The 71932-nt window shown below is 40.4% G+C and overlaps 3 protein-coding genes and 1 pseudogene across 4 annotated transcripts in view; 1 reads left to right on the forward strand and 3 right to left on the reverse strand.

Annotated features, from left to right (window-relative positions):
* Positions 1-15882: 15882 nt before the first annotated feature.
* Positions 15883-33857, reverse strand: lmcd1 (LIM and cysteine-rich domains 1). Its single transcript, XM_083938952.1, has 7 exons — positions 33683-33857; positions 24918-25003; positions 23447-23702; positions 19800-19949; positions 19147-19389; positions 18702-18920; positions 15883-18613 (listed from the first exon to the last, which is right to left on the reverse strand). Exons 1-7 carry the CDS (start codon positions 33707-33709, stop codon positions 18503-18505), a joined length of 1092 nt encoding a protein of 363 aa, XP_083795078.1. The 5' UTR covers positions 33710-33857; the 3' UTR covers positions 15883-18502.
* A 3099-nt stretch (positions 33858-36956) lies between these two features.
* On the forward strand, positions 36957-42947 carry LOC310965887 (nuclear factor 7, brain-like; annotated as a pseudogene). Its single transcript has 2 exons — positions 36957-38350; positions 42768-42947. The product of its transcript is annotated as a nuclear factor 7, brain-like (transcript).
* Positions 42919-59681, reverse strand: gmppb (GDP-mannose pyrophosphorylase B). The gene is made up of 10 exons (XM_083938959.1): positions 59577-59681; positions 50532-50710; positions 50338-50418; positions 49224-49272; positions 48457-48599; positions 47758-47916; positions 47456-47534; positions 46069-46196; positions 45798-45980; positions 42919-45661 (listed from the first exon to the last, which is right to left on the reverse strand). Exons 2-10 carry the CDS (start codon positions 50658-50660, stop codon positions 45530-45532), a joined length of 1083 nt encoding a protein of 360 aa, XP_083795085.1. The 5' UTR covers positions 50661-50710; positions 59577-59681; the 3' UTR covers positions 42919-45529.
* A 4444-nt stretch (positions 59682-64125) lies between these two features.
* pde12 (phosphodiesterase 12) overlaps positions 64126-71932 on the reverse strand; it is an 8684-nt gene continuing 877 nt past the window's right edge. Inside the window, exons 2-8 of the mRNA XM_083939284.1 lie at positions 67789-68216; positions 67572-67677; positions 66692-66836; positions 66486-66564; positions 66247-66369; positions 65888-66093; positions 64126-64530 (exon numbers count right to left, since the gene is read on the reverse strand). Coding sequence (XP_083795410.1) covers positions 64411-64530; positions 65888-66093; positions 66247-66369; positions 66486-66564; positions 66692-66836; positions 67572-67677; positions 67789-68216 — 1207 coding nt within the window. The 3' untranslated portion in view covers positions 64126-64410. The remainder of the gene's footprint in view (positions 64531-65887; positions 66094-66246; positions 66370-66485; positions 66565-66691; positions 66837-67571; positions 67678-67788; positions 68217-71932) is intronic.

Here is a 71932-nt window from a genome sequence, read left to right on the forward strand (position 1 = left end):
CAAAGTTCTAGAATGTTAGGTAACAATTCTAGAATGTTAAGTCAAGGTTCTAGAATGTTAAATAACAATTCTAGAATGTCAAGTTAAAGTTCTAGAATGTTAAGTAACAATTCTAGCATAAGTCACGGTTCTAGAATGTAAAGTCAAAGTTCTAGAATGTTAGGTAACAATTCTAGAATGTTAATTCACAGTTCTAGAATGTAAAGTCAAAGTTCTAGAATGTTAAGTCAAAGTTCTAGAATGTTAAGTAACAATTCTAGAATGTTAAGTCACATACCTGCTATTATATGTGCACACGAACATATCATTGCTTTGATCCTGCATTAGGTTATTCACTAGAGTTCATATTAATCTGATCTTGGAAGGTCATCATGGGACATTGCTTTCCAGAGAAGGTCAGTTCAAGAATGTAAAATCACAATTCTAGAATGTTAAGTCAAAGTTCTAGAATGTTGACTTACAGTTCTATATTGTTATGGTTAAGTCCTAGAATATGATGTCACTGTATTAAAATGTAAGGTAACAGTTCCAGGATCTTAAGTTACAATTCTAGAATGTTAAATCACAGTTCTAGAATGTCAAGTCAAAGTTCTAAAATATTAAGTTACAATTCTCAAATGTTAAGTAATATACCTAGTATGTTATGTGCACTTTAACATATTCTTTTGATCCTTCACTATGCTATTCACTAGAGTTCATATTAATCTGACCTCGGTAAAAGACATCATGGGACATTGGTTTCCCAGAGAAGTCGAGTTCAAAATGTTTTAAATCACAATTCTAGAATGTTAAATCACAGTTCTAGAATGTCAGTCAAAGTTCTAGAATTTTAAGTAACAATTCTAGAATGTCAAGTCAAAGTTCTAGAATGTTAAGTCACTGTTCTAGAATGTTAAGTCAAAGTTCTAGAATGTTAAGTCAAAGTTCTAGAATGTTAAGTCAAAGTTCTAGAATGTTAAGTCAAAGTTCTAGAATGTTAAGTAACAATTCTAGAATGTTAAGTCACATACCTGGTATTAGAAGTGCACACGAACATATCATTGCTTTGATCCTGCATTAGGTTATTCACTAGAGATCACATTAATCTGATCTTGGAAGGTTATCATGGGACATTGGTTTCCCAGAGAAAGTAGTATTAGAATCTTAAATCACAATTCTAGAATGTAAAATCACAGTTCAAGATTGTTGAGTTACAGTTCTATATTGTTATGGTTAAGTCCTAGAATGTGATGTCACTGTTTTACAATGTAAGGTAACAGTTCCAGGATCTTAAGTTACAATTCTAGAATGTTAAATCACAGTTCTAGAATGTTAAATCACAGTTCTAGAATGTTAAGTCAAAGTTCTAGAATGTTAAGTAACAATTCTAGAATGTTAAGTCACAGTTCTAGAATGTTAAGTCAAAGTTCTAGAATGTTAAGTAACAATTGTCACTGTATCACAATGTAAGGGTAACAGTTCCAGGATCTTAAGTTACAATTCTAGAATGTTAAATCACAGTTCTAGAATGTTAAATCACAGTTCTAGAATGTTAAATCCTAGTTCTAGAATGTCAAGTCAAAGTTCTAGAATGTTAAGTAACAATTCTAGAATGTTAAGTCACAGTTCTAGAATGTTAAGTCAAAGTTCTAGAATGTTAAGTAACAATTGTCACTGTATCACAATGTAAGGTAACAGTTCCAGGATCTTAAGTTACAATTCTAGAATGTTAAATCACAGTTCTAGAATGTTAAATCACAGTTCTAGAATGTTGAGTTACAGTTCTATATTGTTATGGTTAAGTCCTAGAATATGATGTCACTGTATTACATTGTAAGGTAACAGTTCCAGGATCTTAAGTTACAATTCTAGAATGTTAAATCACAGTTCTAGAATGTAAAGTCACAGTTCTAGAATGTTAAATCACAGTTCTAGAATGTCAAGTCAAAGTTCTAAAATGTTAAGTAACAATTATAGGAGGTTAGGTCACAGTTCTAGAATGTTATGTCAAAGTTCTAGAATTTTAAGTAACTATTCTAGAATGTCAAGTCAAAGTTCTAGAATGTTAAGTCACTGTTCTAGAATGTTAAGTCAAAGTTCTAGAATGTTAAGTCACTGTTCTAGAATGTTAAGTCAAAGTTCTAGAATGTTAAGTCAAAGTTCTAGAATGTTAAGTAACAATTCTAGAATGTTAAGTCACATACCTGGTATTAGAAGTGCACATGAACATATCGTTGCTTTGATCCTGCATTAGGTTATTCACTAGAGTTCATATTAATCTGATCTTGGAAGGTTATCATGGGACATTGGTTTCTCAGAGAAAGTCAGTTCAAGAATCTTAAATCACAATTCTAGAATGTAAAATCACAATTCTAGAATGTTAAGTCAAAGTTCTAGAATGTTGAGTTACAGTTCTATATTGTTATGGTTCAGTCCTAGAATATGATGTCACTGTATTACAATCTAAGGTAACAGTTCCAAGATTTTAAGTTACAATTCTAGAATGTTTAATCACAGTTCTAGAATGTCAAGTCACAGTTCTAGAATGTTAAGTCACAGTTCTAGAATGTTAAGTCACAGTTCTAGAATGTCAAGTCAAGTTCTAGAATGTTATGTGACAATTCTAGAATTTTAAGTCACAGTTCTAGAATGTTAAGTCAAAGTTCTAGAATGTTAAGTAACATTTCTAGAATGTCAAGTCAAAGTTCTAGAATGTTAAGTAACAATTCTAGAATGTTAAGTCACAGTTCTAGAATGTTAAGTCACAGTTCAAGAGTGTAAAATCACAATTCTAGAATGTTAAGTCAAAGTTCTAGAATTTTAAGTCAAGGTTCTAGAATGTTAAGTAACAATTCTAGAATGTTAAGTCACACACCTGGCATGTTAAGTGCACATGAACATATCATTGCTTAGATTCTGCATTAGGTTATTCACTAGAGTTCATATTAATATGATCTTGGGAGGTCATCATGGGACATTGGTTTCCAGAGAGGGTCAGTTCAAAAATGTAAAATCACAATTCTAGAATGTTAAGTATAAGTTCTAGAATGTTGAGTTACAGTTCTATATTGTTATGGTTAAGTCCTAGAATATAGTGTCACTGTATTACAATGTAAGGTAACAGTTCCAGGATCTTAAGTTACAATTCTAGAATGTTAAATCACAGTTCTAGAATGTTAAGTAACAATTCTAGAATGTTAAGTCACATACCTGGTATTTTAAGTGCACACGAACATATCATTGCTTTGATCCTGCATTATGCTATTCATTAGAGTTCATAATAATCTGATCTTGGGAGGTCATCATGGGACATTGGTTTCCAGAGAAAGTCAGTTCAAGAATCTTAAATCACAATTCTAGAATGTTAAGTCAAAGTTCTAGAATGTTGAGTTACAGTTCTATATTGTTATGGTTAAGTCCTAGAATATGATGTCAATGTTTTAAAATGTAAGGTAACAGTTCCTGGATCTTAAGTTACAATTCTAGAATGTTAAATCACAGTTCTAGAATGTCAAGTCAAAGTTCTAAAATTTTAAGTAACAATTCTAGGAGGTTATGTCATAGAATGCTATGTTAAGTTCTAAAATATTAAGTTACAATTCTCAAATGTTAAGTCACATACCTAGTATGTTAAATGTACATTAACATATTCTTTTGATCCTTCACTATGCTATTCACTAGAGTTCATATTAATCTGAACTCAGTAAAAGACATCATGGGACATGGGTTTCCAGAGAAGTTGAGTTCAAAATTTGTTAAATCACAATTCTAGAATGTTAAATCACAGTTCTAGAATGTCAAGTCAAAGTTCTAAAATATTAAGTAACAATTCTAGAATTTTAGTCACAATTCTAGAATGTCAAGTCAAAGTTCTAGAATATTAAGTAACAATTCTAGAATGTTAAGACCCTTTTCTAGAATGTTAAGTCAAAGTTCGAGAATGTTAAGTCAAAGTTCTAGAATGTTAAGTAACAATTCTAGAATGTTAAGTCACATACCTGGTATTTTAAGTGCACACGAACATATCATTGCTTTGATCCTGCATTAGGTTATTCACTAGAGTTCATATTAATATGATCTTGGGAGGTCATCATGGGACATTGTATTCCAGAGAAGATCAGTTCAAGAATGTAAAATCACAATTCTAGAATGTTGAGTTACAGTACTATATTGTTATGGTTAAGTCCTAGAATAATGTCACTGTTTTACAATGTAAGGTAACAGTTCCAGGATCTTAAGTTACAATTCTAGAATGTTAAATCACAGTTCTAGAATGTTGAGTTACAGTTTTCAAATGTTAAGTAACAATTCTAGGAGGTTATGTCATAGTTCTAGAATGTTATGTCAAAGTTCTAAAATATTAAGTTACAATTCTCAAATGTTAAGTCACATACCTAGTATGTTAAGTGCACATTAACATATTCTTTTGATCCTTCACTATGCTATTCACTAGAGTTCATATTAATCTGACCTCGGTAAACCTAATTTGCCTAATTTCCCCTCGGGGATAAATAAAGTTATCTATCTATCTATCTAAAAGACATCATGGGACATTGTTTTCCAATGAAGTCGAGTTCAAAATTTGTTAAATCACAATTGTAGAATGTTAAATCCCAGTTCTAGAATGTTAAGTAACAATTCTAGCATGTTAAGTCACATACCTGGTATTATAAGTGCACACGAACATATCATTGCTTTGATCCTGCATTATGCTATTCACTAGAGTTCATATTACAATTCTCAAATATTAAGTCACAAACCTAGTATGTTAAGTGCACATTAACATATTCTTTTGATCCTTCACTATGCTATTCACTAGAGTTCATATTAATCTGACCTCGGTAAAAGACATCATGGGACATGGGTTTCCCAGTGAATTTGAGTTCAAAATTGTTAAATCACAGTTCTAGAATGTTAAATCACAGTTCTAGAATGTCAAGTCAAAGTTCTAGAATGTTAAGTAACAATTCTAGAATGTTAAGTCACAGTTCTAGAATGTTAAGTCAAAGTTCTAGAATTTTGAGTCACAGTTCTAGAATGTTAAATCACAGTTCTAGAATGTCAAGTCAAAGTTCTAGAATGTTAAGTAACAATTCTAGAATGTTAAGTCAAAGTTCTAGAATGTCAAGTCAAAGTTCTAGAATGTTAAGTAACAATTCTAGAATGTTAAGTCACATACCTGTTATTATAAGTGCACACGAACATATCATTGCTTTGATCCTGCATTAGGTTATTCACTAGATTTCATATTGATATGATCTTGGAAGGTCATCATGGGACATTGGTTTCCAGAGGTCAGTTCAAGAATGTAAAATCACAATTCTAGAATGTTAAGTCACAGTTCTAGAATGTTAAGTCAAAGTTCTAGAATGTTAAGTAACAATTCTAGAAGTTTAAGTCACATACCTGGTATGTTAAGTACACATGAACATATCATTGCTTAGATTCTGCATTATGCTATTCACTAGAGTTCATATTAATATGATCTTGGGAGGTCATCATGGGACATTGGTTTCCAGAGAAGGTTAGTTCAAGAATGTAAAATCACAATTCTAGAATGTTAAGTCAAAGTTCTAGAATGTTGAGTTACAGTTCTATATTGTTATGGTTAAGTCCTAGAATATGATGTCACTGATTTACAATGTAAGGTAACAGTTCCATGATCTTAAGTTACACCTCTAGAATGTTAAGTAACAGTTCTAGAATTTTGAGTCACAGTTCTAGAATGTAAAGTCAAAGTTCTAGAATGTTAAGTAACAATTCTAGAATGTCAAGTCAAAGTTCTAGAATGTTGAGTAACAATTCTAGAATGTTAAGTCAACGTTCTAGAATGTTAAGTCACAGTTCTAGAATGTTAAGTCAAAGTTCTAAAATGTTAAGTCACAGTTTTAGAATGTTTAGTCAAAGTTCTAGAATGTTAAGTAACAATTCTAGAATGTCAAGTCAAAGTTCCAGAATGTCAAGTCAAAGTTCTAGAATGTTAAGTAACAATTCTAGAATTTTGAGTCACAGTTCTAGAATGTAAAGTCAAAGTTCTAGAATGTTAAGTAACAATTCTAGAATGTCAAGTCAAAGTTCTAGAATGCTGAGTAACAATTCTAGAATGTTAAGTCAAAGTTCTAGAATGTTAAGTCACAGTTCTAGAATGTTAAGTCAAAGTTCTAGAATGTTAAGTCACAGTTTTATATTGTTATGGTTAGGTCCTAGAATATGATGTCACTGTTTTACAATGTAAGGTAACAGTTCAAGGATCTTAAGTTACAATTCTAGAATGTTAAATCACAGTTCTAGAATGTCAAGTCAAAGTTCTAGAATGTTAAGTCACAGTTCTAGAATGTCAGGTCAACGTTCTAGAATGTTAAGTAACAATTCTAGAATGTCAAGTCAAAGTTCTAGAATGTTAAGTAACAATTCTAGAATGTTAAGTTACAGTTATAGAATGTTAAGTTACAGTTATAGAATTTTAAGTAACAATTCTCAAATGTTAAGTCACACACCTGGTATGTTAAGTGCACATGAACATATCATTGCTTAGATTCTGCATTAGGTTATTCACTAGAGTTCATATTAATATGATTTTGGGAGGTCATCGGTTATCATGGGACATTGGTTTCCAGAGAAGGTCAGTTCAAGAATCTTAAATTACAATTCTAGAATGTTAAGTCACAGTTCTAGAATGTTGAGTTACAGTTCTATATTGTTATGGTTAAGTCCTAGAATATGATGTCACTGTTTTACAATGTAAGGTAACAGTTCCAGGATCTTGAGTTACAATTCTAGAATGTTTAATCACAGTTCTAGAATGTCAAGTCAAAGTTCTAGAATGTTAAGTAACAATTCTAGAATTTTAAGTCACAGTTCTAGAATATTAATTCAAAGTTCTAGAATGTTAAGTAACATTTCTAGAATGTCAAGTCAAAGTTCTAGAATGTTAAGAAACAATTCTAGAATGTTAAGTCACAGTTCTAGAATGTTAAGTCACAGTTCTAGAATGTTAAGTCACAGTTCTAGAATGTTAAGTCAAAGTTCTAGAATGTTAAGTCACAGTTTTATATTGTTATGGTTAGGTCCTAGAATATGATGTCACTGTTTTACAATGTAAGGTAACAGTTCCAGGATCTTGAGTTACAATTCTAGAATGTTTAATCACAGTTCTAGAATGTCAAGTCAAAGTTCTAGAATGTTAAGTAACAATTCTAGAATTTTAAGTCACAGTTCTAGAATATGAATTCAAAGTTCTAGAATGTTAAGTAACATTTCTAGAATGTCAAGTCAAAGTTCTAGAATGTTAAGAAACAATTCTAGAATGTTAAGTCACAGTTCTAGAATGTTAAGTCACAGTTCCAGGATCTTAAGTAACAATTCTAGAATGTTAAATCACAGTTCTAGAATGTCAAGTCAAAGTTCTAGAATGTTAAGTCACAGTTCTAGAATGTCAAGTCAACGTTCTAGAATGTTAAGTAACAATTCTAGAATGTCAAGTCAAAGTTCTAGAATGTTAAGTCAAAGTTCTAGAATGTTAAGTAACAATTTTAGAATGTCAAGTCAACGTTCTAGAATGTTAAGTAACAATTCTAGAATGTTAAGTTACAGTTATAGAATGTTAAGTTACAGTTATAGAATTTTAAGTAACAATTCTCAAATGTTAAGTCACACACCTGGTATGTTAAGTGCACATGAACATATCATTGCTTAGATTCTGCATTAGGTTATTCACTAGAGTTCATATTAATATGATCTTGGGAGGTCATCGGTTATCATGGGACATTGGTTTCCAGAGAAGGTCAGTTCAAGAATCTTAAATTACTATTCTAGAATGTTAAGTCAAAGTTCTAGAATGTTGAGTTACAGTTCTATATTGTTATGGTTAAGTCCTAGAATATGATGTCACTGTTTTACAATGTAAGGTAACAGTTCCAGGATCTTGAGTTACAATTCTAGAATGTTTAATCACAGTTCTAGAATGTCAAGTCAAAGTTCTAGAATGTTAAGTAACAATTCTAGAATTTTAAGTCAAAGTTCTAGAATATTAATTCAAAGTTCTAGAATGTTAAGTAACATTTCTAGAATGTCAAGTCAAAGTTCTAGAATGTTAAGAAACAATTCTAGAATGTTAAGTCACAGTTCTAGAATGTTAAGTCACAGTTCTAGAATGTTAAGTCACAGTTCTAGAATGTTAAGTCACAGTTCTAGAATGTTAAGTCAAAGTTCTAGAATGTTAAGTCAAAGTTCTAGAATGTTAAGTCACAATTCTAGAATGTTAAGTCACATACCTGGTATTATAAGTGCACACGAACATATCATTGCTTTGATCCTGCATTAGGTTATTCACTAGAGATCATATTAATATGATCTTGGAAGGTCATCATGGGACATTGGTTTCCCAGAGAAAGTCAGTTCAATAATCTTAAATCACAATTCTAGAATGTAAAGTCACAGTTCTAGAATGTTAAATCACAGTTCTAGAAGTTTTAGAATGTTAAGTTACAGTTATAGACTGTTAATGTACAGTTATAGAATTTTAAGTAACAATTCTCAAATGTTAAGTCACACACCTGGTATGTTAAGTGCACATGAACATATCATTGCTTAGATTCTGCATTATGCTATTCACTAGAGTTCATATTAATATGATCTTGGGAGGTTATCATGGGAAATTGGTTTCCAGAGAAGGTCAGTTCAAGAGTGTAAAATCACAATTCTAGAAGATTGAGTTACAGTACTATATTGTTATGGTTAAGTCCTAGAATATGATGTCACTGTATTACAATGTAAGGTAACAGTTCCAGGATCTTAAGTTACAATTCTAGAATGTTAAATCACAGTTCTAGAATGTCAAGTCAAAGTTCTAAAATTTTAAGTAACAATTCTAGGAGGTTATGTCACAGTTCTAGAATGTTATGTCAAAGTTTTAAAATATTAAGTTACAATTCTCAAATGTTAAGTCACATACCTAGTATGTTAAGTGCACATTAACATATTCTTTTGATCCTTCACTATGCTATTCACTAGAGTTCATATTAATCTGACCTTGGTAAAATACATCATGGGACATTGGTTTCCCAGAGAAGTCAAGTTCAAAATTTGTTAAATCACAATTCTAGAATGTTAAATCACAGTTCTAGAATGTCAAGTCAAAGTTCTAAAATGTTAAGTAACAATTCTAGAATTGTTACTTAACATTTCTAGAACTTAATGTTAAGTCAAAGTTCTTGAATTGTATGTAACAATTCTAGAATGTCAAGTCAAAGTTCTAGAATGTTAAGTAACAATTCTAGAATGTTAAGTCCCTTTTCTAGAATGTTAAGTCAAAGTTCTAGAATGTTAAGTCAAAGTTCTAGAAGTTTAAGTCACACACCTGGTATGTTAAGTACACATGAACATATCATTGCTTAGATTCTGCATTAGGTTATTCACTAGAGTTCATATTAATCTGATCTTGGGAGGTCATCATGGGACATTGGTTTCCAGAGAAGGTCAGTTCAAGAATGTAAAATCACAATTCTAGAATGTTATGTCAAAGTTCTAGAATGTTGAGTTACAGTTCTATATTGTTATGGTTAAGTCCTAGAATATGATGTCACTGATTTACAATGTAAGGTAACAGTTCCAGGATCTTAAGTTACAATTCTAGAATGTTAAATCACAGTTCTAGAATGTCAAGTCAAAGTTCTAGAATGTTAAGTATCAATTCTAGAATGTTAAGTCACAGTTCTAGAATGTTAAGTCAAAGTTCTAGAATGTTAAGTAACAATTCTAGAATTTTAAGTCACAGTACTAGAATGTTAAGTCAAAGTTCTACAATTTAAGTAACAATTCTAGAATTATAAGTCACAGTTCTAGAATGTTGAGTCAAAGTTCTAGAATGTTAAGTAACAATTCTAGAATGTCAAGTCAAAGTTCTAGAATGTTATGTAACAATTCTAGAATGTTAAGTCACAGTTCTAGAATGTTAAGTCACAGTTCTAGAATGTTAAGTCAAAGTTCTAGAATGTTAAGTAACAATTCTAGAATGTTAAGTCACAGTTCTAGAATGTTAAGTCAAAGTTCTAGAATGTTAAGTCAAAGTTCTAGAATGTTAAGTCACAATTCTAGAATGTTAAGTCACATACCTGGTATTATAAGTGCACACGAACATATCATTGCTTTGATCCTGCATTAGGTTATTCACTAGAGATCATATTAATATGATCTTGGAAGGTCATCATGGGACATTGGTTTCCCAGAGAAAGTCAGTTCAATAATCTTAAATCACAATTCTAGAATGTAAAGTCACAGTTCTAGAATGTTAAATCACAGTTCTAGAAGTTTTAGAATGTTAAGTTACAGTTATAGACTGTTAATGTACAGTTATAGAATTTTAAGTAACAATTCTCAAATGTTAAGTCACACACCTGGTATGTTAAGTGCACATGAACATATCATTGCTTAGATTCTGCATTATGCTATTCACTAGAGTTCATATTAATATGATCTTGGGAGGTTATCATGGGAAATTGGTTTCCAGAGAAGGTCAGTTCAAGAGTGTAAAATCACAATTCTAGAATGTTGAGTTACAGTACTATATTGTTATGGTTAAGTCCTAGAATATGATGTCACTGTATTACAATGTAAGGTAACAGTTCCAGGATCTTAAGTTACAATTCTAGAATGTTAAATCACAGTTCTAGAATGTCAAGTCAAAGTTCTAAAATTTTAAGTAACAATTCTAGGAGGTTATGTCACAGTTCTAGAATGTTATGTCAAAGTTTTAAAATATTAAGTTACAATTCTCAAATGTTAAGTCACATACCTAGTATGTTAAGTGCACATTAACATATTCTTTTGATCCTTCACTATGCTATTCACTAGAGTTCATATTAATCTGACCTTGGTAAAATACATCATGGGACATTGGTTTCCCAGAGAAGTCGAGTTCAAAATTTGTTAAATCACAATTCTAGAATGTTAAATCACAGTTCTAGAATGTCAAGTCAAAGTTCTAGATTGTTAAGTAACAATTCTAGAATGTTAAGTCACAGTTCTAGAATGTCAAGTCAAAGTTCTAAAATGTTAAGTAACAATTCTAGAATTGTTACTTAACATTTCTAGAACTTAATGTTAAGTCAAAGTTCTTGAATTGTATGTAACAATTCTAGAATGTCAAGTCAAAGTTCTAGAATGTTAAGTAACAATTCTAGAATGTTAAGTCCCTTTTCTAGAATGTTAAGTCAAAGTTCTAGAATGTTAAGTCAAAGTTCTAGAAGTTTAAGTCACACACCTGGAATGTTAAGTACACATGAACATATCATTGCTTAGATTCTGCATTAGGTTATTCACTAGAGTTCATATTAATCTGATCTTGGGAGGTCATCATGGGACATTGGTTTCCAGAGAAGGTCAGTTCAAGAATGTAAAATCACAATTCTAGAATGTTATGTCAAAGTTCTAGAATGTTGAGTTACAGTTCTATATTGTTATGGTTAAGTCCTAGAATATGATGTCACTGATTTACAATGTAAGGTAACAGTTCCAGGATCTTAAGTTACAATTCTAGAATGTTAAATCACAGTTCTAGAATGTCAAGTCAAAGTTCTAGAATGTTAAGTATCAATTCTAGAATGTTAAGTCACAGTTCTAGAATGTTAAGTCAAAGTTCTAGAATGTTAAGTAACAATTCTAGAATTTTAAGTCACAGTACTAGAATGTTAAGTCAAAGTTCTACAATTTAAGTAACAATTCTAGAATTATAAGTCACAGTTCTAGAATGTTGAGTCAAAGTTCTAGAATGTTAAGTAACAATTCTAGAATGTCAAGTCAAAGTTCTAGAATGTTAAGTAACAATTCTAGAATGTTAAGTCACAGTTCTAGAATGTTAAGTCACAGTTCTAGAATGTTAAGTCAAAGTTCTAGAATGTTAAGTAACAATTCTAGAATGTTAAGTCACAGTTCTAGAATGTTAAGTAACAATTCTAGAATGTTAAGTCACATACCTGGTATGTTAAGTGCACATGAACACATCATTGCTTTGATCCTGCATTAGGTTATTCACTAAAGTTCATATTAATCTGATCTTGGAATGTTATCATGGGACATTGCTTTCCCAGAGAAAGTCAGTTCAAGAATCTTAAATCACAATTCTAGAATGTAAAGTCACAGTTCTAGAATGTTAAATCACAGTTTTAGAATGTTAAGTTACAGTTATAAAATTTTAAGTTACAATTCTCAAATGTTAAGTCACACACCTAGTGTGTTAAGTGCACATTAACATATTCTTTTGATCCTTCACTATGCTATTCACTAGAGTTCATATTAATCTGACCTCGGTAAAATACATCATGGGACATTGGTTTCCCAGAGATGGTCAGTTCAATTATGTAAAATCACAATTCTAGAATGTTAAGTCAAAGTTCTAGAATGTTGAGTTACAGTTCTATATTGTCATGGTTAAGTCCTAGAATATGATGTCACTGTCTTACAATGTAAGGTAACAGTTCCAGGATCTTAAGTTACAATTCTAGAATGTTAAATCGCAGTTCTAGAATTTCAAGTCATAGTTCTAAAATATTAAATTACAATTCTCAAATGTTAAGTCACATACCTAGTGTGTTAAGTGCACATTAACATATTCTTTTGATCCTTCACTATGCTATTCACTAGAGTTCATATTAATCTGACCTCGGTAAAATACATCATGGGACATTGTCTTCCAGAGAAATCGAGTTCAAAATTTGTTAAATCACAATTCTAGAATGTTAAGTCACAGTTCTAGAATGTTAAATCACAGTTCTAGAATGTCAGTTATCAGGGAACACAGCAGAGCGGTGAAACAGGTGGAAGGGCAAGTGACCTGAAACAAGAGGAAGATTACTTTTCAAAATAAAACATGAATCTCACAAGACACAAAACCCAAGACAGGAGACCGCTCGCTGCGGGGTGACAAATGCTAATACTAATATTGTGCCTGACAACATGCAAGGTAGCTCGGTTAAAAGTGGGAATGCAAGAGCAATTGTTAGTGAATACGGTACTTATGGATAAAAAGGAAAGGCTAATTTCCCTTCAAAATAAGTAAACATACTGTGATGTGGCATGTGGATTCATTTCCTTATTTGTTTATGGTATACTGTATATTTGGTCCTCTTGTTAAATGTATTTGATCTGCTCGGTGACAGCAGGCTCGAGTTTCTCCAGTTTGCGTCTGAGGATCAGAGGCCGAATGTTACTGAATGCACTGAAGAAATAAAAAAAAATTAGCCTCACATATGTCATGAACGGTACGGGGAATAACTCAGAGGAGCAGGACCCAAATGTAGACAAGGACACTGAGGAAGGTTTAAACAAATATTTAATGAACAAAATGAGAAACAAACAAAAACCAGGGAACGGGGAAACAAGGTACAGGGTCCGGGTGAAGACGGGGGGGGAAACGAACGCGGGGATCAGGAGACAAAACACGAACAGATTGTGGAAAACAGGAACTTGGGAAACTATAACGAAAGAAACAAAGAAACGATAAATATAGAACAACACAACACGGATAAAGAACACAATCATAAGTAAAGGTAGCCAACCAAGAGAGACACGAACCATGAAATAGTAACAACGGTCTGGCGCCAAATGTGAGCCACATGCAGGAGAAACAGACAGAGGGAGACAAACTCACACAAAAGGAAGAGGGAAGAGCCTGACAGGACAGAATTAATAAAAACTAAAGAAATGCATTCATCATATAGAGCCTCATATTTAACGTTACTATAGCTGCATCTTCCCCAGTTAAAGGACAGTGAACGATGGTATCGCGCTGCAACAGAATCATCACTTAAAATCAACCACCCAGAGGGAAGGTAAAGGTATTATCCCTCGTTGATTAATGTGTAAATTCTCTTCATAGAAACTGTTAATGGTGGAGTCAAGCTACGGTACTGTTTACCAATGAAACCACTGGAGGGTAACAAAGTTCTCAGGCTAGCTAATGTGAATGTGAATGTATGTAAATCATGAATAAGTCATAGAGTGTGGTCTTTACCTACTCTGTAAAGTGTCCTGAGATAACTTTTGTTATGATTTGGCACTGTAAATAAAATTGAATCGAATTGACAGAGATCATGACAGTACCCCCCAGAGCCATCGAGAAAGGAGTGGACCTCGGTCCACGCTCAGTTCATAGGTGACTCGGCTGGGAACCGTGGGGTTGCCGGTTGGAGTCCCTGTGTGGACCATGAATGGAGTGGGTTTATCTCCTGGGCACTGCCGAGGTGCTGTTGAGCAAGGCACCGAACCACCAACTGCTCGGGGGACTGGTCACTGGGAGCCCCCTCGCTCTGACATCTCTCCATTAATTGCATGTATATAGGTCCTGTCTGTGCATGACATCACAACCATACAGGAAGTCCTGACAGCTTGTTTAAAAACACAGTTCCTGAACACAGACTGTGTGTGTCTCTCTGTGGATTGAGCGTTTAGATACTTTCACAGTATTGTTATAGCACCTTCACCTGCTTTATTCTCAAAAAACATAAATGTATCTCTGACTTTTTGCAATATTGGACCTTTAAGATGAACCTTTATTGATGCGTTCGATGTTTGCAGCAGCACAAGGACAGAAATAAGTACAGAAAGTAAAAACAAAAAGATGTGTATGAAACTAAAATAGAAGTAAAGAGTAACTAAAGACAAAGTGTCAAGGCGAAAACACAGGGGATGGGATGAAGAGCCAGCATTATCTGTAAATGGTGTAAACATACTATATAACATGATTAATCATTTATAATTTGATTAAACAGGAATCATTAGTGTTTGTAATCTGAAATAGAATCAGAGGAAGTGCTGACTAAGTCTTACATATGCTCTGGAAACCCGCCCCGATCACGCTGGGTGATATAAAACTCTCATTTTGTCTCGTTTGGGACTAAAAATATCCTTTTCTGGGGTTTTTCACGGTTCAGGAAGCTGCTGTCAGACTGTCAGGAGGGTGACGACACCACACAGGAACGCTGGCACAGAAACCGCAGGAATACTTAACATTCCTGCTGGGAGTACACACACACACACACACACACACACACACACACACACACACACACACACACACACACACACACACACACACACACACACACACACACACACACACACACACACACACACACACACACACACACACACACGCTCACATCAATCCTCGTTATAAAACTTTTAATCAGAGTTCTGCTCCAAACTGGACGGTTTCAGTTGAAACTTTATCTGAATGGTAGTTTTTACAAATCAGGTAATAATTTGGGATCTAAATGTTTGTCCATCATTAATAAACTCCACAATCTTACATTTTTTAAGGAAGTTTCGTTACCTTTAATTGAAACTGTTTAAGTTTTCTGTAAACTAAATGAAAAAGTAAGGATGGGTTAAACTGTGTTCAAAATCCACTAAAAATGTTTTCACAGGATTCATATGAGCTGTAAAGCATTTGTGCTTACGGCTGCATTATAGGTAATTACCTATAGAGTTAATTAATGCTTATTTATCTTCATTCATTCATTCATTCATCTTCAACCGCTTGTCCCTGTCGGGGTCGCGGGCGTGACATCGGGCGTGAGGCGGGGTCCACCCTGGACAGGACGCCAGTCTATCACAGGACACATAGAGACGAACAGAGACAGACAACCATTCACACCTACGGGAAATTTTAGAGTCATCAATGAACCTAACACCTGCACGTCTTTGGACTGTGGGAGGAAACCGGAGAACCCGGAGAAAACCCACGCAGACACGGGGAGAACATGCAAACTCCACACAGAAGGGCCCCAGCCGGGGTGCGAGTGCTATCCACTACACCACCGAGTATTTTAATTTAAAAACATGACAGACGACTGGGAGTTCAATCAGAAGTGACTTTTAATTTCAATCATAAAACACGATCAGCAGAAAAATATCTTTACTTTCTCAGATTTGTGATGATTTTCAACCTGAACAAAGCACTGATGCAAAAAGAAAAATGCCAAAACATGACATGCAAACATAAACTGGTGTGGGATTATCGTCTATCCCTGTAGGTGAAGACATCAACACATTAAAATCTATCATACGTATATTGTTTATACAGCATTACTGATAAAACAGTAAATTCTACGCAGCAAACACGAACGGTCTGTGTCCACAACTGTTTCAACAAGGACTTCCTTAATTTAAATAGTGAATGATGACAGTTTTTAAACACAGTATCAAACTTTTTAAAGTTTTTCACATACTTGCAAACCTTGAGGCCGCTAAAATAGGGAGGATTTTAAAATTAAAGCAGGGGAAATTTGAGTTTCAGAGACTTTGTTTCCTGCAAATCTAGTGACTTTTAAAGAATGAAAACGGCAAAATAACAGTGAACAGTTTCTCTTGACAAAGTTTTTTTGTAAAATACTTTAAATTTTAATTTAAATCTCAGGAAAGTCGTTGTAAACGTTTCCATGTGCGCAGTAATGTGACTGCAGCAATTACTGTGGGACATATAAGCAGCAAAACTAAAAACTGTGGTTATAAACAGAAACAAACTGAAGAAATAGATCTAAACTTTAAGCTTCTGAAATAATCACTGTTGATTACGCTGCTCTGTTCCTCTGCTGTGTTCACTTCACTTCACATTTTTTGCATTAATGATTATTATTTAACCCATCCGCAGCCACAAACCATCTGCGGATGAATAGGCATCACTACTGTGCTACTGTGCAGTGCCAGAAACAGGTTGCGATAAAGAAAAGGGAAAAAAAAGGTAGGAAAATGTTTCATAAATTGAGAGAAATACGGGAGAATCTGGAGGGTTATAAGTTTGCCGGATGCTCAAGTTGGTTCTGAACACGAAAATCTGCCAGTTTTTGGTGTTTTCACAAAAAGTTAGTTTACTTTTTAAATCCTTGTTTATCATTTTACCCAGTTAAAGATGAATATCAAATCTAACTGTCTTCAGAATATCACGTGTGTCTCATAACAGTCTGAGCTAGGCTAGGCTAGGCTAGGCTATTAGTTTGCCCCCGCTTCCAGTTTTTGTGCTAAGCTAGTCATAATGACACACACAAATGAAACTAATATCAATATTAATTTTGATATTGTTACATAATATTTCTAGGCTAACTGTCTATCACAGATGAAATGGTATAGAACAGTTTTCTCGTCTATATGCTACATATTTAGCTAATCACGTCAAGCTAGCTAAAATAATATGTTTCAAAACATTTAATGTTTTACTGACAGCAAACCATTCAAAAAGTAAATGGATAAAAAACTCAAGCAAATATTAGCTTACGTAATGCTGCTTTAGTGCCAAACTGTATTTAATGGAAAAATATAAAGCTAGTAGCTTCTGTTTGACGCACAATTTTATTTCTGGCTATCTTGTTTTTTAGGGATTTTAGCCCATTGCTTACTATTTGCCAAAATAGTAACTTTGCAACCAGAAAACTTGTAATAAACATTTGTTAAGTGCTATAAAATACAACATTTGACACACAATATAGCTTTTAGCAGCAGCGGCGATCCATATTCATGAAAGAGGTTAAATGCAAAATGGATCTGCAGTTTGACTGAAATAACACGTAAAACAGAAAGAGAGGACATTTTTGTATAATCCAAACTTTTCACACACAAACACAACCCAAGTTTACTGATGGGTATTAGAAGGGAGACAGTCTACTCCAGCAGAGTACGATGAATTATTAATAAGTCCAGTTCTCTGAGGTCAAATTCTGCCTAAAAAAATAATAATGAAACACAAATCTGCACAGAATCAAACCCAACATCTTATAGGAATTCATTACAATCTAATTCATATTTAGTTTAGTCTTCTTAGATGATTTCTACTGAAAATGTGTCGAAATATCTCATTATTTCACTTGTTTTAAATAAATATGTCAAGGCCTTTTCTGGTCCTTGAACCTGTTTTCAAACACGGATATTTTCATGGCTCCTGCAATCAAACAACGTCAAGTTAACACCCGTTGCAGAGGCGGTTACAGGCTTACGGTCTCATTTGCTCATTTGTTTCCTAAACTGTCAGGTCTGGGGTTCTGTCATGTACGCGGCTGTTTGTATCTGAAACCAGCACATCTGGCTTCAGTCTCTGTCCGGACTTTAAGTGCTAATAAATCCACCGAATGTTTCTCTAAGTACTTTAAACACTTTTGTGTCAACTAAACATTTCCCTAAGTACTTGAAACACCAGTAGGCTCAACTGAATGAGTACTTTAACGTCAGCTAGAGGTCTTAAGTATTTTAAACACCGATACATCAACTGGACTTTTAGGATACAGTATTTTAAATACTATGCGTCAAATAAAAGTGTAAAGACTTTAAGGCCTACTTAATCAGTATTATTTATCCATTACTTATATCTCTTTTTATATAAAACAAGCTAATAAACCATGGTCGATATTAGATTTCAGAAGTCACGATCATTGTTATGATTTGGCACTATAAATAAAATTGAATTTAGTGTTTTGTTTTGTCTTGTCTAACTTTCTTTGACCTGAGCGCCACATCGTTTTGAACACTTTTGTGTGTCTCAGTGCTGACAGGGTGTATCCAGGTTTTGCCCGCACTTCCAGCAGCAGTAATGATGGTTGTGCCACGTCCGTCCATCTTTTGCCGTGTGATAAGTCTGGCAGAAGATCAACTGAGGAGGGAGAGCAGGGTGGGGGGTGATTAAATTAACAAGGATAATTAAACGTTGTTGTTTAAATGATCATGTAGGACTGTCTCACCTCATCGCAGCCTGAGCACCGCGGCCACACCGTCTGACAGTAGTGTCGTCCGCAGAACAGCTTCTGATTGGACCAGAAGTACACCAGGTCCACCAATCCCTGGCCACACTCTGAACATACGAAGCAGGTGGGATGCCACAGGGCGTTTCGGTAACCTGCACGCTCGGCGTAAACAGCTGGCTTCTCCTTGGCAATGTCACCTTGGCAACCAGTGCACCGCTAGAGGACGGAGAGAGAGAGGACTGAAACAAAACTCCTCAGACAAACTTTGTGTTTAGTCGGAAACGGCACAGTGAGGCATTCTGGGGGATCTTTTGGTGTTACACATCTACCGTAGTGCAACATTTTGTGACTAAACAGTACGAGTCAGCGCCTTTGTTGAGGCTGCAAACCATTATTACCAGGATCTAAAACTCAAAAGATGCCAGCCCCCTTTTTTACTTACATATCCGGTCTTCGTGGCATCATCTGTTCCATTAGTGGAGCCGGTAGCGGAGGCAGCGCTGTTGTTGCTCGAGCGGTGCTCCAAAGCATCCTTCTTGTCACTGTTGCTGCGGTCCTTTGCCTCTTTCGCTGTCCTCTGAGCGGCCACTTCCCCCAGAGCGCCGCCCTCACCGGGTAAGGCCACTTCCCCGACTCCCAGCACCTCCTGCTTGTAGCTCTTCACAAACAGCAGCATGGAGGAAATCTGCAGTAGGTCGTTGGAGAAGGAAAAGATCAGAGTGCAACAAGAAATCATTGTTTCAGACTTTTCCAGTCATGTGCAAGTTTTTCTTGAGAAAGTTTTTCTGTTAGTTTCTCAATTCTACTTTTAATTTACATACATTTAAGCAGAAAAAACTAAAAACTGTAGTTATAAACTTGACAGAAGAAACAGAAATGTAAGCTTCTGAAATAATGAATGAAGTTACGCTGCTATGATCACATTTTAGAGAATGTAATTAATATTTTCCGCATTAATGATGTAGAGAGAGAGTAAAAACATTGTTACATTAGACTTTTCCATCATGTGCAAGTTGTTTTCCAGCCATAAAAACTGATTGAAATGGTTATCAAACATACAGCTTAGATAATAAATAGTGTTTGCTCCTGTTGTACCTCATCCTCAGTGGCCAGGCTCTGACACTTCATGGGGTCCTGATCGTAGGCTGGGAGCTGACTGAAGAGCTGCCTGCGTCGCTCCAACGCTCCGTGTGTCCCAGAGACCGGACGTCCACTCTCAGGGATTAGCCCCATGTACTGCATGGCCTGAGGGGATCAAGGGGCTCTTTACTCCTAGTTACTTTTACAGCAACTTATTATTTTTACAGCATTAGTAATGTTGACATGTGAACCATCTGATTGAACCGACAAAAAGACTAAATATCGTAATGTATCAGGCTACAGATTCCTCACGACAGGAAGCTGTTGGCTCACATAAGGAGGGGAGGAATCTGTCGTCTCTCGTATAAACACCTGCCTCTGTGGTAGTTCCAGGTACAGCTTTACCAGTTTCAAGTCACAAATTCACTGACTTTCGTATCTTGTTGACATTTATACCAAGTGCATTGTAATACTGATGTCTCAGAGTGTTTAATGGTCTAACTGAGAAACACACAGTTAGTCACTGGGATCAAATCAGAAAGATTAAAATCAAGATAAACTGGATAGAAACTGAATTCTGATATCCATGACACAGTGACTCATTCTGGCACTTTGATGGGGTTTCTCATGACACACACAATCTAAAGTAAATAAATCAGAAAAACACTGGAAAACATACATTAACACATGATTGCCTACTTCTCGTTAGCATGTCTTGATGACATATTTCAGCAAAATGTTCAAATGGTATAGTGGTCCTGCATGAAGCCACCTGCTGCTATTATAATCTATCACCTTAGCTGTGCTTGTTTCTACTATTCTGCTGTATTAATAAGTCATATTCACATTACTATAGATGTTATTATAGTTACTGGAAGTGTGTCTGTCTCTGTCTTTGTGTCTGTCTTTGTCTATCTCTGTCCATCTGTCCGTCTTTTCTCTCTCTCTCTCTCTCCTTCTCTTCCTCTCTCCGGTGCAGACAGATGTGCGTCCTCCACAGAGCTGGGTCTGTCTGACGTTCCTGTCTGTTATAGTGAAGGTTTTCAACGCCACCGTACTCTACGGGGGAATTGTTGGGTCTGTGTAAATCATAAATAAGTCATAGAGTGTGTTCTTTACCTACTCTGTAAAGTGTCCTGAGATAACTTTTGCTATGATTTGGCACTGTAAATAAAATTGAATTGAATTGAATTGAATTGAACTATAGTTGTCATCACTGTCCGGGTGTTGTCTGTGACACATGTGACTGCACCAGAGTCACATAAGCCATGTTTCCATCAAACACTAGAACCTTTAGAGCAGTGGTTCCCAACCTTGTTTGGGCTGTGACCCCATTTTGATATCATAAATTTCTAGCGACCCCAGGGACATTTCTTTTTCTAGAATTAGTTTTTGATCATGTTTGTTATACTGTGCTGAAAATACAGAGCAGCCAGGATTAGCACACAAAGTGACAATTGTATTTTCTCTGATCGACAGCCTTTTTGAAGTACACTAGCTGCTTATTCAGCTCGGCAAATTTGTTTTCAAAAAAAGATCTTGGTTTGCCGACGTGCTCCTTGGGTGTTGTCTCAAAGTGTCTTTTGAATTTAGAAGAAGAAGAAGAATTCCTTTTATTCATCCCGCAATGGGATATTAAATTCTTTCACTCTGTTATTATATTATTCACATTAATCACACACAGGCCTGAAATACACACACATGCACAGACAGGACCTATACATGCAACTAATGGAGAGATGTCAGAGCGAGGGAGCTGCCAATGTCATGCCCACGAGATGAACTGGCACCTCTCCAGTCACCAGTCCACACTCCATTCATGGTCCACACAGGGACTCATACCGGCGACCTATGGACTGAGCTACTGCTGCCCCAAGTGTGTTGGGTGTCATACTCTGGGCAGACAGGGCGTAACCACACAGCAGACATTTCGGCTTCTCCTCGTTGCTTTCCATCACACTTGAAAATCCAAACTGAATGAAACTTTGGTGATATTTTCTTAATATCATATATCATATAATATTCTCCTTAACTTTGCAGTGACGTGATCGGTCAAAGCTCAGATATTTGTATATGCTGAGTTTTATTTGAACAAGTTTTTAAGTTAGTGAAAGTATAGAAGACAGTTTAAGATTATTTGTAGTGTTTTAACTAAAAAAAAACTAAAAAAATGTATCGGTAATATTTTATAAATTACTAGACATTTCCAATGAGCCCATTTAAATTTCAGGCGACCCCACATGGGGTCGGGAACCCAAGGTTGCAAAACCCTGCTTCAGCACCATATATTAACCTGTACTGACATGAACTTAAACTGCATCTGTTTCGCGTCTCCACTGCAGAAAGGACTCTTAAATGGTTGTTTCTGGATGGTCAACTACGTAAGTTGCGTGTTGTTTTTAGTTTTTAAATTGCCTCCGGCAATACTTGGACCTGAGGGCTGCACGGTGGTGTGGTGGTTAGCACTGTCACCTCACAGCGGGAGGGTTCCTGGTTTGAATCCCGGCCTGGGCCTTTCTGTGTGGAGTTTGCATGTTCTCCCCTTGTCTGCGTGGGTTTTCTCCGGTTTCCTTCCACAGTCCAAAGACGTGCAGGTGTTCGGTTCATTGATGACTCTAAATCACCCGTAGGTGTGAATGGTTGTCTGTCTCTGTTCGTCTCTATGTGTCCTGCGATAGACTGGCGTCCTGTCCAGGGTGGACCCCGCCTCACGCCCGATGTCAGCTGGGATCGGCTCCAGCCCCCCGCGACCCCGAACCCGTGATAAGCGGTTGAAGATGAATGAATGAATGAATACTTGGACCTGCGATGGAAACCGTGGACAGCCAAATGCTGACAAATGAGCTGAAAATCCTTTTACTGCATCATCCAATTTTCACTATATTTTATTTTCTCTCTACAGACGATGTAGACAAACATCTGCAATCCACGGACTGCAGTCTTTCTAGCTCAACCTTTTAGTATCGGATCAGTGTGCTAGGGGCCTCAACAGAGCGTTAACAAAAAAACAGGACGGATTGGAGTAGTTCTGTTGGTAGCATCCACAACTTTTGACAATGGAAACACAACATTAACCGCCCTAATGTGTAACAAACTAAACCGGACTGAACCAGACTGTCTGTCAACAGTCTTGAGAATCCAAATCGTTGGATGAAACAAACAACATGCTGAAGAGTTTTAGAGGCAGATCTGGAGAGTAGTTACAGTGTTCGTGTGGATCTGTCTCTACAAGTTCAACCACAGTAACGTCCTGCGTGACTCCTCCCCACCGCACCGCAGTGCTCAATGCCCTGTCATCCTCATAATTACAGGCTCTGAAACCTGAAACATACTTGTTTTTAATGGAAACCAGACGAGAACAGACTGTTCCACATGCAGAGAGAGCTGCAGAGACTAAACTAGTAAATAAATGAGTGAATCCCAACGGTACCTTTAGGATGGGAGTAAAATTCAGTTTTTCATCATAACATTATCTACGTCTGCGTTCTTCATATTTTATGCATTCAGAGAAATTTAAATGTATTTGTATTTATTCGTGTTTCTGAAAAACTCTATGTTAAGAGAAATGTTTCAATGAGTTTGTTCATCGTGTCCTAAAATAACTTAACAAACTGCAGCTTCACACGAACAACCAACCTCCTGCACTTCTCGCTGATCCTCACCAGTGTCTGGTTGAGGCCACCCGGCGCCCAATCGTACGTCGTGATGTTGAAGGTCGGATCTTTACGGGACACCACCGGATTGGTCACGATCATGCGGTTCCTCTTGTACATGCGGAGGCCGCCGCCTCCTTTGACCTTCGCTGTCAAATGGGAGCAGGGTGAGTCTGCGAGCAGGCGTCCCATTTGTTGGTCATCATCGGCGTCACTTCCGGGAGCGTGGTCAATCAAGCTGCAGCCACAGGCGATACAGGCTTTCCTGTACAGGTAACAAGAATGTGAGGAGAGAAAATAAATATGTCATATAATAATTATAGCTTTGACGCCATTTGAGGGACATTTGACATATATAGAGACAGGAATAAACATAACTGGTCACGAAACGGTAAAAACGTTGCCTAAACTTAACAGTCATGGTCAAATACCAGTCGTCGTTTCACAGCATTAAATACTTAAACTTTTCTTTATTGATCCCTTTGGGAGGGTTACAAAACACTTGTGTAGAAAATAACTGAATTATACTCTTAGCTTAATAAATATAGAAGGTAAAACAATAAAAAGTTAACAATAAACTCTTAGCTAAATATATATAAAGTAGAGATGAGAATACAAATAGAATAAAATTCACAGAAAATGAAATCAAATAAGTTAAGTGTAGAGAACTATATAGAGCATGGGTGTCAAAGTCAAGGCCCGCGGGCCAGATCCGGCCCGCAATTGAATGATCTTGGCCCCTGGGATGATATTTGATTAGTATTAGAACCGGCCAGCACGCCACAGCCACCTGCTGGTGTTTTTCACGCACCAAAACTACATTACCCACAATGCAACGGTAGCCCTCAAACTCACTGCAGCGCCGCAAGTGGGTTCATTATTCATCAGCATTCAGGACAGATGTCAACTTTCAGCCCAATTACTGACAGAGCCGTACAAAAATATTGGATTATTAATTTAATTATTATATAAAACACGGTACACTGTGTTAGGTCTTGGTTGAACAGGTTATATGCATCATTTTAATATGTTTTAATAAACATTGAACCAGTCCGGCCCTCGGCTTGTAGCAAATCGTTTTTTTGGTCCTCTGATGTATTTGACTTTGACATCCCTGATATAGATAAGTTTAGGCGCCAAAATAACTTGGATAAGATTAGAAAAACAGGGTCGTGGTTTGGCTTAGTACTTCTGAGACACGATTGCCGGTTTGTCGTGTGTTTTGAGACCCATTCACAAGCCGACCCTCCTCCCTATGCAGATTTTAGCGCGTTTATGCTACGTCAGCTCATTTCCTTCTTTGCTCCGGACGTAATTTCTACAATAATAAATACATGGATTATATTCAAATTAGTGCATTGCTTTTCATAGGTACAAACAGTGAATGGGGGCAGCCTGGGAGAGGAGAAAACACTAGGTTTGTCTTTTAGTTTGCAGCAAATAGAAGTAATGATTAAACAAAAAGCAGTGAAAGTTGTACCTCCAAGAATGTGGCTGGTATCCAGAGCAGCTCTCCTCACTTGTGTGACACACCGCTGCACCGCCCGGACTCTGCTTCACAGACATCTGAGAGGAGGCAAAAATACAGCATTAACACAATGATGTTATACGTTCAAATAATTTATATTCAGTGACTCTGATCTGGGGAAGAACAGTCAACAGTGAGAGTGTTAAAGATCAAATGTCGCAACCGTCAGAACTAGAAAACCCTTTCACTGGACCCAGCGTCTTTTTTCACGAAGCACTTCACGTTGTTAGCTTGTTTTACCTTATTCATGCTAATTTGTTTACCTTGTTGTTTTACCTTGTTGTAAGCTTGTTGTTTTTAACCTTATTGTTAGCTTGTTGTTTTTACCTTATTGTTAGCTTGTTATTGTTACCTTGTTGTTAGCTTGTTGTTTTTACGTTGTTGTTGTTAGCTTGTTGTTTTTAACCTAATTGTAAGCTTGTTATTTTTACCTTGTTTTCAGCTTGTTGTTTGTACCTTATTGTAAGCTTGTTGTTTTTACCTTGATGTTAGCTTGTTGTTTTTACCTAATTGTTAGCTCGTTGTTTTTACCTTGGTGTTAGCTTGTTATTTTTTACCTTGTTGTTAGTTTGTTGGTTTTACCTTATTGTTAGCTTGTTGTTTTTACCCTGGTGTTAGCTTGTTATTTTTACCTTGTTGTTAGCTTGTTGTTTTTAACCTTATTGTTAGCTTGTTATTTTTACCTTGTTGTTAGCTTGTTGTTGTTGTTTCCTTGTTGTTAGCATGTTGTTTTACCTGGTTGTTAGCTTGTTGTTGTTGTTTCCTTGTTGTTAGCATGTTGTTTTACCTGGTTGTTATCTTGTTGTTGTTGTTGTTGTTTCCTTGTTGTTAGCATGCTGTTTTACCTGGTTGTTAGCTTGTTGTTTTTACTTTATGTTAGCTTAGTTGTTTTACCTTGCTGGTAGCTTGTTGTTTTTACCTTGTTATTAGCTTGTTGTTTTTACCTTGTTTTTAGCTTGTTGTTTTACCTTATTGTTAACTTGTTTTTCCTACCTTATTTTACATCATTGTTGGCTTGTTTTTTTTTACCTTTTATGTTAGCCTGTTGTTGTTACCTTGTTTGCTTGTTGTTGTTACCTTGTTGTTAGCTTGTTGTTTTTACCTTGTTGTTAGCTAGTTGTTGTTACTTGTTGTTAGTTTGTTGTTGTTGTTGATACCTTGTTAGCTTGTTCTTTTTACCTTGTTGTTTTAACCTTGTTATAAGTGTGTTGTTTTTACCTGGTGGTTAGCTTGTTGTGTACTTGTTATTAGCCGTGCTGTGACCTAGCTAACATTAAAGTTGTTGTCATGAAAAAAAATCTTAGTGGCAGAGCTTTAAGGCACTGGGATGAAGCGCTTCTCAGCACGTTTCTCCGAGGAAAAATGACGGTATGTGGACAAATGCAAAAAAAGTTTTAAAAAAAAATTAAAACGTGACTACGGTGAGTCTGGTTCTAATTTATCGTACTCTGTAGTAAGAGTGTGTAATAAAGCCTGATAGCTCTTCTTTCTCTGTGTCAAAGAGCTTCATCTTAGTCTAAAAAAGATTAAAAACACATAAATGAGCCACATTGTTGCACGGGGTGACATGTTCCTTCATCACCATGATCACTCACACACTGTAATTTAATTTGGGCTCAATCCCACACACACACACACACACACACACACACACACACACACACCGCCCTCCTGCTGACACAAATACACCCTAGAGCACCAAATGAGGATTAATCCGCCGCTGAAAATAACCCTGTGTGAGTGATGTTTGATAAAAAGTGTTGGGTGAGAAATAAGAGTTTTCTCAGTAAATGTGGGAGGAAGAAAAGGGAGTGAACACACACACACACACACACACACACACACACACACACACACACACACACACGCTCATGGTGATGATCTCATTGGTCCACCCAGTGACATCATTGGCTCACCAGTCCATTTTTCACCTCCTTCGCCTCCTCAGTTCTCCTTTTTTGTCTAACTATTTTATATTCACTGCTATACTTTGTTTCCCCTCCTGTCCTCACTGTGCCTCACCTTTCCTTTTCTTTTTTTGCTTTCATATTTAAATTCATAGTTGTCGAACTTTAACCGATGTTATTAAAAACAAATAACCAAACTCAAGGTTCTCTTAATAGCTTTTTTCCTCCTCTTTCAAAAACACGTTTTGGTCTTCATCAGCGAGTGGAGTTTGCTCTGTTGTCACACAACCACCTGTTATCACCTGAGGTCACATGGTGACACCTGAGACAACTGTGTCCACTGATGAAGACCATGAGAAGGGGTTGAAAGCTCCAGTGGGGAAATAAGAGCTGGTTTAGTTTATTGTCGTAGTCTTTAACCACAGCGTATAATTTGGTGATCTATTGGGTATCTGGTCCACCTTTAACCGGGACTGACTGTGTGTGTGTGTGTGTGTGTGTGTGTGTGTTCTCCTGACTCAGACTACCTTAAGGGCTCTCTGATTAAAGACCAGTTAATTTGGGACGGAGAGCCATGTCCCCATTGAGGAAAAGGCGGATTATTGGGTCACGGGTCTTTGTAAATTTACACAAAAGTAACCTTCCTAAATGAAATGTGTGTGTGTGTGTGTGTGTGTATGTTATCCTGACTCAGACTACCTTTTGGGATCTCTGACTAAAGACCAGTTAATTGGGGACGGAGAGCCGAGTCCCCATTTGGTAAAAAGGCGGATTAGCCTCCAGGAAATTCATTTAAGTCTTTGTAATTCACCCAAAAGTGGCCTAACTAAACATATGTGTGTGTGTGTGTGTGTGTGTGTGTGTGTGTGTGTGTGTGTGTGTGTGTGTGTGTGTGTGTGTGTGTGTGTGAGTGTGTGAGTGAGAGAGCTAGGAAACAATACTCAGGCATGATGACTGACTGTTTTTAAAGCCTTTTGGCAGGAAACCTGAGGACTGTTGTTCTAAAACTGTCACCAGGTATTAACGAGCCCGTCTCTCCTCAGTGAGACATTCATACAAACAAACTGTATATTTTTAGTCGTTGGTTTATGTTTCTGGTCATTTATGCACAATAAAACAAATTGACCACACAGTTACGAGGTTGAGTTGTTACACAACTAATTAATTATATGACAAATAAATGAATAAATAAAAAATATAGAGCCCTTTCCCCCCTGTTTCTAGTCTTTGTGATAAGCTAAGCTAGCTTGCTTCTGGCTGCAGTTTAATATGTAGAGAGCAGAATCAATCTTCTCATCTTAAACTCTAAACAAGAAAGGAAACAAGCATGTTTCCCTAAACGTTACACTATTCCTTTGAGATTTTCCCTCATCTTCATCACCCAACTCACAACAGAAGCACTCATTGGGCGTGAGAGGGAAAACAGACGAGTGTGTTTAGAGGTGTGAAGAGTGTGTGTGTGTGTGTGTGTGTGTGTGTGTGTGTGTGTGTGTGTGTGTGTGTGTGTGTGTGTGTGTGTGTGTGTGTGTGTGTGTGTGTGTGTGTGTGTTTGTGTGTGTGAGGGTGAAGAAGCTGTTGATCGGCCTGTGTTGAAAAGGTCACAGCGATGACGGCTGCAACAGAAACAGCTGAAGAAGAACAAGACTTCATTACATCCCTCTGGAATACACTGACCGACAGAGTGTGTTTGTTATTGTGTTACGGAGCCGACACCAGTCAGTTTAAAGGAGCACGCCACCAAAACCTCCGCTGTTGATGATGATGAGCTTTACATGTTCGGCTTATTTAACCATCATTTCCTTCTTCCTGTACGAATGCAGACTGCACACACGCCATGAAATCCATGACGTTGGCAGCAGTTTTGTTTAACGGTGTTCACGTCTGCTCTTCCTGTGACTCTGGTGGGAGTCACAGGAAGAGCAGACGTGACTCAGATGTTCCTCCAAACAAACAAGAAATAAACCCGTTACTCATCCAGCAACATGAACACAGCAGACATGATGCAGGTAATGATGCATTGGCTCGTGGTGCAAGAATTAAAGGTTGAATATGGAGAATGGGCAGAACACAGCCGTCTAGTGTCTCAAGATCGTAGTCGCAACAACAAAAAATAACTCCAGCACTCAGGTTGCCAGGTTGGTCAGACCCGGTCTAGTACCTACAGCTGACCGGAGTCTGTTTGAGTCTGTTTGAACCTGTCCTCTCCAGCAACGTCACGTCTAGTGTGCTCCACAAGTCTCCATGGATACAACTCAGTGTTTACCATCAGCCGGATTAACATCAGAAAAGTTTCACTCTTTCGTGTTTAACAAACAAACAAACACTGAACAGTACAACAGGATTAGCTGCTATGAATTCAATTCAATTCATTCATTCGTTCATCTTTAACCGTTTGTCCCTGTCGGGGTCGCGGGGGGCTGGAGCCAAACCCAGCTGACATCAGGCGTGAGGCGGGGTCCACCCTGGACAAGACGCCAGTCTATCACAGGACACATAGAGACGAACAGAGACAGACAACCATTCACACCTATGGGTGATTTAGAGTCATCAATGAACCGAACACCTGCACGTCTTTGGACTGTGGGAGGAAACCGGAGATCCCGGAGAAAACCCACGCAGACACGGGGAGAACATGCAAACTCCACACAGAAGGGCCCCAGCCGGGATTCAAACCTGGAACCTTCCCACTGTGAGGCGACAGTGCTAACCACTATACCACCGTGTAGCCTCAATTCAATTCAATTCAATTTTATTTACAGTTCCAATTCATAACAAAGGTTATCTCAGGACACTTTACAGAGTAGGTAAAGACCACACTCTATGACTTATTCATGATTTACACAGACCCAACAATTCCCCCGTAGAGTACGGTGGCGTTGAAAACCTTCACTATAACAGACAGGAACGTCAGACAGACCCAGCTCTGTGGAGGACGGACATCTGTCTGCACCGGAGAGAGGAAGAGAAGGAGAGAGAGAGAGAGAAAAGACGGACAGATGGACAGAGAGACAGACACACTTCCAGAGATGCGAGCAGCCAAAGAGTAACAGTAACTATAATAATATCTATAGTAATGTTAATATGAATTATATGTTATGGCAGTTAATACAGCAGAATAGTAGAAACAAGCACAGCTAAGGTGATAGAGTATGAAAATGATCATAATTATGGTGTCAAACATGATCCATGATGACTAACAACGTCTGCAAAATGATGCATATGAACCAAACCAGAAGTGCACTTTTTTTCCAGAAAGAGGAAAACGTGCAGCAGCTCTATTTTTAGGAGTCAGATAAGGCGAGTATGCCGTAGGTGGAACGGACTCGCTGAGTAATTCTAAACACGTCGGCTATGTGACGGTTAAACAGCAGGAAACGCTTCGAGATAAGAAGCTGGAGGTCAAAGAGGCGGCGAGTTGACCCTCTTAAACGTCCTGAGTTTGAGTCCTGAACTTTATCACATGGCATCCTTGATATTTCCTGCTGCTGCTCCATTTACAGAAAACTCAAATGAGACACAAGTGAGTTGGTACTTGCAGTAGAGAGCACATTGTTACTGTCGCTATTCAAACATGGAGACATAGTGATATCAGGGAGAGGAAGACAGTTTGATAGGATGGTGTTTTTTATATTGTTTTGACATATTTAAATAGATTTTTACTCACAAACTGAAACCACACTCAATGTTGTGGCTGAAAAACTATGTTTGCATTTTTGTCCTTGTAACTGGAGTTTTGTAAAATGGCTTAATTAACTTCAGTGTTGCAGCAACTAGCAACTATTTCAATTCAATTCAATTCAAAAAACTTTATTTGTTCCCGGGGGGCAATTCAGGGCACACAGAGCAGCAAATAACGACAAAAACATTTTAACCTAACAACAAGAATAAAGTGTAAAAGAAATGTCAGGATGTGTTAGTACAGGTTAACTATTTTGTTAATTAATTAACATTAATTAATCGTTTAAGGTCAAACATTCCCCAGATGCAGCTTTTCATCTGTGAGGATTTGATTTTCTCAGGCTCATGTGAAAGTAAATTAAATATTTATTTATGTTTTTTGTAGTTTGGACTGTTGGTCGAACAAAACAGGGACATAGACGACGACTTTCAGGCAACTTTTACAGACATTGTGACTGTTTTTGTTTTGTATCTTGGTTACAGAGATTCCTCCCAACAATCAAAGACCTATAACGATCAAGCCCCGACCACAGCGACTTCCTGTTTGATCGAATAAGGAAGTGCCAAAAACTGCAGTTCTCCGAGTGTCCACTAACAGCAGTTTGCACAATAGAGCAGTTTCTCATTGACCCCCATGTTAAACAGGCTGTTTTCACAGCATCATTAAACCTGTTTAACCCCATTCTCGTCTGTCGGTTTAGGTCATATCTCCATGACAACACTGAGGGGGGTGAATATTTTTTGTACCAGGCTAGTTTTTATTTTATTGGAGGTTAAAGTTTATGAATAATTAGGGGCGTGGCCTCTTGAGTGACAGCTAGCCTCTGACCTTCACTTCTCCTCGGAGGTAAACGTCAGCCAGACGGATGTATGCCCCTCCCCCCAACGTCACATACATGCCCCTTTTTGGTAAGAGGAAATGAGGCGGAGTCAAAGTCTGACAAGATGGCGACTCCTGAAGGCGAGGACGATTGGATCGAGTTTAGAGAACAGGTCCCGACGGCTATGCTACGTCCATTTTTTTATACAGTTTATGATAACGACACTTAATTATGTTTGTTTTTAGGCGACAACCTCTACTGGCTGTAGTAATTATCGCAGGAGCAAGCAAGGAAGTGAGGTGACACTGTCCACATAGAGATGAAGCTCGGAGTGGATGGATGGGTGAAACAAACACAGGATCTTCCCCCAGGAGAATCTTGATTGTGTCTTTGGGTCGGATGCAAGTGTGAGACTCATTTTGAGCCAATCCACGATCTTTTTCTGACCCTAACCAAGTAGTTCAGTTTGTCTAAAACCCACTTCACAGCATTAAATAGTAGAGTCATACTAGAGGGTCGTTTAGTTATGAGGACATGCTGCACAATCCCGAAAACTGGTTGTGTGTGTGTGTGTGTGTGTGTGTGTGTGTGTGTGTGTGTGTGTGTGTGTGTGTGTGTGTGTGTGTGTGTGTGTGTGTGTGTGTGTGTGTGTGTGTGTGTCTGTGTGTGTCTGTGTGTGTGTGGTGATCAGTTATTTCAGCCCCTGTATTTAAAGACCAAACCCCCCGACAGGTGACACTGATCCATCAGGTTCTCTGTTTTAGACTGATGTGACCTCTGGACGGGCAACCAGAGGACGTATTACAGGACGGATCTGTGGCAGACAAACGGCCGCCAGGACAGACCCAGCGGGGGGGATCAGGTCCCGGATTACCTTCACTGACTGAATTAGAAATCTCCAGCTGTTTGAAATGGACTGGATGCCCGAGCGATACGACAACACCGACTTTGAGTTTCTCTGAGTGCAGAGCGACTGATGCAGATAAACTCTTCCCTTACATTATCATGTTTCTATTTTTAGATAGAAACAACCAAAATAAAGTTTAATATTGTGAAAACCTTAAAGGAAAACTTCACACTTAAAATGATAATTTGCATGAACATCATGATGAACATAATACCACAATTAACTTTTGAGTTAAATTATGAATGGTCATCATCAGAAGAGGCAACATTTTCGCATCAACAGGTTCGTGTCATTCTTTACGTAACAGTGAACATAAGTGGATCGCCACGGTTGCTTTTGGTGTCAGTTAGGTTAAGGCATCAAAACTACAGTTACCTGACACGTTTAGCCTTCAAACTGTGATGGTTAGGGTTAGAAAAAATATTGTGCTTTGGTTTAGTTCGTCCGACAACGACATGACAACAACGGGAAGCGCACCCCGCTCACCCGGGTGAAATCAGATGTTTCAACCAGCGTCCAACCTGCCTCCCTAAACGGGAGATTTGCCGTCATATACCACTTCCTCTGCCTTTCATACGTGGAATACACACAAAATAAAAATGTGGAAAATGCACAAATTACTGAGCATTACTTTTTGTTGTTTCATGTATAATAAAAATCCATGAGAACAGCCTGGAAGAGGACGAAGGGAAGGAGAGAAGCAGGATACGTCAGGTTAAACCTCTGAGTCAAGCACTCTACGGCTCAAAAGTGAAGCTCGCCGTAACAATATATCATCAGTCAGTGTAGAAGACTGTCTTAATGAGAGCAGGAAACGATGGAGCAACGTAACGATCAAAGGAATAATTCATAATATGTTGACTCTTATTTCTGTTGACTAACAAATAACACTTGTAGTCCCCAGACCCCACTCGAGGTCGTGCTGTTGTACTGAATATCGTCACGACCGTGATTATCCAAAAGGACTGACACTTACTCTTCTTTTACTCTTTATTCTTGTGTTAGGTTAAAATGTTTTTTGTGTAATTGCACTGTCGTGATTTGCTGCTCTGTGTGCCCTGAATTGCCCCCCGGGGACAAATAAAGTTTTTTGAATTGAATTGAATTGAAGGTACGACTTCAGTTCTTCATTGATTGTGGAAGTATGGAAACATGGAGCAGAAGTTTCTGGGTGCTTTAAGGTGAAACCTTCATTTTATGACCCTTTATGTTTGTGCATTTATTATAAAAAAGGCAATAAATTTCATTTGAACTCCATAAAATCTCCAGAGTTCTCCAGACCTCCATCAACAGAAGAGCTACATCAAACTAATTGACCCTCTGACCCTTGACCTCCTCACTACTGTTGGAAACACAGGCTAACAAGGAAATTCAGCTGTACAGATGTAAACGTTTGCATCCTACCTTCTCCAAGGCTGAGCTCACATCCATGTTGTGCAGCGTCCGTCCGACTCCTCTGCCCTTCAGCTCCCTCTGCTTCAGCTCTTCCAGAACAATGGGGCTTAAATTCCTCTCCTGTCGACCGCACTTCCTCTCTTTCCCCGCCCACAGTCGCTCCTGCCGCCGCTCTGCTCCGCCAGCTCTCCACAGCCCACTGCAATTTAACTGTCTAGACTTTCATTCCTGCTGAGAAACATCAGCTCACTTCTTTGCTTTTAACTCACAAAGTCCTTTTCTCTTCACACTTCACCTTCAAACTCTTTCTCTTTTTCTTTATCTGTATGAACTCCCCACAAAACTCACCTTTCTCCTCTTAAGCTGCGGACTCTTTTCCCTCCTCTCTTCCCTCCTGATCCGTCCTGTGGTCGGCTCTCTTTCTCCACCCTCTGCAACATGAACTTCGTCACCTCCTGGAGGGGAACTGGTAAGTTTTCTGCAGGCAGCTACCCTCATTCACCTCTGTTTCCCTTCCTGACTCTGCTGAGCGGTGAAGTCACCCTGCTTTGCTAAATATTACAGGTACCTCATCTGTTACAGCTGCAGACCATGTAGCAGCAGACTGGCAGTAATCAGGGAGATTTATGGGATTTTAAACAACAGCTGCACTGTTGCCTTTCTGCAGCAGGCAGACTGTTGAATCCAGTTCTTGGTCCTCAGCGGACTACCTGGAGCAGCGAGGCCTGACTGAACTGTTTGTGTTTTTAATCTGAGACAAAGACAGAAAGAGCCCTGAGGGATTCCCTGCTCACACTCTGCCAGCCAATCGGAGGGAGCCGGAAAAACTCCTCAGCCTATAGGAGTGTCAGGGATCGTTCCTCCTCCTCTTCTCATTCTGCAGCTTTTTAGTGTGAAGCTCAGAAGAATGTGGACCACAGAGCCGAGCAGGGCCGAACCACCAACAGGGATTTAGAGACAAGGCCGGAGCTAAACGGAGCCAGACAGCACACCACGGTCAATCAAAACCTAATCTGACTTACATTTTCTCATTAATCCGTGTGACATATCGTCTATCGAGCAGGCTCCAGCAGCATTATTTGCCCCCCACCTACATTTTCTATTTTGTGAATGTGTAAGGTGAAAGGTAAAGTAGTGATCCCAAAAGCAAGATCAGTCAAAAGCAACTGGTCTTGGAAGACGTTTCACCTCTCATCCAAGAGGCTTCATCAGTTCATCTACGCATCTGACCAGGCTGGGACTGGACCAGGACCAGGACCAGGACCAGGACCAGGACCAGGAACAGGACCAGGACCAAGACCAGGACCAGGCTGGGACTGGTCCAACTAACTGGTGTGAAGATCCAGGTATTTAACCTCTCGCAAGGCCGATGATGTCACTCGAGCCCTGAACAACTGTTCACAAATGGCCTCCTGTGACTTCAAGGACTGTCGTTCAGACTCAATAGAGCACTAACGAAGTCCAAACCAACTTCCCACCAACAACTGTCACTCTAACGACGGTCGTTGGCACGAAGGGTTTCAGTGACATCATCGACCTTGTGAGAGGTCTCCACACCAGTTAGTTGGACCAGTCCCAGCCTGGTCCTGGTCCTGGTCCTGGTCCTGGAACTGGTCCTGGTCCTGGTCCTGGTCCTGGTCCTGGTCCTGGTCCTGGTCCTGGTCCAGTGTCAGCCTGGTCAGATGCGTACATGAACTGATGAAGCCTCTTGGATGAGAGGTGAAACGTCTTCCTAGACAAACAACCAAGTCCAGTTGCTTTTGACTGAAATTGCTTTGGGGATAACGACGACCTGGACACATGAAAACATTCACAGGATTAAAGTAGTGATGTCCACACAAAGCTTCATGAAGCATTTTCCACTAGATGGCGCTCACTGTTAAGCAAAGGGTTGGAAGCTCACTGAATTACCAGTCCTTCAGCCTTTTTTCTTTAGAGCTCCATGTAATGGCTTCATCAAATAAAGAATTGAGGTGCCCAGTAGCTCACCTGGTAAAGCGGACCACACATACACTAAGGCCTCGCTGCAGCGACCCGGGTTTGACTCGGACCTGCGGCGATTTGATGCATGGGTAACCATCATTTTCCAGCCATTACAACCAAGCCCCCACAACAGCGACTTCCTGGTTGATCCAATCAGAAAGTGCCAAAAACTGCAGTTCTCTGAGTGTCCGCTAGGGGCAGGTTTCATAACAGAGCAGTTTCTCATTGACCCCCATGTTAAACAGGCCGATTTCACAGCATCATTAAACCTGTTTAAGGCCCGGTACAAAAATCATTCTCGTCTGTATGTTTAGCTCATATCTCCATGACAACACTGAGGGAGGTAATTTTTTTGGTACCAGGCTAGTTTTTATTTTATTCGGCTGTTAAGTCGTGACGTAACGCCCTTTCAAAATATGATTTCCGTGTCCAAGCAGGTCGAAGCCCTGTATTTCTTCCACAACGCAGTGCCGTGTTCCCCCTTGTTTGAACAGATCTGAGTTTTTAAAAAAGCAACGTAATTGTCATTTTACCTCTTTCTTATGGATGAAAAAGGTGTTTAACTGTCGGAAGAGGTGATCGTAATTGTTCACGTTAGGCCGTTGTTGTCTGTTTTGTTTCAACGGAGCGTTTGGATCTGGAAGTCTTATTTTGAAAGGGCGTCACGTCAGACTTAACAGTCGGATTGGAGGTTAACGTTTATGAATGATCAAGTTGAGAGAACAGACCTCGACGGAGAGACTACATCCATTTCTGGGAGAAGAGGTGGTGAAAACAAAATAAGAAGAGTTTGTTTTGTGTCACAGAAAGTTATTACACACACACACACACACACACACACACACACACACACACACATACGCGCACCTGACTTGTTGGGTTAGAGAGGGAGGAGTCAGGTGGCAGATTGGCCTCGGCCTCCCATGCAGGTGGTGTAATGACGTTGTCACACTGTGGAAAGTTGAATAGTTCGTTGCTACCACGACTTTGTATAATGTGTTAACTTGAAATGTGGGTGTGTACGGTATGTGTGTTCCTCATTCCAAAGATGCGGAGGTCTTATCACGACGCTGACGTTTGTGCTCAGTGTGTTCAACATTCACCACCAGATCAAAGTGCACAGAGAGAAGCAACAGGAAGGAGGAAACGCTGGGAACACTGGAGTACTGATACTTCAACCTGCTGCTGATTCACATAAACAGGAGATCCAGAGGAGCGACCACTAAAAGTAAAGCTTTCAACTTTCTTGACGGACAGGCGAGTCTGTTTGTGTGCTGTTGCAGCTTCTCTCAGCGAGATAATGGCTTCCCGATCAGAGGAGGATCTCACCTGTCCTGTCTGTCAGGAAGTTTTTAACAATCCTGTTGTCCTGTCCTGTAGCCACAGCTTCTGTAAAGACTGTGTGCAGAAGTGGTGGAGAGAGAAACTGATACACAAGTGTCCAATTTGTCAGGAACAACATTTATTGAGAGAAATACCTTGCAACCTGGCGTTAAAGAACCTGTGTGAGTCTTTTTTACTGGAGAGAGACCAGAGAGGTTCAGAGGCTCTCTGCAGTCTGCACTCTGAGAAGCTCAGACTCTTCTGTCTGGACCATCAGCAGCCAGTGTGTGTCGTCTGCAGAGACTCAAGAAAACACACCGACCACAGATTCAGACCCATCGATGAAGCTGCACAGGATCACAGAGAGGAGCTCCAGAAATCCCTGAAGCCCTTACAGGACAAACTGAAGCTGTTTGAACAAGTTAAAGGCAACTGTGATCAAACAGCAGGACACATTAAGGTCCAGGCCCGACACACAGAGAGGCAGATTAAGGAGCAGTTTAAGAAGCTGCACCAGTTTCTACAAGAGGAAGAGGAGGCCAGGATCTCTGCTCTGAAGGAGGAAGAGGAGCAGAAGAGTCAGGTGATGAAGGAGAAGATTGAGGCTCTGAGCAGAGAGATAGCAGCTCTCTCAGACACAATCAGAGCCACAGAGGAGGAGCTGCGAGCTGAAGACGTCTCATTCCTGCAGAACTACAAGGCTGCAGTGGAAAGAGTCCAGCAGCGCCCCCTGCTGGATGATCCACAGCTGCTCTCAGGAGCTCTGATAGACGAGGCCAAACACCTGGGCAACCTGACCTTCACCATCTGGGACAAGATGAGGCACATGGTCTCCTACACTCCTGTGATTCTGGATCCAAACACCGCTCGTCCAGAATATATCCTGTCTGAAGATCTGACCAGTGCGAGATTTGGAGAGAAAAAGAAGCTTCCTGACAATCCAGAGAGGTTTGATTACGACATTGCTGTCCTGGGATCAGAGGGCTTTAACTCTGGGATTCACAGCTGGGATGTCGAGGTTAGAATTGATGATCCGTACTGGGCTGTAGGTGTAATAAAGGAGTCTGTCAGTAGAAAGGGACGAATACCGACTGGATTCTGGGAAATTTGTTTCCTTGATGGGAAATATGTAGCAGCCTACCAAAACCTACCATTCCCGTATTACGTCCTCTCAGTGAAGAAGAAGCTCCAGAGGATCAGAGTTCATCTGGACTTTGACGGAGGAAAACTGTCATTCTACGATCTTGATACTGACACATACATACACACCTTCACACACACTTTCACTGAGAGGCTGTTTCCGTACATCGCCACCAAGAATAAACGTTGGATGAAGATTTTACCAGTGAAGTCTCTGTGACAGTGGAACAAGTCACTTCATTTACTTGGTCACCGTGGAACCGTAGGGTTGCTGGTTCAAGTCCCTGTGTGGACCATGTATGGAGCGTGGACTGGTGTCTGGCGAGGTGCCAGTTCATCTCCTGGGCACTGCCGAGGTGCTGTTGAGCAAGGCACCGAACCCCCAACTGCTCGGGGCGCTGGTCACTGGCAGCCCCCTCGCTCTGACATCTCTCCTTAATTGCATGTATATAGGTCCTGTTTGTGCGTGTGTGTGTGTGTGTGTGTGTGTGTGTGTGTGTGTGTGTGTGTGTGTGTGTGTGTGTGTGTGTGTGACATAACAACAAGCCTGGTGTTTTGATCTTTAAGCAAAGAAACAAAAAATAAACTGGGGGAAAAAATAATCATGGACACTTCTGGATTTAAAGCTGAGCAAACAAGAACAAAAGTTCACATGGTCTTTGGTATATTAAAAAAGAAAGTAACTGTGTAAAGCAACTGTGTGTGTGTGTGTGTGTGTGTAAAACATATATCATAATAAGAGTGAAAAAATTAAATTTCCCCGTTGCAGGATAAATAAAGTAATTCTTCTTTTTCTTAATTACGGTAAAGATCTGTATTTGGATCATAGTTATCCGAACCAAAAATATAATTGTCATTTATTGCTTCTGTGGGTTTTATTGTCTTATTTTGGGAATATTATTTAAAATAAAGCTATAATATTTAAAGAATTAGTTGTAATGTTTTGAGAAATCACCTGAAAAAGGTCATAATGTTACGAGGAAACAGTCTTAGTGTTTTGAGATAAGTGTTTCATATTTTAGGAATTTAATCTTAATATTTAATGTGGAAAAAAATCAATATTTCTGTTGTGCATGTGCACTTTAATGTCACTAACAGAAATATAATACACCTAAAACTAACTCGGAGTAGAGCCGCTGCTCCTTTGTGTTGAAAGGAGCCAGTTGAGGTGGTTCAGGATCATCTAGTAAGGATGAACCCTGGGCGCCTCCCTAGGGAGGTGTTCCAGGCACGTCCAGCTGGGAGGAGGCCTCGGGGAAGACCCAGGACCAGGTGGAGAGATTATATCTCCACACTGGCCTGGGAACGCCTCAGGATCCCCCAGTTAGAGCTGGTTAATGTGGCCCGGGAAAGGGAAGTTTGGGGTCCCCTGCTAAAGCTGCTGCCCCCGCGACCTGACCCCGGATAAGAGGCTGAAGATGAGATGAGATGAAAACTAACAAATAATATTTTTTGACTGTTGACAGTTGAGGGAAAAGTGGACGTGGCTTTTCAGCGCAGCGTTTCAGAAAAGAGTACTCTGGAAAAAAAGAGCACTTTTTACAAATTTACTAATATTTGTATTAATTTAAGTTTGTCTGGGTTTTTTTAATAACACACGTTTCTGTAGTGACTCGCTTTACACATTCATTTTTATCATTTTATGCATTCAGTTGTGTTTTAGACTCAAATTGCTATAAAAGAAACTTAAAAGATAATTTAATGGTTGCTTTGTAATTGTGTTTTTCATGTGTTGTTAATTCTTTACACATTTCTCCATTTACATATTATATTCTCACTATCTTTGCTTTAATTGTATGTTATTAAATATAATTTACTATTAACTTGTTATTTCTTTCTACTTTTTATTTTTTTGTATGTTAATTTTGGGTTTCTTTATAATATTGTGAAATTTTAACATTATTTAGGTGGAGGCTTCAAATCAGCCCATTAGGGCAGTAGTAGCTCAGTCCATAGGTGACTTGGCTGGGAACCGTAGGGTTGCTGGTTCAAGTCCCTGTATGTAGCGTGGACTGGTGGCTGGAGAGGTGCCAGTTCATCTGCTGGGCACTGCCGAGGTGCTGTTGAGCAAGGCACCGAACCCCCAACTGCTCGGGGCGCCGGTCACTGGCAGCCCCCTCGCTCTAACATCTCTCCTTAATTGCATGTATATAGGTCCTGTCTGTGCAGGTGTGTATTTCAGGCCTGTGTGTGTAACATGATTAATAATAAGAGTGAAAAAATTAAATTTCCGCAGGATCAATAAAGTAATTCTTCTTCTTCTTCCTGCACCGTGTGTTATTTCTCTTCTTTGTCAGTATTTGTGTATTTTTTTTAAATTATGCTAAATAAATAAAACCTTAAACCTAAAATTAATTGTGTAAATATCAACATTTAATGGAGGAAATGTCATTAATCATTGTAATTGATTATAAACCTTTTGATTATATTTGGTAAATATTCACACATGAATGCAAAAATCACAAAAATGAACCCTGATTTCACTGGATTTTTATATGAATGTAAATATATTTCAATTCAATTCAATTCAATTTTATTTATAGTGCCAAATCATAACAAAAATTATCTCAGGACACTTTACAGAGTAGGTAAAGACCACACTCTATGACTTATTTATGATTTACAGAGACCCAACAATTCCCCCGTAGAGTACGGTGGCAACGAGAACCTTAAAGCATCAAGTATTCATTCAGACCCGTAGTGAGTGTTAGTTTGTTAACGCAAGAGTAAATACATTAATCTAAGTGAGCAGTTTTCCCTTCCTGTGCCGGACTGACAGCAGAGCAAAAGTAATTCATGAGTGAGCATTTGTTGTCACGCGACGTTGTTTTGAACGCTGAGTAATGCTAGCTAGTTAGCTCGCCTGATAACGAAGTTAGCATAGCGCTGCACAATACATGCGACTTTTTTTCATATTAAGACTCAAACTTAGAAACATGAAAAGAAAAGTAATAAAACTTTACAGTAAACTCTTAGATGAATGTATCTCATCTCATCTCATCTTCAGCCTCTTATCCGGGGTCGGGTCGCGGGGGCAGCAGCTTTAGCAGGGGACCCCAAACTTCCCTTTCCCGGGCCACATTAACCAGCTCTAACTGGGGGATCCCGAGGCGTTCCCAGGCCAGTGTGGAGATCTAATCTCTCCACCTGGTCCTGGGTCTTCCCCGAGGCGTCCTCCCTGCTGGACGTGCCTGGAACACCTCCCTAGGGAGGCGCCCAGGGTTCATCCTTACCAGATGATCCTGAACCACCTCAACTGGCTCCTTTCAATGCAAAGGAGCAGCGGCTCTACTCCGAGTTCCTCACGGATGCTGAACTTCTCCCCCTCTCTCTAAGGGAGACTCCAGCCCCCCTCCTGAGAAAACACATTTCCGCCGCTTGTACCCGCGACCTCGTTCTTTCGGTCATGACAGAAGAATGTATGTTTTATAATGAAGTAGTTGTATCAATACTTCTCTGTCAGTATTTTAGTGCGTGTCTGTAATGTTTGTATATGAAGAGCTCTTTTCCAAAACGAGATAAAAGCCAAATTTAAAAAATGAGTTTGAGCCACTTTGCTGTAAACAGAACCTTTTCACTGCTTCATCAGTGTTTCTGCCAAATCTCTATATTTCCTTGTTTAAAATGGTCTCAAGATGCAGTTCCTTTCCAAACCGCGACCAGCGCCAAACCTGTTTTTAGCCTAAATGCGATACGTCCTCTCGACCAATCAGAATTCAGGGAGCGTTCTATGCGATCCAACATGGCGGCGCTCTGAAGCGGAAGAGTTTTTTGTTTCATCCGTCCGTTCAACACGTTCAGACTGAGTCAAAGTGAAAAAAACGACTGAAAACAGATGAAAAACGCCATAAAAATGTGACAAAATTACTAAAAACAGATGAAAAACGCCATAAAAATGTGACAAAATTACTAAAAACAGATGAAAAACGCCACAAAAAAGTGAAAAAATGATTATAAACTGATGAAAACTCTCGACCAATCAGAATTCAGTGAGCGTTCTATGCGATCCAACATGGCGGCGCTCTGAAGCGGGAGAGTTTTTTGTGTCGTCCGTCCGTTCAACATGTTCAGACTGAGTGAAAGTGACAAAAACGACTGAAAACGGATGAAAAACGCCATAAAAATGTGACAAAATTACTAAAAACAGATGAAAAAACGCCACAAAAAAGTGAAAAAATTATTATAAACTGATGAAAACTCTCGACCAATCAGAACTCAGTGAGCGTTCTATGCGATCCAACATGGCGGCGCTCTGAAGCGGGAGAGTTTTTTGATTCGTCCGTCCGTTCAACATGTTCAGACTGAGCCATGAAAACCATTCTGACGAGATAAATTTAATATTAACCAAATGTGTGGGTCTGGGTAAAAAATGTGATTTTCCTGAAAACTATTAAAATGGATTTATAGCGTTTTGGAAAAGAGCTCCTCAAATATTTAAATGTTTTTTAAATAAGAATATTTAAAAAAAGGAACAGATGACATCAACCAACAGATGAGTAGATTCAACCACGACCACTAAACTGATTTTTAAGTCTGAAAGTTATGAAAAAAAGAGACGAGACGTGAACGTGGTCAGTAGATTATATTATTCTCTTTAAAAAAAAAGAAAGAAAAGACTTCATTACAAGAATGGACTTCATTCATTCAGACACACAGGAAAAGTCTTTACATGTTCAGTGTTTATCACCGACTGCATAACGACATGGAAACACTGCGAGCGTCTGAACATCGTCCCCTGCTGCACGAGTTCACGGTCAGTAACAAGTCGGATGTAGACGACACATCTACATCTGAGGCGACAGAAACTCCAGAAACCTTCAACTCTTGAGGTTTAACAATTTATTTTACTGCGGCCGGCGAAATCGTTAGGCATCTATTGATTAAACGTCGTCCCTGCTGGACGTTAAAAGTGACTCGCAGGGTAAATCTCGTCCCTTCATGTTCGTTAATGCGCCGAAATTGAAATGTCTGATGTTGGTCCGTCAGTCTGTCGATCCAACATTTTGGTGAAGAGTGAGATATTTAAGCAACTACAGGAGAGAGTATCGTTAATTTGTTAAGCTGCATGAATCTTAAAGTGTAATTCCAGCGTAAAATCATCCCAAATCCGGTAGAGTCGCTAACGTCGGACGTGGCTAACAGTGATTAGCTCGGGGCAGCACGGTGAAGGCATTCAAACGTCTTTTTTAACCACTAATGCTGCAGAAAATAACAGCAAACCTCTGCAGCAGCATGAGAAGAGTCCCTACACACAAAACAAAGCACCAATGGGCTCCTTCCTTTGGGATTGACTTTGGTAATCCACTGTAATGGACTTTACTATGAGAGGAGCTGGTACAGGGGCCAGTAGGTAAGTCTTTAAAACACTCTTTAATAAACTCCGGGTTCACTAACTACGTTGTTGGTGCTTTGTTTTGTGTGTAGGGACTCTTCTCATGCTGCTGCAGAGGTTTGCTGTTATTTTAAGCAGTATTAGTGGTTAAAAAAGACGTTTGAATGCCTTCAACGTGCTGCCCCGAGCTAATCAGTGTTAGCCACGTCCAGCTGTTAGAGACTCTCCTGGATTTCTCCGTTAATAGTTGTTACACTAAAAAAAACAGTCTCAATGGTTAATTTAATGTATGTAAGTGCTGAAAAAGACCATGGGATGATTTTACGTAGGTGGTGATCCTAACGTACAACATTTCAGTTCGTTACAACTAAAGACTGAATTCCCAACAGCCGCAGCTTGAGACGGATGCTAAAGCTGCATGCTAACATGCTAAATGTCTGCGTACGATCAGCTTTCAATGGTGAGATTTAACCGTGCCGTTGGATCAATGTTTGTAAAATAAAAAATACAGACGCTGAGCTGACCATGTTGCTGTTGGACCAGTAAGAAATATTAGCGTTGTTGCACTCGCTTGTTAGCAAGGTTGTCGACTCGCCGGTTTTTGATCGTGAGTCGTGATAAATCATGTAGAGAAACTGTAGAGGCGACAAATAGCAAAAAATACTTCACAATGGTGCTTTAAACATGAATAAAAACATGTTATTTCAAGTAGAATTTCCCAGATGAAGCCTGAAAGCCTCAAATATCCGTTAACAGACTTGATTTTGTAGTTTGTTATAAAGAAAAAAGCTAAATTTTCTTCACTTTCTACGAAGAAGTAACCTGTTTGGCATTGAAGCGGAGTTTCCTCGACTAAGAGTTTGACCCGGGCAACGAGACACGTTTGACCCCTGCTTTGATTAAAGCCGCGCTAATCTAAATCTTTATATAAAATTACATTCATCGTTTGGACACAAAGGTGACTTAAACCGTGACGATGTTGCTCCGTGTCTGCTGGATGTGTGAAGAATCAACTCATCGCCATGACAACTTCATAATAATATGTTAGACGTTGTGTTTACAGCTTGATCTGTTGCTCCCAAGTTCATTAATTAATTCATCTAAGCACTTCTTACCTCCACCCTCTTCCCCCCCTGCCTGACCTCTGACGCTCCACCGACACGTGCGCTGAGGGAAATGCTGCGTTCGAGTGCAATGGGAAGTACGAGTAAGAGATCAACCTACCCAGAAGTCGATCGTAGGAGGTTCGACTTTGACAGGCATTACAGTGCACTTTGCCCGGTTGGAGGTCCGAAAATTCAGACTTCCCATGGCACTTGAACGCAGCATGAGCAGCGCAAGTGAAACAGAGCAACAGTTGACCGGCAGGAAGCTCGACAAATAAACTTAAACTGAATAAAATTATTGAATATTTCTGAGTTTCAACACCTGGCGAATTTCTTTTACATTTACATTTTAATTACAAACGAAAAAAGTGTAGAAATGCCAGAAATGTAAGAATTGCTTTGAGTTATGCAGATTTAACTAGAACCAATACTGCATTTAGTGATTCTAGTCTCTGCGGAGAGATGTAGATGTAGCATCATCCTTCAGTGCTCTTTCACTGTAGCCATCCAGGAAATGTAAATGCATAGTGAATCTAAACAGCCGTGTTTGATCGCGCTCTAACCCGCTCCCCCTGTGAATACACTTCACATTCGTCCCTCCACCGTCTGACAGACAGCCAGCTCTTATACGCCCCTCCCTCCTCTCTGTTCGTACCACACATTTACCGTCCGCCACATTCATGTCATTAGCGTTTTACGTTTTACCTGCAGCTCTGACGGAGGTTTAATAAACCTTGCTTAATAAACAGCTCATGCTTTCATCCATTGTTTCCGATTGATGGACGGTGCAGCCAAGAAGGGCAAAAAAAGTCCAAATTAATAAAAAAATGAAAGGAAAAAACCTCTTGTTCCTTTTTCTCCTCGTCCTCCACCCGCTGCTCGTCTCTCTCCCTCTCTGGCACAGTTTGGGTGTTCGGTTGAGTTCGTATAAAAAAAAAAAAAAGGCGCTGAGCTTTCCTCCTCCGCCCGCTGCTACATGATGATTCGTGGCTCTGGGACCGACTCGTTGATGGATTTGTGAGGCAACACATTGGCGCCGTTCAAGTAAAGCTCGTCGTTCACAATCACATCCTCCCCCAACACCGTCACGTTCTCCATACGCACCTGACGACAAAGTGTTAGGTCAGTATCACACACTCATATCTAATTTCTCACATCACCGAGAGACACGAGGGAGAAAATAAATAAATATGTATTTAAAAAACAAGAAAGACAAAGGGATCTTTTGTCTTCTACTCACCCACTGGCCAACAGATGAGCTCCACCCCACGATGCAGCTTTCAAGCCAGGAGTGCGATCGAACCCGCGCTCCCTTCAGCACCGTGCAGCGTTTTATTCTCACGCCATCCTCCACGACCACGCCAGCTCCGATGGTAACATTCGGGCCGATGGTGCAGTTCTCCCCAATCTGGGCCGTCGGGTCCTATAGAGGGAAGCGAAGACGGAGGATTATCTACCGACACGGTTCTTTATTTATTATTCGACACGCAGCGCCAACGAGCTGAACTCACCACCAGAACGTTGCCTAGGAAACCGGGCCCCGTACGTAGCCTCTCAGGAGCATGTTGTCGCAGCGACTGAAGGTACATACACATCCCTGTCAGGAAGTCTTTAGGCTGACCGATGTCCATCCAGAAACCTGCAAAAATACAGACAAAGATGCAGAACGACAGAGACACGCGGAGATACAGACAGACAGACAGACAGACAGACAGACAGACAGACAGTGAGAGCAGTTAGTGACGGTGTAAACACAGACATCAAACCAGGAGTTTCCTTGTGATGTGCAGCAGGTGAGGCAGTGAAGCACATTGACACAGTCAGCTGACAAAGCCACTACGACCTGGACCAGAGTCCCCCTGGACCTGTCCGCCTGCCTGGACTACAGGATGGGAAGGAGGTTTAACTGCTCAGATCGATCGCTCCCAGAGAGGGATGAGGATATAGAGATGCACAGATTCCAGATTCCCTCCGCTGATGTTGTTGGTTCTGATCCATTTTTGTATTGATCTGAACACTAATGCAGAATCCCGCCCGTTTGGGGTTAAATACTGAATAATGTAACTGAATCTGTTCTGTTGGTATCGGTGCTTCTCTACAAACGATTCCCCTCCAGAACTACGAGAGTTCGGGTGTGAAGAAAAGCCCAAACACTTACGTCTGGTAGAGCTGTGAGCTGTGAGACCAGAGCGAGTACACAGGTCAACGTCCCACATTTATTCAGTTATCATGTTACAATTGTGTTTCTTACACAAAGACAATAAATCACTGGGGATGACATCGGTAAAGGAAAGGACACAGAAAAAAAAAACATTTTGGGAAACACGCTTATTTGGTTTCTGCCACTGTCGTGTTTTCACGTTAGATAAGAAGCCGTCGCCAGCAGCAGGATAACTTAGCTCAGCATAAAGACTGGAAACAGAGGGAGACAGCTAGCCTGGCTCCGGCCGTGCCGAAACATGACATCTCTAGATGTTATCTCCGGGAATTATTGCGACGTTGCAATAACATAAAATGAATTCAGAAATTCTAAAAAGACAGTTCACTTAAATGTTGTCAGGCAAAACGTGTCAATCACGCTTGAATTTGTTTTTAATGTATTATCATTTTAGTCTGTAAAAAAAAAGATTGGATCAAGTTGAGTTGGACCCCGACGGTGAAGCTACGTCCTTTTTTTATATAGTCTGTGACCAGAACGCTTCTTGAATGTACAGGACACAGGAAGTTACTGTAAACAAACATTGTGATTTGGTCTATTTACTATTTTACTTTTAATATATGAATAAATATATGCATTTGAAAAACAATTGACAGGTTTAACTGATACAGTAAATTGATGCTGCAATCAATAAAACAAATGTGCACATTAAAGATCAGTGCAGCTGTAGAAAGAGTTACCCTGTAGTTCCATGGTGTACAGCTGTCCTTCCTCTGCCATGAAAGGAAATATCTCTTTCTCTATGGATGTTGGTCTCAGCTGCACACACACACGCGCACACACGCACACACGCACACATGCACACACGCACAAAATTAAATGCCAGCACAATGTATCCATATGTAGAAATATTTATTTATTAAGAAAACACCAGAGTGTGTGTTAAACCAAGAGTTTACTAAAGAACACTTGACTGTGTGTGTGTGTGTGTGTGTGTGTGTGTGTGTGTGTGTGTGTGTGTGTGTGTGTGTGTGTGTCTCACCTGGATCCTGCTGAGCATGCTGGGATTGAAGATGTAAATGCCGGCGTTAATCTTGTTGGAGACGAAGACCTGCGGTTTCTCCACAAAGCGATGTATCCTGCCACTGTCCGCCTCAAACACCACCACGCCGTACTTAGAGGGCTCCTCCACCCGTGTTACCTGCACACACACACACACACGCACACACACACATGCACGCAAACACACACAGAGTCTGAGATCCAGGCTATAGTTTAATATATTAAATTATTTATTCTGTCATTTAATTTCTCCTGAAGTTTAAAGACCTGGTAAAAAACATGATGGAAGATGAAATGGGTATTTCAAATTTAAGTTTTTGCCTTTAAGCTCAATTATTTTCCATTTCAGAAGCTTAAATTCCACTTTTCCAGTTTCTACTGGTATTTCACAATATCTGTTTGTCATTTAAATGTCTAATTTTCTTTCTCTCCTTAAAATGTAATTATGTCCTTATTAACCTGAGAACAATAAAATACTTTATTTGCCCTTTTCTCATTTAAATGTAATAAATCTGGGTAAAATTATCATCTTTGGTCTGAAGTCAAAATATTTCAGCGTTTTTCCAACTTTATCAAGAAGAGAGAGTCACGTAAATCTCTCAACGTGATCTGTAGCGGTCGTCAGTCTGGACAGGTTTACTCTAAAAACACCCTTGTGCAGTGTGTGTGTCTGTCTCACCACGATGGTCCCCTCCTTGCCGTGGTTGTGGTGGAACTGCAGCAGGTCTTTGAACGGAAAATCACAGATGACGTCCGAGTTGAGGACGAAGAACGGCTCGTTGTCGACGTTCAGCAGCTCTCGAGCCAACGCCAGAGGGCCCGCTGCACACAAACACACACACACACGTTAAAGTGGTCCATGTCATTAAAAGAGACTGCTGAGGTTTTTAAAAAGAGGCTTAAGACCCATCTTTTTAACCAGGCTTTTAGTTAATTGATTTATTTTAGGCAGTGCTAATCAGAGCACTTTTTATCCTTTTTTTACTGTTTTAGTTTTAGTCTCTGTGGCGGTGCTCCCTGTGACCTTGGACTGGGATCTCTCCCGGTGTGGTTGGCCCCCCAAAGGCAGCTTCCTCTAGCCTCCTCTGTACCTCAGGTCTCGCTGCCCGGCCATGTCTCTGTAGTGACAGCTAGTGTTTGTGTAGGTGTGAGTGTGTGTTTGTGTGCCTGCATGGCTGTGTGTGTATGTGTGAATGAACGTATACATATGTGTGTGTGTCTCTGTGCATGACTGTGGGAGGGTTGGGTTCTTTTAACTTTCTTCTCCTGATTTTATTTGATGTTTCTCTTTTTTTGTACATCTCTGTAACTCGGCACTTTGCGATACTTTTCTGTATGAAAAGTGCCATATAAATAAAGGTTGATTTGATTTGATTTGAAAAGTGCATATTTGTATGCTCCAGGTAATTGGATTCAGTTTCCTGTCCGTGGAGAAGAGAAACTCACCGGTTCCCAGAGGCTCCTTCTCATGAGACAGAGAGATACGAATCCCAAGCTGAGGAGAAAATAGAGAAACATTCAGGATGCTTTCTGCACTCTGCTCACTTACTGCTACTAATATTAGCTGTAGCTCTGTTTAAACAACGTTACTCTGGTGTTCACAGTGGTGTTCTGCAGGATTAGGCAGAGTGTGTCCGCCAGCCAGTAGGGATGGACGTTTTTAGTCATTTAAATTAGCGGTGGGACACGATTAAAGAAATTAATCTAATTATTAGAGGCTTTGTAATTAATTAATCTCGATTAATCACATATCAATACTTGACAAAAGAAGCAACATTTAGCAGAGCCTCACTTCTGTGCAGCGAATGAATTCAAACAATGTAACGCTTGGTTTTCCCGTGTATCAGGTAAGAAGAAGAAGAATTACTTTATTTATCCTGCAACAGGGAAATTTAATTTTTTTCACTCTTATTATTAATCATGTTACACACACACATGAAATACACACATGCACAGACAGGATCTATATACATGTAATTAAGGAGAGATGTTAGAGCGAGGGGGCTGCCAGTGACCAGTGCCCTGAGCAGTTGGGGGTTCGGTGCCTTGCCAGCACATCGGCAGTGCCCAAGAGATGAACTGGCACCTCTCCAGCCACCAGTCCACGCTCCATTCATGGTCCACACAGGGACTAGAACCGGTGACCCTACGGTTCCCAGCCAAGTCACCTATGGACTGAGCTACTGCCGCCCCCAGGTACAGGGGGCCTCACTCTGTTATAGCAGCGCAAATAGTGAACCGTTACTCGAATAGGGGCACCAACAGCGAGTACTCAGGTACTTGAGTAATCGTGCCCGTCCCTTTTAGACAGTAGGCTAATTTACACAGTGTAAATGCTGAAATACTACTACAGCGCTGTGCCGTTTATCTCAGCAGAGAACAAAGAAGTGTCCAACTGAGCCATTCCAGAAACATGCTCATACGTTTGCAACAGTGGAGGCAAAAAGTTAATGACTAAGCTGCTGATCTGTCATCGTTAAATCATATTAAGTGTGTGTTGTGAGCGCTGATGTGCATCACAGCTGTAACGCCGCGTCAGTGTGCGAGGGTTTGTACATACTCTCTCCTCCTGGACTCTCATCTCTCTCTCCAGCAGCTCCGACATGTAGCTCACCGCCAGAATCACATGGTCCACCCCGGTCTGCACACACACACACACACACAAAGAGAAAGTGAGTGAAAGTGAGACGCCTTCAATAAAAAAAGAAATGTCAGCAGTGAAATTACAGCATCTGGGTTCCACCCCCTTCGTACCTTAACCAGCGCCTCCACCTGGTGCAGCAGGATGGGTTTGTTGCAGAACTCCACCAGCGGTTTGGGGACGCTCAGGGTGAGTGGTCGCAGCCGGGTCCCGTACCCTCCCACCAGGATCAAAGCCTTCATGCTTCTGCCGTTAGCAACCGCAGCTCATCAATGGCGAGACAGCAACCAGCCTGTGAGGAGAGAGGAGGAGCGTCGCAGTGACTGACGGAGCAAAGATACAGTGACAAACAAATTTGATGCGGAGACAAATTAACGATTTCAAGAACACGCGACTCTGAAACCACCGGCTGAAGGACACATTCATCCACGGGGCTCCTACAGCTTAATGCAAGTTAGATTCAAGACTTTTTAAGATTGTTTTTAATGCCACATGGAACGAAATTTAAGACCGATTTCACAATAAACTAAAATAAAAAATCCTGCATCTGCTCTGCGCGTCCCGGGTCGCGACCACACAGCTGTTTTATCGGTTTTGCGATCATGATCTGTGCGGAAAAAAACCCATGTGTTAACATTTTCAAAACCTTTGAAAGTTTGATTTGAGACTTTTTATCCTGTAACCAGGTGCGTTCAAGATTCAGAGATGACATTGATTGGAATTGTGTATTTTGTAATAATGAAACAGGGACTTTATGCCACTTATATTATAAATGTTTATGTGTTAAATAATTCGGGTTAGACACTGAATACTTTTTTAAGATGCTGACTGGTTCAAATATATTTTTAGTAAGAAAAGATATTGTCATGAAAGCTGGGTCATGACCGAAAGAACCAGGTCGCGGGTACAAGCAGCAGAAATGTGTTTTCTCAGGAGGGTGGCTGGAGTCTCCCTTAGAGAGAGGGGGAGAAGTTCAGCATCCGTGAGGAACTCGGAGTAGAGCCGCTGCTCCTTTGGGTTGAAAGGAGCCAGTTGAGGTGGTTCAGGATCATCTAGTAAGGATGAACCCTGGGCGCCTCCCTAGGGAGGTGTTCCAGGCACGTCCAGCTGGGAGGAGGCCCCGGGGAAGACCCAGGACCAGGTAGAGAGATTAGATCTCCACACTGGCCTGGGAACGCCTCGGGATCCCCCAGTTAGAGCTGGTTAATGTGGCCCGGGAAAGGGAAGTTTGGGGTCCCCTGCTGGAGCTGCTGCCCCCGCGACCTGACCCCGGATAAGAGGATGAAGATGAGATGAGATATTGTATATTTATATGACAAGAATGACTTTGATTGTTTAAAAACTAAAATAAAAAAATCCTGCATCTGCTCTGCGCGTCCCGAGCCGCAACCACGCAACTGTTTTATCGGTTCTGCGATCATGATCTGTGCGATGTTAATGACGTCAGGAAAAAAACCCCATGTGTTTACATTTTCAAAACCTTTGAAAGTTTGATTTAAGATTTTTTTTTAACACAGACACTTAGGGTGAAAGTAGTTTATAATAAAACAAAACAAACTTTGAACTTTAATTCAAACTCCTGCACGTACGGCAGACACCAAAAATGACACATGTTCACCAGCAGGTGGTGCGCATCGTACCTCGCACATTCAAAATTCTTACATTAAAGCGTACCCCGAACGTACGTTTATCTCGGGATATAGGCCACACCCATTTCAGCCTAGACTTTTTTCCCGCAGGCATATATGAAGAGCTCTTTTCCAAAACGAGAAACAAAAACAAACAAACAAACAAAACACAGCAGCAACCCAAACAATAAAGGTTTCTCTGCCTTATCAGTAGACGGCCCAAGTTATTTCACTATTGTGCGTGGATCAAAAACACAAATGTAGACGTTAAGTTCACACAGAATAAAGAAATCAAATATCAAAAGAAGAGAAAAGCTTTGGATTCGCTGCAGAGGACGACCAACAGCTTCATTCACCCACATTATTTAAACCCGCGCTCTCCGTATGTTCCATTAAATGACCCCAAATGTGTCGAAATAGTGGAAGTTTTCCTTTTATAATGCAAGTTATCGTCTCCACAGGTAAAGTTGTGGATATGATTTAAGACTTTTTAATAACAATTGAGGCCTTTTTTCTAGTTTAACAAATTCAAAACCTTTTAAGACTTTTTAGGGATCTGCAGGAACACCGATCAAGTCCGACTAAATTCCTCCAAAAGCTCAAACATCCAGTGTTGCACAGAACAAACTGATGTTTTATTTTGGTATTTGCTCAACCTTACTGTTTTAAAAAGTATATATATTCATCTCATCTCATCTCATCTCATCTTCATCCGCTTATCCGGGGTCGGGTCGCGGGGGCAGCAGCTTTAGCACGGGACCCCAAACTTCCCTTTTCCGGGCCACATTAACCAGCTCTAACTGGGGGATCCCGAGGCGTTCCCAGGCCAGTGTGGAGATATAATCTCTCCACCTAGTCCTGGGTCTTCCCCGAGGCCTCCTCCCAGCTGGACGTGCCTGGAACACCTCCCTAGGGAGGCGCCCAGGGGGCATCCTTACTAGATGCCCGAACCACCTCAACTGGCTCCTTTCAACGCTAAGGAACAGCGGCTCTACTCCGAGTTCCTCACGGATGGCTGAACTTCTCACCCTATCTCTAAGGGAGACTCCAGCCACCCTCCTGAGAAAACCCATTTCGGCCGCTTGTACTCGCGACCTCGTTCTTTCGGTCATGACCCAACTTTCATGACCATAGGTGAGGGTAGGAACGAAGATTGACCGGTAGATCGAGAGTTTTGCCTTCCGGCTCAGCTCTCTTTTCGTCACAACGGTGCGGTAGAGCGACTGCAACACCGCCCCCGCTGCTCCGATTCTCCGGCCAAACTCACGCTCCATCGTCCCCTCACTCGTGAACATGATCCCGAGGTACTTGAACTCCTTCACTTGGGGTAAGGACTCATTCCCTACCTGGAGTAAGCAATCCACCGGTTTCCTGCTAAGAGCCATGGCCTCAGATTTAGAGATGCTGATCCTCATCCCAGCCGTTTCACACTCGGCTGCGAACCGATCCAGTGAGTGCTGAAGGTCACTGACCGACGATGCCATCAGGACCACATCATCTGCGAAAAGCAGAGACGAGATCCTCAGCCCACCGAACTGCAACCCCTCCCCACCACGACTACGCCTTGAAATCCTGTCCATGAAAATCACGAACAGGATTGGTGACAAAGCGCACCCCTGGCGGAGGCCAACCCCCACCGGAAACGAATCCGACTTACTCCCGAGGATCCGGACACAGCTCTCACTTTGGATGTACAGAGATTGGATGGCCCACAGAAGTGACCCCCTCACCCCATACCCCCGCAGCACCTCCCACAGTATCTCCCTAGGAACCCGGTCATATGCCTTCTCCAAATCCACAAAACACATGTAGACTGGATGAGCATATTCCCAGGCCCCCTCCAGGATCCTTGCGAGAATGAAGAGCTGGTCCGTTGTTCCACGTCCAGGACGGAATCCACATTGTTCCTCTTCAATCTGAGGTTCGACTATAGGACGAACCCTCCTTTCCAGCACCTTGGGGTAGACTTTACCAGGGAGGCTGAGTAGTGTGATACCCCTGTAATTGGCACACACCCTCTGGTCCCCCTTTTTAAAAAGAGGAACCACCACCCCGGTCTGCCACTCCCTTGGCACTGTCCCAGACTTCCACGCAATGTTGAAGAGGCGTGTCAACCAAGACAACCCCTCCCAACCCAAAGTTTTCAGCATTTCTGGACGAATCTCATCAACCCCTGGGGCTTTGCCACTGTGGAGTTGTTTGACTACCTCAGTGACTTCCGCCAGAGATATTGACAATGATTCCCCATCAGCCTCCCGCTCTGCCTCTACAAAAGAGGGCGTGTTAGTCGGATTAAGGAGTTCCTCAAAGTGCTCCTTCCACCGCCCGATCACCTCATCAGCTGAGGTCACCAGCGTCCCGTCATTACTGTAAACAGCTTGGACGGTTCCCCGTTTCCCCCTCCTGAGATGTCGAATGGTTTTCCAGAAGCACCTTGGTGCCGCCCCAAAGTCCTTCTCCATGGCTTCTCCGAACTCCTCCCACACCCGCTGCTTTGCCTCTGACACAGCAGAGGCTGCAGCCCTTCTGGCCCGTCGGTACCTTGCAACTGCCTCCGGAGTCTTCTGGGATAACATATCCCGGAAGGCCTCCTTCTTCAGTCGGACAGCTTCCCTGACCACCGGTGTCCACCACGGTGTTCGAGGGTTACCGCCCCTTGAGGCACCTAAGACCTTGAGGCCACAGCTCACCGCTGCAGCTTCAGTATATATATATTATCAGTAATATTAGTATAGGGATGTGTAGTGTTTACATTTCCATATAACAGGAGAATAGATCCACCCTAGAGGCTACCATCTGTATTTATGTATTTATCTGTATTTTCTCACCACTTTATTCAGTTGTACTGTCACTTACTTCAGTAAGAAATGCTGCTATACTACACTGTCACTTTATATCACCACTACATCACTTTATTTATTTATTTAATGGTGCTGTAACAATCTGCTGCTACACTTACTGTGCTTTAGGACATGCTGCTACATTTCACTGTGGTTTACTGTAACTTAGTTCTGTAGGAAATGCTGCTACATTTTTAACATTTTTAACACTTATAACTTATCGCTCCTTATCACTTATTTAGTTTGTACTTATTTCATTTCAATCTGCTGCTAAACTGCACGCTGCGTATTGTTGTATATTGTATATACCTACGTTTAACCACAATGTCCGTTGCACTTTGTAACACTTAGTTATTGTTTGATTTATTTTACGTTAGCTTTATTTGATTTATGTTTTTATGCTTATTGTTACTCTCACCCTTTCCCACCTTTGTATTGAAACTGTTGCAAAATAGTTTCCCTCGGGATAAATAAAACATCACAGTCACAATTTGAAAAGTTAAATTATTTTTTCCCTAATTGTTCAACAGATAATTTTGTGTTTGAAGTCAGAGTCTTGTAAACAATTCGGCTAAAACCTTCAAACTGCTGCATGCTTTGTTAAAATAAACCTTCAGAGGCTTTTTAAGTGATTACTGGATTTGCTTTTTGTATAATCAGACGCTCAGCTCTCTGACTCAGATGCAATAGTCCGAGCGGCAAACACTGGAGCTACATGACACCAAAACTGCTCACTGTGACAACACAACGTCAGGAAGGGTCACTACACTCTGTGCTGTTCAACAGATCAGTCTTTGCCCCGGGATCCTCCGACAGGTTTGTCAGTCTGTGTTCGTGGCGAGGAAACAAACGAGGACAATATAACAAAGGGATTTACTCTTTAGAGGGCGTTGTGTTTCTCCCTTTATTATATTTATGCCTAGGAGGCGTTAGGACACAGAGGTGTGGCAGGAGAGTCGTAATTTGAGGACTTGAGACTTTCTTGCTTAAGGGCGCACTCACACTGTCCATCCGTACCTGCCCTGTTCTTTAGGGTCCCCCCCCCCTCCATGCCCGTTTGTACTCACACTACCTGGGCCTTGGCGAATGCTTCTTGCTGCCTATACGTCATCACGCCGTAACACACATTGATTGACGCCATCGTGATGCGTCGCGTTGTTTACAGAAGCGTGCGGTCTTTTGGCCACATAGTGGAAAGCAGCACAGAAAACATGGTAACGTTTTTGGCTTTGTGTTTTTTTTTTGGACTCATTGTGATGCAGCACTGCCCCGTTTAGTCGACGTTGCAAGGCGACAACTATGTCCGAACAGGTGCACATAAAATGACCTCAGAACCGCCGTAGGCCACGTGCTTGTACTCGTACACGTGCGCACGCTCGTGCTTGTACATGTGCAAACGTGCTTTACAAAAGCCCACCTCTCCCAAACGGGCTGTGGCAGGCAAGCGTACCACTCCTAGGCGCGGTACGGTTGCACTCACACTGATCAAACGAACTAGACTTTAGCCGTGAAACGTGCTTGGGCACGGTACGGATGGACAGTGCGAGTGCGCCCTTCTCTCTGATAAGAGACTCGACATTAGCGAGGAGAGGAGATTAACTGACTTGTCTAGTACAGGCTACAAGCTTGATCTCTTTGCTGGAAGGTTATTAAAAGCCCTTCCGTTGGTCGTTAGCTGAAAGAGTCATCAGCGTTTCTTGTCTTAGAAAAATTAACATAATAAAACCAAATTTCATGAGATTTTGAAGCCCTTTCTTTCATTCCTGGAGAACTGTGAACCGTGAAACTCTGGAAATCCCTAAAGTTGATATATTCACATGGATTTCTATGTTAACCACATGATGCTAAGCTATTTTAACGTCCCATTTATGTAACGTCACGACCCTTTTTGTGTCTTGTTTGTAGGGTGGGGGTTTTTGCTTTGCTTTTATGCTTTGTTTGAATGTGCTGTGATGTGATTTGTGTATGTATGTATGTATGTGTATTTCCTTTTAAAAAGACTCGACATTGACTTGGTATTTGTGACTTGAGACTTGACACAGATGACTTGAAGTTTTTCTTAAATATTTGCATTTTTCTAGGTATTAAGAAGCAAAGTTTGTCTGTTTTAAACTATGATTAGGTGATTAGGCGCCTCCCTAGGGAGGTGTTCCAGGCACGTCCAGCTGGGAGGAGGCCTCGGGGAAGACCCAGGACCAGGTGGAGAGATTAGATCTCCACACTGGCCTGGGAACGCCTCAGGATCCCCCAGTTAGAGCTGGTTAATGTGGCCCGGGAAAGGGAAGTTTGGGGTCCCCTGCTGGAGCTGCTGCCCCCACGACCCGACCCCGGATAAGCGGAGGAAGATGAGATGAGATGATGAGATTAGGTGATTTAGTGCTCCTGGCCTGGTTACCGTAACAAAACTTAAGATGTTTGTAGTTGAGACGGAAATGAAGGTCAAGTTAAACGATGAAGACGGACTTGACTTGTTTGACTTACAGCAGCGACTTCGTTCTCACAGAAGTAATTTGGGTTTGAGACTTGAAGGTTAAGACTTGCACATACGTTTAGTTTATTTGTTTCAGGGACCACTTACAAAATTAATTGGTTACATGTTTGTAAAAAGATGATTTGTATCAGTTTGTATGTGACTTACTCTCACCTCTGATTGTTAGTTCGCAACCTTTTTTTGGGTCAATTTGCACTTTGTAAACCGTGTTAAACCTAAACTCAACCCGTACTAATGACTAAGGAGTCTGTCAGGATTAAATACCATTATTTAAAAGGAAAATAGGGTAAAGATTTGTACAGATATTCTTACTAGTTCTTTATAACTTTGAGAAAAGCATTTGCTTGTTTCTCAGACTCTCATCTCATCTCATCTTCATCCTCTTATCCGGGGTCGGGTCGCGGGGGCAGCAGCTTTAGCAGGGGACCCCAAACTTCCCTTTCCCGGGCCACATTAACCAGCTCTAACTGGGGGATCCTGAGGCGTTCCCAGGCCAGTGTGGAGATCTAATCTCTCCACCTGGTCCTGGGTCTTCCCCGAGGCAACAGGTGATCTCTTGACACCGGATCACAAGAGCTCATTCATTCTTTACTGGAGTCTGTTTGTGAGTTTCAATGCAATTTAGGAACTCAAGAGTTTGAAAATATTAATTTGGAGTTTAAATAAGAAATATTAAAATATTATAATGTTGCCAACAAAACCAGAGAAGTGTCATTTTAAATGATACACCAGATTTATGCTGTAGACCAGGTGCTTCCAAGATTCAGAGATGACATTGATTGGTATTGTGTATTTTGTAATTATGAAACTATATATATATATATATATATATATATATATATATATATATATATATATATATATATATATGAGACTATATGCCACTTATACTATAAATGTTTAAGTGTTAAATAATTCGGGTTAGACACTGAATACTTTTTTAAGATGCTGACTTTTTCAAATATATTTTTAGTAAGAAAATATATTGTATATTTTTGTGACAATAATGACTTTGATTGTTTAAAAACTGCATTTCTTGACACATTTACTTAATTCACAAATGCAAACCGAATAAAAAGAAACCATGAATACGACAAATTAAAATAGAATATGGACATTATATTCAAACATTAAAACTTGGACTTAAAAATACTAAAGCAATGAAAACAATTTGGATTGGTGAAGCCTTAGATATTTTTTTATTCTTCAGACAATAAATGCACTTTAATATTCACTTCACAGTGTGAATACTCAGCTCAGGTTAATTTCAATCTCAATGTGCAATACTAATATTTTCTGTGCCTTGGTGTGAATTTAAAATATTTAAAAATCTTGTATATTGTTCCTGTTATTCTTATATTTATTGTGTTTATATTGTTCACATTTTTCTATATTTTTCTACAATAAATTGTTTCTTATTGATGCTTCTTCTATGTTTAATATCCAGTTGCTGCTGTAAAAAAAGACTAATAAAGGAATATCTTATCTTATATGTTGTTTTTGTTTTGGTACCTCAATGTATCTCATTGTGTCTGGTTCTGTCCTTTTATATTTATGTATTTTTTTCTGTTGCATGAAAATAATTGTATTATTAAAGCATGATGAAATATACTACACTATTATATTATTACAAAACAAACAAAACAAGAACAACTGCACTATATCATGTGAATATGTACATATGTCTATTTCTTCCCTTTTCAGATTTAACTTTATTGCTTATTATTTCTATTTTTTCAAGTCTTTTATCTTATTTTATCTTATTTTTTTTAATATGTTCCTGCCTGTAATATTCTGTTGCTGCTGTGAATTTCCCCGTCTGCGGGACATTAAGGGTTTTCTGATTCTGATAAATAATAATAATAAAAAATATAAATATATATATATATATATCAAGGAGAAACAGATTTAAACACATCAGCAGCTACATTAGCAGGTGCAGCAGCTTTCTCTACCGTAAAACTGTAAAAATTAAAAACTATAAACTGTGAGTTAAGACATAAATCATGACTGTGCAAATGTTTTCTGACACAGCTGAACTTGCACAGATTGAAGCTAACCCATGCTAGCTCCGCTAAGCTAACTGATGACTTAGTTAACTGCTTTTAACGGCCAGGCTCGCGCTAACTAGCTTAGCATCCTGCTCCTGTCTTCAGCGCGTGTGAACGTGAATTAAAGAGGATTTAAAAAGTTACTCACACGGATTTGTTCCTCCAAAAGTGTCCAGGAGGTTTCTGAATCACTGAAACTCTGGTAAATGACACGTAAGATCGTTCAAATCCGAGTCCCTTGTTTGGTTTCCGGTGGAGGCGCTTAATGTCAAGTAACACATCCGGTACACATCACACATCCGGTACAAAGAGCCAAAATAAAAGCATGCTTGTTCTACGGCCTTTCATGAAAGAGAAAAAGCAGCATGTACAGTGTTAGTTAGTTGTATACACGTTGCTAGGGAAGAATTTATGTGATGCCAGAAAAACAAAACAAAAGTCCTTTAAGAGGGGCGGCAGTAGACCATAGGTGACTGCGCTGGGAACCGTAGGGTCGCTGGTTCAAGTCCCTGTGTGGACCATGTATGGAGCGTGGACTGGTGGCTGGAGAGGTGCCAGTTCATCTCATGGGCACTGCCGAGGTGCTGTTGAGCAAGGCACCAAACGCCCAACTGCATCTCTCCTTAATTGCATGTATATAGGTCCTGTCTGTGCATGTGTGTATTTTGGGCCTGTGTGTGTAACATGATTAATAATAAGAGTGAAAATATTCAATTTCCCCGTGCGGGATAAATAAAGTAATTCTTCTTCTTCTTCTTCTTCTGTCGACAACATCTGTAAATTCTTGCACATTCTTGTCCACGTATTCAGAGTATAGTACTTTTTAGCATCAGTATGTATATTATACCCATACTACATATCCCATACATATCATATATTGCATGTACGTATACATTAGTATTTTATTTTACCATCGTCCTGCCACTGCACCTTAATATCTCATCTCATCTCATCTCATCTTCAGCCTCTTATCTGGGGTCAGGTCGTGGGGGCAGCAGCTTTAGCCATGTATGGAGCGTGGACTGGTTGCTGGAGAGGTGTCAGTTCATGTCCTGGGCACTGCCGATGTGCTGTTGAGCAAGGCACAGAATCCCGGGGGGGGGGGGGGGTCACTTGCTCTAACATCTCTCCATTAATTGCATGTATATAGGTCCTGTTTGTGCATGTGTGTGTATTTCGAGCCTGTGTGTGTGTAACATGAATAATAACAATAGAGTGAAAAATTGAATTTCCCCATTGCAGGACAATTAAAGGAATTCGTCTTAATATGTTGTTTTTATAGCAGGAGTTTGAAACAAAAACATTTCCCCCTGAGATTATTAAAGTATTTCCGCTTAATTCTGATTAACAAGTGAATTTTCATTGAAACTGACATTGAACGCCACACAGTGACGCCTAAAACAAATTACAGACAACTATAAATCACCCAGAGGGAAACAGACCATGTAATTATAGAAATATCTACACAATATCATGTTTTTTAATTAAAAACAAATTACCTCAGAGACGTTATTTTGACATTATTTCAACTTCTATAATTTTTGTTTTTATCTATATGCCACATTCAAACTCAATTAGTTCATTCTTATTTTTATATTTAAATATCACATCAATTGAATTTCCCCATTGCGGGACAAATAAAGGAATTCTTCTTCTTCTTCTCTTCGTTAACTGTAACCTTCATGATGCTTTTATTTTGAAGTCAAAGCGCCCGGTTTCCGGTCTGGCTGGCTGACTCTGGGGGAAACTGACGGAGACTGACGGACTGTCTCAAACCGCTGTCCCTGACGGGGGGGGAGTTGATATCCGCAGAGAAGCGCAAATGATACAAAATAACGTTAGATATGTTTTTATTCCGTTTAAAAATAATTATATTTAAATTAAAAAATAATTCTTAATTACTCCGTATACTCTTACCGCCGTTTAAACCTTTCTCTGCACCCCCGCACATGAGACACAATGGTATGACCCACACACTGACCAATCAGAGAAAAACAGCGTGGCGACGGAAGGTGAGGTGTGGAGGACTACACGTGACTTAATAAACATAATAAATGGAAAAGGTACGATCAAGCATGTAAGGAAAGTATAACAGACCTATATATATATATATATATATATATATATATATATATATATTTATTTATTTATTTATATATATACCAAACAGACATCTGTTATAATACTTTTCATGATCCTCTGAGCTTCTCTCCTCTCTGTCTGTATCATTCATGTCTCATCAATGCATGTTACTAATTCAGCTTCTTCCCTGGAGTTGTTTGTGCTTTGTCGTCTCTCAGGTCTCTGCTGATCGTGGTGGTGCCTGCTGCCGTGGTCCTGCATGACGCGTCCTGCTGCTGTTATAATCTATCACCTTAGCTGTGCTTGTTTCTACTGTTCTGCTGTATTAATAAGTCATATTCACATTACTATAGATATTATTATAGTTACTGGAAGTGTGTCTGTCTCTGTCTTTGTCTCTCTCTGTCCATGTGTCCGTCTCTTTTCTCTCTCTCTCTCTCTCTCCTTCTCTTCCTCTCTCCGGTGCAGACAGATGTGCGTCCTCCACAGAGCTGGGTCTGTCTGACGTTCCTGTCTGTTATAGGGAAGGTTTTCAACGCCACCGTACTCTACGGGGGAATTGTTGGGTCTCTGTAAATCATAAATAAGTCATAGAGTGTGGTCTTTACCTACTCTGTAAAGTGTCCTGAGATAACTTTGGTTATGATTTGGCACTATAAATAAAATTGAATTGAATTGAATATATATATATATATATATATATATATATATATAGTGCAGTAGAAGTATGGGGAAAATGAAGAATACTCAGAGTAAAGTATTGTTTCCTTCTTAAAGAGATAGTTCTGATTTTCCTGCTTTAATCTTATTGCATATTCTATTTTAAATTAATATAAGAAGAAGAATTACTTTATTTATCCCGCAACGGGGGAAATTATTTTTTTCACTCTTGTTGTTATTCATGTTACACACACACAGGCCTGAAATACACACACAGGCCTGAAATACACACACATGCACAGACAGGACCTATATACATGCAACTAATGGAGAGATGTCAGAGCGAGGGGGCTGCCAGTGACCAGCGCCCCGAGCATTTGGGGGTTCGGTGCCTTGCTCAACAGCACCTCAGCAGTGCCCAGGAGATGAACTGGCACCTCTCCAGCCACCAGTGCACACTCCATACATGGTCCACACAGGGACTTGAACCAGCGACCCTACGGTTCCCAGCCAAGTCACCTATGGTACTGCTGCCCACATTAATATAATGACTTCTAGTTCACGTGACTGTGTCAAAAATAAAGGTGTTGGTGTGTCACCTGCCCACATCTCTAACAACTTTATCCTGAATCCCACAACATTCACTTTCTACTGTTCTAAACTTATTCACTAACACTGGTTTTCTGACCTCCTTTCAAAATCCTGTCCACAGCATTGTTTAATTTTTGTGATATCTAAAAAATAAAGCTTTAAATGTTGCTCACTGTCTCTGTTTGCTACCTGTAGTAAAGGTCTACTTTACTCACCTTTTCTTGGGCGATATTTTAACTCTTGAACCCTAGAGTACTTTAGCAAACACAGTGTGACGCAAACGTACTGATCACAAAAGAATATAGTGATGTTGCACTATGAGCAGAGTCATTTAAATTTTATTTAATATTTTTTATTTTATTTTATTTAGTTTTATTGTGTTTTTCTCTTTCTTTTCCTTTTTTAAATTTTATTTTATTTTTTTTAACTTTATTTTACGTTATCTACTTTAGTTCCACGTTATTTGGTGACTTGTTTTTTGTTATTGTGACGTGTCTGACGCAGGTTGTTGGGAGGGATTCATGTTGGGGGGGTTTTTCTGTTTTTGTCTGTGGTTTTCTTCTTTTTTCACCTTAAAGCAGACGACTGCACGTGTGTTTTACCTGTTTCTCTGTTATGGTTGCAAAAAGCGATAAAAAAAAATAGGAAATAAATAAATAAATCCTTCTTTTATAAAGATCGGATGGATAAGAACAGATAGTGTGTTTTAGATCTGAGGGATGCAAAAGGAAACTTGTTAAAGATTTAAATATTTTGAGAATTAAGTAATAATAAAATAGGTTTCTTTAAGTCACGGTAATAAATATTTACTGTAGATTTGGAACTGTTAGAAAAACATCTTCAGCCTAATTTTGGGGCATAAAAATTCACCCAAAGTGTTTGAATGATGCTCTGAATTTGTGCCGTTTAAAGGAAATCTGCACCTTTTGTTGGAAAAAGTACAAAACTCAAAAATGTGAACTTGATTTTTTGCAATTTTTTTTATTTAATTCCACATAATTCTGACAAAAAGTCAATTTTGACGCAGTATATCATAATTTTGATTTATTTCCACCATTACGTTGTTTCTTTTTTTTAAATTTAAGGACCACTTTGGCAAAAACTTAAATAAATGCAATGCAACAACAATAATAAATTATTTAATTAAGATGTTTATTCATTAACCAGGTCATTGGTGATTGAAGCCAATAAAAGTGTGTGAAGTAAAATGTGTAAACAGCGGCTTTAGAGGGCAAAGAAGAACCAGGAGTCACATTACTTCTGTTGTTTATTGTGAACTCAAATTAACAATAATTATCAACTTAACATAATGCAACTTAGTTTCAATTAGGCAAAAAAGAAAATAGCATACAATGTGCAGTAAATTGCTGAATTGCATTAATAACCAAAACACTGAATATCAGTGATTAAAATAAATAAATAAGTGGAAATAATACAAAATGAGCTCAATCACAACATTTCCATAATGTTGAAGTTTTAGAAAGTTCTCTCTGTGACATTATTCCCTCCTTTTCACTGATCGCCAATAAACCTGCAGGAAACTCGTTCTCAGACGTCATTCAAGTGTAAGGAAATCCAACATCAGGACGTATTTGAAGGAGTAACTCGTGACCTTGTTCTCCGGTGTCTTTTGTCCGGATGCTTTGAGGTCAGGGGTTCCAGCGCAGGTCACAGATCAGGGCGATGTGGTCGGAGGGGTGACAGACGCTGGGCAGAGCAAAGTATGCGGTGACCTCTTGGTGGCTGGGCACAGGAATCACCTGCTCCACCTGCACACACACACACACAAACCACAGTGTTTAGTCTCTTTAATCACATATACTCCTTTAGGGCGCACTCACACTGTCCTTCCGCACCGGGCCAAAACAGGTTTTTCGGATAAAGCCTAGCGCGTTTGACCAGTGTGAGTGCAATCGCTCCGCGCATAACTGCGGCCAGCTGGCCGTCCACGGCCCGTCTGAGAGAGGTGGGCTTTTGTAAAGCACGTGCGCACATGTATGAGCACGAGCACGAGGCCTACGGCGGTCCTGATGTCCTTTATGTGAGCATGTTTGGACATAGAAAATAGAAGGACGGACCATGTGCGGACATTTAACAACAACAACAATGGAGGCGAAAGGTTCACGTTGGTGTGATGCGGAGGTGGAGTGTTTACTGCAGATTTGGTCGATGAAAATATTCAAAAACAGTCGACAAGACGCACAAAAACTCTGAGGTCTATGGAAAGATTTGTAAACAAAGCAACGCATTGCGATGACGTCATCTATGCGTGTGACGTGTTACGGCATGATAACGTATGGACAGCAAGAAGCATTCGCACTGAGGCCCAGGTAGTGTGAGTACAAACGGGCCTGGCCAGCGGGGGGAGAGGGAGGGGGGGACAAGTAGCCTAAAGCTATCACCTATGAACGTGCAGACATTGTTCATTTCAAAAGTATCCTGTATAGTGTTTGTACTAGAAACATGTGCTGCAGAAATGAGAAGCCTGGAGAAGAGCACCACGGTTCCTCATCGTAGTTTCTTTGATTTTGGTAAGATGCCTGAAATAAGGTCCGTGGTTAAAACAACCTAGTGAGACTTTAAAGTCCTTCTCTAGACACATTTTAAAGTATTTAAAAACTACTAAAAAAATACTCAATGTCAGACATTTGAGAGGACAGAAAAAGAAAAACTTTTTTGAGTGGAGGCGGACATAAAATAAAATCAGTCAGTAGACATCCCATCCTTGTACGTGTCTTTAGAAAGGCGGCTGCTTACAAGAGGCTAAATGAGACAACAGAGGTCGTCTGGGACGGTAAATGTCACCTGGATTTACCTGAAGTAATACATCATCCTTGCAGCGCGCTATAGCAGTAGCATTAGTATCAGTAGGGGTGGTAGTAGTGATAGCTCATCACAGGTGTGCATGTTTTAGGTCAACCACTATCACGCCTGATTCTAACGATTTTCAAAGCTTCAGCTGCTTGATAACAAGCACATCAATCGAATCAGGTGTGTTAGAGCACGGAGAAACCTAAAACATGCAGGACAGTGGCCCCCCAGGACCGGAGATGGGCACCCCTGGCTTATCAGTAGCAGAAGCAGTACCAGTCCCAGTACTCGCAGTATCTGTGTCAGTATTAGTACCTGCATGCTGTCTGGCTGTATGAAGATGTAGTCCAGGCAGCCGTAAAACCCTCCCACGTAGTTTGTGTAGGGCAGCTCGCCACAGGCGCTCAGCATCGGGGGGAAGCCAGACAACAGCTCCATACTGCAGGCCTCCTCTGGCCCAGAGCTGCTCCAGTCTGCATGCTCCGGAGGGACCGACCCCTCTCTGACCAGCTGCATCACACCTGTGGACAGGAAGAGGAGATAAACAATGACTCCTCAAGGGTGACTGAGGAGTAGGGCTGTGGCGATAACCACGGTAACATCATGTGCATATGGTGTGTGATATGAAATATAATAAACACAAAAACCATTGTTTGTTATTATTTAATAGTCACCTGAGTGAGGGGAAGAATTGAAGTCACCACAAAAGATCAGAGGAGCTTCAGGTGCGAACTTGCTGATCACATGACTCAGGTGTTGCAGAGCCACGCTCATCTGGACCAGCCGAGTGTTCCCTCCTTCAAAAAGGAAATCAATTAATTCAGTTTTTAGAAACACGTTCAGGGTAAACATCACTCTACTCTCTTATATTAGTGACTCAGGTGTGTTCATGCAGAGGAACGGGTTGTTCTACCTGTGGGGCGCCAGTACAGGTGAGTGTTGGCCACACAGACCTTCCTGCCAGGTTTATTCAGGTCCTCAAGGACACTGACCTGCAGAGAAACAAGTCAGCAAAAGTATCACAGCACAGATTCAAAAAGATTACCAAAGTGTGTGTTTGTTATTAATTATTAAGTCTATTATTAAATATGAGTGAGTGGAGCAGGTGAGCAGCTGTACCTGCAGGACGGTTGACTTCTTCAGTATCCTGTCCTTCAGGACGCTGTTAGCAGAAATCTTCTCCAGCACCTTAGAATGAATGGGGTCAGAGGTCAACGCCTCACTGAGCAGAATGTTGTGACTGCTCAGCAGCTGAAACTTTGACCTAAAAAGAAAAATATGTTTTTTTTAAGACTTACGACCTATTTGGACCTTTTTTAAGCAAGGAGGCGCATGAAGAAGCACTCTGATCACTTTTTTAGATAATAGATTCTGTCCTTTAGTTTAGCTTTTACTTAATTTTGTGAAAGCAGGGAGGTGACGGCAGCGCTATAAAGTAACACACAGCACAATCCCCTCTGCGGATATTTAAAACAATGGCGGCGAAAGGTTCACGTTGGTGTGATGCAGAGGGGGAGTGTTTACTGCAGATTTAGTCAGAAAAACCACAAAGCCAAAAATGTTTCCATGTTTTCTGCGCTGCTTTCCATTATGTGGCCAAAAGACTGCGTGCTTTTGTAAACATGTGCACATGTTACGGCGTGATGACGTATAGGCAGCAAGAAGCGTTCGCTGAGGCCCAGGTAGTGTGAGTACAAACGGGCCTGGGCCGAGGGAGGGGGGACAAGGACCCTAAAGCACGGGGCATGGTACGGATGGACAGTGTGAGTGCGCCCTAAGTTTTGCTTTGTTGCACCGGCACTGAAGCACACATGTCCTAATGGCGTAGATTATAAACACATTTAAATTACAGACTTTGCTACCCATGATTTAAAGGCCCAGGTGCATCACTTGTTGAACTCTGATGTGCTCTAAGAAAGAACACTCAACCAAATCTTGTGTGAGCAGACAAGAGTGAAAAAGCACAGACAGACAGATTCTGGCTGCCGGCGTGCCTGACCTGCGGTAGAACGTGGCCAGTCCTTCATGTTGCCTCTCTTTGATCTTGTAAACTCCATCCAAACCGAAAGCATCCAGAGCTGGAGTGAGACTGTTCTTGAACACCCCTGAAGAGCCCAGAGAACATGAAGAGAGTCAGAAAGCAGACTCACATATCCGCATTACAGAAAATATAGAGAATAACTTTTTAAGCATTTGCCGTGTATCCGTTTCTGCACCTTCATCGACCTCCTGCAGACAGATGATGTCGGCGTTGTACCCAGTCAGCTCCTTCTTGATCAGGTTCTGTCTGTAGTCCAGCTGCAGGGCGTAGGGGGCGCAGTACGGGTAAAGTACCAATTTGGACTGCTCTGACTGGGCGTAGGTATCGGCGAGGATGTTGTACGACACCACCCTCACAGCCGGCCACTCCACCTTGTTTGCAGTGTAAGCGTGTCGATTTTCAAACGTGCACATGCTTGGCGCGGCCTCTACAGCTCCCTCGGAGACCAGCTCCTTGGCAGTGCCACTGCGTTCTCCGTCTTTAGGCGTGCAGTGCAGTTTGAGCCTGTGACCGATGTCCTCATTGGATGGGACGTGGACTCTCTTGCGTCCTACCTCTGTCCAACCGCTCTTCTCACCTGGGGATTCTGCAGCAGCTTCAGCGCTACGACGAGAACAACCAGAGAGAGAAAAGTAAGAACAAAAGATGCTGAATGTCCCATAACGTCTTAAACTTTAACCACTTTATGCAGTCCAGTTCCCATCTGTGGGGACACTTTCTACAACCATCATCTCATCTCATGTTTAACTGCGTATCCGGGGTCGGGTCGCGGGGGCAGCAGCTTTAGCAGGGGACCCCAAACTTCCCTTTCCCGGGCCACATTAACCAGCTCTAACTGGGGGATCCTGAGGCGTTCCCAGGCCAGTGTGGAGATCTAATCTCTCCACCTGGTCCTGGGTCTTCCCCGAGGCCTCCTCCCAGCTGGACGTGCCTGGAACACCTCCCTAGGGAGGCGCCCAAGGTTCATCCTTACTAGATGATCCTGAACCACCTCAACTGGCTCCTTTCAACGCAAAGGAGCAGCAGCTCTACTCCGAGTTCCTCACGGATGGCTGAACTTCTCCCCCTCTCTCTAAGGGAGACTCCAGCCCCCCTCCGGAGAAAACACATTTCGGCCGCTTGTACCCGCGACCTCGTTCTTTCGGTCATGAACTTTCTACAACCCACTCTGATTTTTCTCTTCGTCAAACTCCTACATTGAAGTTAACTGGATTGTAGCCTGGCTCATGCTGGATTTCTGATACCCATATTGATATGTGAGAGTTCAAAATGATAATACTTTTCAACTAAAACAGTAAACAAATGTTTTTATATGGATCTCTTAATTTCATTGAGACCATAGATGTGTCTTCTTGTATGCAAATAAGTTTATTTCTTATTTATTTTTACCCATCTTTGTTGGGTTTTTTTTGTTTTTAGCTGCACATCTATTTCTATCCTCCTGTAAATTGTTCTCGGAAGTGAGTGAGCCACTTAAACCCTGAGTCACGTTCTTTGTACGTCTACACATAATTGGGCAACAAAGCCGATTGTTATTATGATATGATGATATTCTGATATGTGTGATAAACTTATATTGTGTCATGTTCTAATTTTAAAAATACAAACAAACAAGAGATCATGTGAGAGTGAACAAAGACGTATTGGTTTATTTTACATGTATGAGGAGGCCGACTATGATAAGAAACCTTATTGCAGTAAAAGAACATAATCTCTACCCGACTCCTGAGGTAAATCAACTTTTCCCTGACACACTGTCAACAATAAGGATTGTAAACTGGTGTAACAAAAACTACTTTACATTACTTTACTTTACCTAAATGTGTCTAAAACTAAGGAGCTCATCATTTATTTTAGATGCAACACACCAGCTGTAGATGTCACCGTCCATGGAAAGACTTCCTTCATGTAAATATCTAGGCAACTTTTTTAACAAAGGGTGAAATTTGATGTGAACAATGCAGGGTTTGTGAAAAGAGGGCAACAAAAAAATCTACCTTCTCCGCAAACTAATCTCTTTCTCTGTCAGCCCTGTTTTTCAGTCTGTTATCGAAAGTCTCCTGTCCAGTCTCCTTCATCAGCTGGTTTCCCAGTTTTACACTGAAAGATATAAACAGCTTGTTCTGCAATCTAAAAACATGTTTCAAGGTCATAGGAGTGAAATTTAGATAGATAGATAGATGGATAGGCTTTATTTGAAACTCATGGTCCATACAAAAAGTAAAAGCAAGACACACAGTACAAAAGGATTAAGAATCTCACAATAAAATAATAAAAACATAAAAAAACATAATAATGATATAATAATAATAGACAAATGTCACTTTATATCACCACTGAATCACTTTATTTAGGGGTACTGTAACTATCTGCTGCTACACCTCACTGTGCCATACTGTCACTTAGTTCTGTAGGAAATGCTGCTACATGTTTAACACTGTTTTCACTTATCACTCCTTATCACTTATTTACTTTATTTAGTTTGTACTTATTTTATTTCAGTATGCTGCTAAACTGCACGCTGCGTATTGTTGTATATTGTATAAACCTACGCTTAACCATGATGTCTGTTGCACTCTGTCACATTCGTTATTGTTTGATTTATTTTATGTTATTTTATATGATTTATGTTTTTATGCTTATTGTCACTCTGATCCTTTCCCATCTTTGTACTGAAACTGTTGCAAAATAATTTCCCTCGGGATAAATAAAGCTTCTTGAATCTTGAACCTAATGACTGATTTTTAAAAGACCCTTATACCAGTGTCCCAAGAACTGAGACGTGCAGCATGTGTCACTATACATAATGATCACCACTGCCACAACATTTAGGTTCAGGCAGATGAACCTGTGCGTTACATTGCTCAGAAACGCTCGCAGCGTGTTCACTCCCGTGCTCACAAACAGCACACTAGCACTGGTCCATCTGGGCCTTTTTAAAAGTATCCTCAGAGCGTCATTGCACGCCACCTGCAGTCTCTGAAGGCTGGCTTTTTTATATTCCAACCACAGATGTGCAGTGTGCATAGGTGAACAGTACGCTTTGAACAGCTTCACACCAACAGTGCACCAACCGCATTTACGTGCCAATACATTTGCTCGCACATACGACACTGACGAAAAATGTCCTCATCAGCTGTCAGTTGGTCTGTGATCACATAACCAAGATATTTCACTTCCCTGCGGATATTTAGACCCTTACCTGAAGGTTTAAAGTCAGGGAAAGTCATATGTCTATCTTCCACGGTTCTGCAAATCATTATTTTTGACTCGTTGTACTTTATATCACGTTGTTCCTCGTACACAGAACACACATTTAGGAGCTGCTGTACACCAGCTGAGCTAGGACTAGAGATCATACAGTCATCAGCATATATAAGATCGTCGATCACGGTACTGCCGACCATACAGGCTACAAACTAATATTTTATCTTCTCTTTGTCATGTGCTTGCAAGTGATTCCCTCCGTTGCCCTCAGGACTTTTGTTTTTAAATCTTTTTTCTCCCCCAGAACTCTACTCTTCCAGGACCCTGAGGAGAGCAGGGAGGATAGCTGCTGATCCCTCCCACCCTGGACACTATCTGTTTGAACCTCTCCCCTCTGGCTTCCAGGACCCTGAGGAGAGCGAGGAAGATAGCTGCTGATCCCTCCCACCCTGGTCACTATCTGTTTGAACCTCTCCCCTCTGGACCGGAGGCCGCGGTCCATCAGGACCAAAACCTCCCGCCACAAGAACAGTTTCTTCCCCTCTGCCATCAGGCTCTGGATCTCTGTGAAAGACACTTAACGGTCATTCGTTATATCAACGACATCTGGAACTCATACGTTATATTAACATACCCAAATCACAGGAGTTATATTAACACTGGACACTGTAACTTGCACACCACCACCTGCACTGGTCATGCAAACACACTCACTTATATTTCATGTATATAATTCAATGCTATATGTTTAGTTTGCTTGTGTTCATGTTTATATTTATGTAGGCGCTGTCAAATCAAGCCAAATTCCTTCCCCCAGTTAGAGCTGGTTAATGTGGCCCGGGAAAGGGAAGTTTGGGGTCCCCTGCTAAAGCTGCTGCCCCCGCGACCCGACCCCGGATAAGCGGATGAAGATGAGATGATGAGAATAAACCTGATTCTGAAATCTTTTATCCCCTTTTGCTATTCGTCTCTTAAATTCTTTATGATGCTTTTATTCCTTTTAAACATGCACATCTTATTGGTCGGGCATGTGCAACCTCTGTATTTATTCACTTTTATTCAACTGATCCTTGATGCCACTGTATTCCTTGGCATTATATTCTTATTTATTT

The sequence above is a fragment of the Echiichthys vipera genome, assembly GCF_963691815.1.
Source record: "Echiichthys vipera genome assembly, chromosome: X".
NCBI classification, from domain to species: domain Eukaryota; kingdom Metazoa; phylum Chordata; class Actinopteri; order Perciformes; family Trachinidae; genus Echiichthys; species Echiichthys vipera.

What these genes read in the sequence shown, in the direction of transcription:
- gmppb (XM_083938959.1), bottom strand. Translation starts at nt 50,660, where the DNA reads ATGAAGGCTTTGATCCTGGTGGGAGGGTACGGGACCCGGCTGCGACCA. An exon ending in GAAGGAGCCTCTGGGAACCG is followed by an intron (nt 48,600 to 49,223) that starts GTGAGTTTCTCT and finishes GTTTGTGTGCAG; the next exon opens with CGGGCCCTCTGGCGTTGGCT. An exon ending in GCTCATCTGTTGGCCAGTGG is followed by an intron (nt 45,662 to 45,797) that starts GTGAGTAGAAGA and finishes CTTTGTCGTCAG; the next exon opens with GTGCGTATGGAGAACGTGAC.
- lmcd1 (XM_083938952.1), bottom strand. Translation starts at nt 33,709, where the DNA reads ATGGATGTGAGCTCAGCCTTGGAGAAG. An exon ending in TGAGCTCAGCCTTGGAGAAG is followed by an intron (nt 25,004 to 33,682) that starts GTAGGATGCAAA and finishes GCCTCCTCTCAG; the next exon opens with ATGTCTGTGAAGCAGAGTCC. An exon ending in GGTGCTCAGGCTGCGATGAG is followed by an intron (nt 18,614 to 18,701) that starts GTGAGACAGTCC and finishes CTCCCTCCTCAG; the next exon opens with TTGATCTTCTGCCAGACTTA.